The sequence below is a fragment of the Triticum urartu genome, unplaced genomic scaffold, assembly GCF_003073215.2.
Source record: "Triticum urartu cultivar G1812 unplaced genomic scaffold, Tu2.1 TuUngrouped_contig_361, whole genome shotgun sequence".
In the NCBI taxonomy this organism is placed as follows: Eukaryota; Viridiplantae; Streptophyta; class Magnoliopsida; order Poales; family Poaceae; genus Triticum; species Triticum urartu.
Genome location: NW_024114153.1, coordinates 1 through 72,089, shown reverse-complemented (window position 1 = coordinate 72,089; position 72,089 = coordinate 1). Strand labels below are relative to the sequence as shown.

General features: G+C 45.6%; 2 protein-coding genes and 2 pseudogenes across 2 annotated transcripts; all 4 read left to right on the top strand.

The window, feature by feature from the left end:
- Positions 1–5,329: 5,329 nt before the first annotated feature.
- LOC125527335 lies at positions 5,330–6,419 on the top strand (annotated as a pseudogene).
- A 36,634-nt stretch (positions 6,420–43,053) lies between these two features.
- On the top strand, positions 43,054–46,275 carry LOC125527338 (subtilisin-like protease SBT5.3). The gene is made up of 8 exons (XM_048691863.1): positions 43,054–43,312; positions 43,394–43,491; positions 43,588–43,861; positions 43,947–44,582; positions 44,673–44,921; positions 45,000–45,117; positions 45,213–45,426; positions 45,519–46,275. The coding sequence occupies exons 1-8, from the start codon at positions 43,077–43,079 to the stop codon at positions 46,088–46,090; spliced, it is 2,397 nt and encodes a 798-aa protein (XP_048547820.1). The 5' UTR covers positions 43,054–43,076; the 3' UTR covers positions 46,091–46,275.
- Positions 46,276–57,049: 10,774 nt separating this feature from the next.
- On the top strand, positions 57,050–59,454 carry LOC125527336 (protein NRT1/ PTR FAMILY 8.3-like). The gene is made up of 5 exons (XM_048691861.1): positions 57,050–57,313; positions 57,450–57,552; positions 57,644–57,861; positions 57,943–58,463; positions 58,541–59,454. Exons 1-5 carry the CDS (start codon positions 57,260–57,262, stop codon positions 59,373–59,375), a joined length of 1,731 nt encoding a protein of 576 aa, XP_048547818.1. The 5' UTR covers positions 57,050–57,259; the 3' UTR covers positions 59,376–59,454.
- A 1,650-nt stretch (positions 59,455–61,104) lies between these two features.
- On the top strand, positions 61,105–63,508 carry LOC125527339 (annotated as a pseudogene).
- Positions 63,509–72,089: the final 8,581 nt, after the last annotated feature.

Below are 72,089 nucleotides of genomic sequence, written 5' to 3'. Positions count from 1 at the left end.
CCGGGAATCCCTTTGCAGCCAGGTACCCTCCATAGTACTGTCGACGCCGTCCATGACGGACACCACGCCCGGCGGGTGTTCGGTCAAATGACATTTAGCTTTTTTTTTGAACTTCTTGTTGTTCTCTAGAGAAGCACGATGGTGGGGTACTCGTCCATTGAGGATGAGTTGTTGTGTGATGCGTGGTTGACCGTTTCTGAGGACTTTGTAGGCATGAATAAGGACCGCATCTTTCGAGCCGACGTTTCGGCACTCGCCCTACGACATGCAAGTCATCCTTGAAGGCAATGTGAAGTCTCTAGTGCATCGGTGGTACACCATGCGTGATTCCGTCATGAACTTTTGTGGTGCGATTCACCAAGTGAAGACAAGGTGGCCATTGGGCTCGTCGACAATGGAGATCTTAATTGTTGCTTTCTATTACACTATATATTGGTTAATCCATTCATTCAATCAATGTTGCTCTCTATGTTATATAACTACACGTGTTGCCATGATGTACTGCAGGACTAAGGGCAGCTTGTACTTTTTTTTATGAAGCTTAAGGGACATTTTGTGTGGGACGACATGTGCTGGTTCTGACTCTAGTATGGTTGATTTGGAATAGATGATTTCAAAAAACTTGTTGAACATTCAGTTATCTCGTTGAATTTGAATTATTGTTTTACTAGAGATATTTGCATGCTATTGGTGGTGTGCTATTTTCTCTAATTACTTTGAGTGTTGCCAGCTTGTTTTAGTTAAACGGACAAAACATCGTTTGTTTTATGTAAATTATGTCCGACCTTTGCTAAATTCCATCGTGTTTGATGAAATTTGTTCGGATTGTTAAAATTCAATTTGAAATTTATGTATGAATGTTTGGATGGCCAACTCTCGCATCACTGTCGGTGGACTGGTCCCTATGATCCGTGGATGTAGACGGTGTCCGATTCAAGATGCCCTTACACATGATAGCCCAAAGGGTAGTAGCGGAGCGTGATTCTTGTTGGGCCCTTATGCCCCAGTTCCTGTTGTTTTTGCAACTAGTGCACACACGCTCAACCTTGGGCTTGTCCCATTTACATTTCCTCTTCTTTTTTTTCTCATTCGCGCATACATTTGCATCCTTCTTTTTCTTCCAACGGTTTTGAGAACCATCGTTCCACCGGTTTTTTCTGCGGTGGTTTTTGCTGGTTTTTTCCAGGTGGGGTTTTGTTTGTTCTTTTATTTCAGTTTTCTCTTTTATTTTTAAAATAATCCAAATTCACAAACCTTTTTGAAATTCTTGAACATCTTTTCAAAGTTCCTGAATTTGTTTTCAAATTTGCAAACTTTATTCAAATTAATAATCTTTTTAATTCGTGAAAAAAATCAAAATCATGATTTTTTTAATTCATAAACTTTTGTCTGATTCATGATATTTTTTCAAATTCATGAATGTTTTACAAATTATAAATTTTCCAAATTAATGATTTAAAAAATAAGTAAAAAGGTTCAAAATAAAAAAAATGTCTGGTGCATGTGTAGAGATCGCGAGCTGTCAAAGCTAGCGGTAAGTGCATTTGGTACAGCTAGTGGTCAAAGCTAATGGAGATCGCATGAGTGCTAGTACGCTCAAGAGCGCGTGAACTGCTGTATATGCGAGACCTCCTAGTTTGCCGCTTCAGACGCCAGTTCGCAAAGCTGGCACTCGCAGCAGTCTCGTGTGGGCTGGCCTAGCAAGCGCGCTGGTTCGCTCGCTCGTTCCCTCCATTCGCTCACGCAATGACGCAAGCACAAAGTTCTCGGTTATCTTGAGATTTTACAAAGTTATCGTAGGCGTTTTGTAGTCGACGAAAAGGTCTCCTCTCACTAAACGGATTCGTCGAAAATCCTAAAATAAATCCAAGATAAATACGAGCACTAGGATTTGAATCCTGGTAGGCTGAGAGCCTGAGATTCCACTGTTCACCTAACCATTCAACCGCACGTTGGTTCGTGCCCGCTTGGCTGTTGACTTTAGGGAAAACATGGATCTAAAAAATACTAATTTGAAAATAGTTCAAGAATTTGTAAACAATTCATGAGTTTGAAAAAAGTTCATAGATTTGAAAACCATTCTTGCATTTGAAAAAGTTGGTGGACTTCACGAAATTGAAAAAAGTTTCATGTAGTTGGAAAAAAAGTTCATGAATTTGAGAAAAAAATCATGAGTTCAAAATGTTCACAGATCTGAAAACGTTCAAGGATTTGAAAATTCTGTGGATTTCACCAAATTAAAAAAAGTGCACGACTATAAAAAAGATTCATAAAATTTGAGAGAAGTTTGCGAGTTTGAAAAAACTTCATGGATTTAGAAAACGTTCATGGATTTGAAAAGGTTCACAGATTTGAAAAAAATCACTAATTTGGAAACGGTTCGCTTGTTCTAAAAATGGTTCATAACTTTGGAAAATGTTCACGCATTTTAAAAAACTGTTCATGAATTTATAAAAAATCTGAAAATTTTGAATATTATTCACCCGTTTTAAAAATTATGTGAATAAAAAAACTGAACAATACCTGTCCTAGAAAAAACCTACAGAATCCCGTAAATAGAAAATAAAAAGAACGTAAAAACCAGACAAAGGTGTTGGAAATATGCCCTAGAGGAAATAATAAAATGATTATTATATTTCCTTGTTCATGATAATTGTCTATTATTCATGCTATAATTGTATTATCCGGAAATCGTAATACATGTGTGAATACATAGACCACAATGTGTCCCTAGTGAGCCTCTAGTTGACTAGCTCGTTGATCAACAGATAGTCATGGTTTCCTGGCTATGGACATGGGGATGTCATTGATAACGGGATCACATCATTAGGAGAATGATGTGATAGACAAGACCCAAACCTAAGCATAGCACAAAGATCGTGTAGTTCGTTTGCTGTAGCTTTTCTGGATGTCAAGTATCATTTCCTTAGACCATGAGATTGTGCAACTCCCGGATGCCGTAGGAGTGCCTTGGGTGTGCCAAACGTCACAACGTAACTGGGTGACTATAAAGGTACATTACAGGTATCTCCGAAAGTGTCTATTGGGTTGGCACGAATCGAGACTGGGATTTGTCACTCCGTATGACGAAGAGGTATCTCTGGGCCCACTCGATAATGCATCATCATAATGAGCTCAATGTGATCAAGTGGTTGATCACGGGATCATGCATTACGGTACGAGTAAAGTGACTTGCCGGTAACGAGACTGAACGAGGTATTGGGATACCGACGATCGAGTCTCGGGCAAGTAACGTACCGATTGACAAAGGGAATTGAGTACGGGATTGATTAGGTCCTCGACATCGTGGTTCATCCGATGAGATCATCGAGGAGTATGTGGGAGCCAACATGGGTATCCAGATCCCGCTGTTGGTTATTGACCAGAGAGTCGTCTCGGTCATGTCTGCTTGTCTCCCGAACCCGTAGGGTCTACACACTTAAGGTTCGGTGATGCTAGGGTCGTATAGATATGAGTATGCAGTAATCCGAAAGTTGTTCGGAGTCGCGCATGAGATCCTGGACGTCACGAGAAGTTCCGGAATGGTCCGGAGGTGAATAATTATATATAGAAAGTGTAGTTTCGGCCATCGGGAAAGTTTCGGGGTCACCAGTATTGTACCGGGACCACCGGATGGGTCCCGGGGGTCCACCGAGTGGGGCCACCCATCCCGGAGGGCCCCATGGGCTGAAGTGGGGAGGGGAACCAGCCCATAGTGGGCTGGTGCGTCCCCCCCTTGGGCCCTATGCGCCTAGGGTTGGGAACCCTACGGGAGGGGGCGCCTCCACTTGCCTTGGGGGTTACTCCACCCCCTTGGCCGCCGCCCCCCCTAGGAGATCCCATCTCCTAGGGCCGGAGCACCCCCCTAGGGGGCCTATATAAAGGGGGGAGGGCAGCAACAACTCAAGCCTTGGCGCCTCCCTCTCCCCTGCTACACCTCTCCCTCTCGCAGAAGCTCGGCGAAGCCCTGCTGCGGTGACTGCTGCATCCACCACCACGCCGTCATGCTGCTGGATCTTCATCAACCTCTCCTTCCCCCTTGCTGGATCAAGAAGGAGGAGACGTCACGCTGACCGTACGTGTGTTGAACACGGAGGTGCCATCCGTTCGGCGCTAGGATCTGCGGTGATTTGGATCACGACGAGTACGACTCCCTCATCCCCGTTCTTTGAACGCTTCCGCTCACGATCTACAAAGGTATGTACATGCATCCGATCACTCGTTGCTAGATGAACTCATAGATGGATCTTGGTGAAAACGTAGGAATTTTTTTTGTTTTCTGCAACGTTCCCCAACAAATCAAGTACCGAACGTACGGCACCTCCGTGTTCAGCACACATTCAGCTCGATGATGTCCTCGCCTTCTCGATCCAGCAAGAGGGGCGAAGTAGTAGATGAGTTCCGGCAGCACGACGGCGTGGTGACGGTGTTGGTGAAGAACAATCTCTGCAGGGCTTTGCCTAAGCACTACGAAAACTATGACGGAGGATAAACTAGAGGGGACAGGGTAGCAGGCACACGGTTTGGTGTTTCTTGATATATCTTGGGTGCTAGCCCTGCCCCTCTATTTATATGTTGAGCCTTGGGGTCGAAACTTGGAGTAAAAGCCTCCACAAAGTCGGTTTCACCCGAAAGGCAAGAGTCCTTCTCGAACTCCAGGGTCAGACGCCAGGGCTCCCGACGTCTGGACCCAGACGCCAGGGACCCTGGCGTCTGGCCCCTGGACTGTTTGGTATTGCTGGTAATATCATCACAACATTTTTCGTCGCCGTTTGTAGCATCCAGCCGTGCCGCTTGTAGCAAAAAAACATGTTGACGTCACTCGACTGAGACTTCGTTAAGTCTCAGTCGACTGAGTTCTAGACACGCCCTTTTATTAATTAAGAGTTGCTCTTACTCATCAGCTGAACTGTTAATAAGAACCATATGTGACGAGAAAGAGAGTCACTATAAATCAGCACATTTTCATTTGGTACTAGAGATAGAGATATGGATGCTCTGTTGAAAGGAGCGGAAAGAAGAATAACTTTACTGAGTGCTGCTAAAAAATGCTCCCAGTTGTCGAATTATCGCATACTCCTTTCCCAAAACAGGGGCAACAACTTGATGAGGCGAATCTTAGTAATTTTGCAGATCAAGGCTATGTATATAAAACCTGTCGGCAGCGACAAAATGATGCTCAACTGTAGTCACAAATTGAGATTTCAATAATAGAGGTGACGATGAATCATATTTGCTCTCCAATTCATCTCCACCGTCCATCGTCGCTGTCACTTACACCAATCGCCACGCTATAAATACACCCCTTCCACGGCACATTTGTGACAGCCAAGCAAGCAACCATCAACACGTACCAGTATCCAGCACACTAGCTAGCTTAGCTCACCATCTGCTCATAGAATGGCGGCCTACTACACCGGCGGCAGGCCCATGTCCTACTCCAACACCGAGGAGTCCTTCGACGGCGGCAAGACCGTGTACTCCACCACCACCGAGGAGTGCTACGATGCTGCGAAGCTCGGCCATGGTGCCGGCTACGGCCACGGTCAGAGCTATGGCAATGGCGGGACCAACATGTACTCCAACACCACTGGCGTCGACTCCAGCATGTACGGGCATGGCGGCGGCGGCGGTGGCAGGACCGTGTACACCACCACCACCGACGAGTCCTTCGACTCCATGAGGCCCGGGCATGGGCAGGGCCACGGCTACGGGCAGAACAACGGCGGGACCATGGCGTACACCACCACCACCGAGTCCTTCGGCGGAGGCGAGCAGGGCCAGGGGTACTACAAGAAGGAGGTGACGCAGCACAAGAACAGGGAGCGCGTCGGCGAGGCCGGCGCCCTCGCCGCCGGTGGCTTCGCCCTGGTGATTACTTAATTACTCTAGCTCCACATTACATACTAATACTACTCCAGTTAACACATCTAATCTTCAAGATGAATGATCCTTTCGTGTGGTACAGTACGAGGGGTATGAGGCGAAGAAGGACCCAGCGCACGCCCGGAAGCACCAGATTGAGGCCGGCCTGGCAGGGGCGGGGGGGGGTGGGGCCGCGGGGGGCCGCGCCACCGCGAGCAGAAGCAGCCCGGCTACGGCGGGAAGCAGGAGTACAGGATGCCTGTCCACAACAGCTACTGCAACTAATAAGATCGATAGAGCAACTAAGTAATCATGCATGCAACCTTCGCAACGTCGATCTATCCTATAGACACCAATAAGATCGATAGAGAATATCATGCCGCAGGCACGCATGTCTTTGCTTAAGCACTCTTAATTTCGGCGTCCCTGCAATAAGCCAGCTGCAAGCGTGCGTGCTGCCGCTCACATGTGCATCTGGTATAGTACGGTCGCCAATATGTACGCGTGTATGGATAATGTGATCTCCTAAATAATAATAATAATCAATATTAATATATACGTGTGTATGGATTATGGGGAGTGGTATATCATGCTCTCTCGCAACTATTCCCGCACATATTAGTGTATATATATAAGTGTGATCCCTCGACAACTTTAAGATTAGTACTCCCTCCAATCCATATTAGTTGTCGCTGAAAAGGATGTATCTAAATGTATTTCGGTGCTAGATTTCGTTTGAGCTACAGTTAATATGAATTAGAGGGAGTAATGTTTTTGACAACAAATTTGCTAAAAGCACATCTAATTAAAACTTAGATATTACATCTATCTATCTATCTATCTATACGTATACTAACTAGAAACTCCCTGGAAATTACCATGTTAATCGTAAAATACGAGCTGTTAAACTGGTGGGCTCAAGTTATTACTATCTAGATCAACTTGTAATATCAATATATCAATAGGCGCCTGATGTCCCACCCGTATGCCTCTTTGACATAGTACCGAAAGAATATCTCCTCCACCTTCGGTTTCGTTCTCTTGCCATCGTCTCTCTCATGCTGCTCTCGCTGCCTTACCTCTTCTTGCATTAATCCCAAGCACTGCTCCCGTCATCCATTGCCTACAATCACCTCCCACAGCTTATGCCTGTTGGTGTAGCCACCACCTCCATATGCCTCTATTGTGGTCTTTCATTAAATCCTCCTTAGATCTCTCACGGTGTTTAGATTCCACGGTGTTCTCTTACTCATACCATGTGTAAGTAGATGTTATACGATGGGTTCAAACAACACAGTAGGAGCATCTCCAGCCGTTGGCCCCCCAGGGAGCGCCTAAAATCGCCGTCTGGGGGTGAGCCGGCGCAAAAAATGGGCCTGGGGCGAGTTGGTCCCCAGCCGCCGGCCCCGAGGTGGCCCCCAGGCGCGATTAAATAAAAAAAGTATAGCAAATTTCGGCACAGTTCGGCGAAGTTCGGCTAAACACGACAAATTTCGGCCAACTTGGGCATATATTTGGACAAAGTTCGCCGATTTTCATTACATAGCAAATATATAATAAACTAATCTAAAAGAAACTTGCTGAACACCGAGTAGTCGCCGTCGTCATCGCCATCCTCGTCGTCGGCCTTCTCCTCCTTGACGAGGGCGCCCCTGCTGGACCCGGCGTCGCCATGGCGGACTGGCGGCGGCGGCGCGTCGTCGCTGTTGTCGATGACGACGACTGTTACGTCTCCGTCGTATCTACTTTTCCAAACACTTTTGCCCTTGTTTTGGACTCTAACTTGTATGATTTCAATGGAACTAACCCGGACTGACGCTGTTTTCAGCAGAATTGCCATGATGTTGTTTTATGTGTAGAAAACAAAAGTTCTCGGAATGACCTGAAACTCCACGGAATATCACAATAAATAATAAAAAATCCTTCGCCAAAGATGAAGACCAGGGGGCCACACCCTATCCACGAGGGTGGGGGCGCCCCCCCTAGGGCGCGCCCCCCTACCTCGTGGGCCCCCTGGAGACCCCCGACTCCAACTCCAACTCTATAATTTGCTTTCGAGGAGAAAAAAATAAGGAGAAGAAATCATCGCGTTTTACGATACGGAGCCGCCGCCAAGCCCTAAAACCTCTCGGGAGGGCTGATCTGGAGTCCGTTCGGGGCTCCGGAGAGGGGATTCGTCGCCGTCGTCATCATCAACCATCCTCCATCACCAATTTCATGATGCTCACCGCCGTGCGTGAGTAATCCATCGTAGGCTTGCTGGACGGTGATGGGTTGGATGAGATTTATCATGTAATCGAGTTAGTTTTGTTAGGGTTTGATCCCTAGTATCCACTATGTTCTGAGATTGATGTTGCTATGACTTTGCTATGCTTAATGCTTGTCACTAGGGCCCGAGTGCCATGATTTCAGATCTGAACCTATTATGTTTTCATCAATATATGAGTGGTTCTTGATCCTATCTTGCAAGTCTATAGTCACCTATTATGTGTTATGATCCGTTAACCCCGAAGTGACAATAACCGGGATACTTACCGGTGATGACCGTAGTTTGAGGAGTTCATGTATTCACTATGTGTTAATGCTTTGTTCCGGTTCTCTATTAAAAGGAGGCCTTAATATCCCTTAGTTTCTGTAAGGACCCCGCTGCCACGGGAGGGTAGGACAAAAGATGTCATGCAAGTTCTTCTCCATAAGCACGTATGACTATATTTGGAATACATGCCTACATTATATTGACGAACTGGAGCTAGTTCTGTGTCACCCTAGGTTATGACTGTTACATGATGAACCGCATCCGGCATAATTCTCCATCACCGATCCATTGCCTACGAGCTTTCCATATATTGTTCATCGCTTATTTACTTTTCCGTTGCTATTGCTATCATCACTATAAAATACCAAAAACATTGCTTTTACTACCATTACCTTTTGTTACCGTTACCACTATTATCATATTACTTTACTACTAAATATTTTGCTGCAGATATTAAGTTTCTAGGTGTGGTTGAATTGACAACTCAGCTGCTAATACTTGAGAATACTCTTTGGCTCCCCTTGTGTCGAATCAATAAATTTGGGTTGAATACTCTACCCTCGAAAACTGTTGCGATCCCCTATACTTGTGGGTTATCAAGACTATTTTCTGGCGCCGTTGTCGGGGAGCATAGCTCTATTCTTTGAGTCACTTGGGATTTATATCTGCTTATCATTATGAAGAACTTGAAAGATCCAAGAACCAAGATCTATCCCACAACTATGAGGGGAGGTAAGGAATTGCCATCTAGCTCTGCACTTGATTCACCTTCTGTTTTGAGTAAGCTTGCGACACCTACACCTGCTTCTGCTATTCGTTCTGATATGTCGCATGTTATTGATGATGCCACTTCTGCTATTCATGATACTTATGATGGAACTACCTCTATGCCTGATACTACTATGCCACTTAGTGATTTTCTTGACGAACAACTTGCTAGGGCTAGAGAGATTGAAAATATTGAATCTGATGATACTGATGAAAGTGATGATGGAGAATCACTTGTTATTCCTAAGGGTTATGTTTTTGATCAAGAAGCTTCTTTAGCTATTTTAGCTTGCAAAAATAGAAATGAACTCAAAAGGTTATTAGCTAAATGGAGTAAGTAATCTCTAAATGCTAGAATGAAACCTGACCCTGCTTTTGCTACTTCACCTATCTTTGTTACTGATAAGGATTATGAATTCTCTGTTGATCCTGATATAATTACTTTGGTTGAATCTGATCCTTTTCATGGTTATGAATCTGAAACTGTTGTGGCACATCTTACTAAATTGAATGATATAGCCGCCCAGTTCACTAAAGATGAGAGAACTCGCTACTTTTACATCCTTAAAATATTTCCGTTCTCATTAAAGGGTGATGCTAAGATATGGTTTAATTCTCTTGATCCTGGTTGTGTGCGTAGTCCCCAGGATATGATTTATTACTTCTCTGCTAAATATTTCCCTGCTCATAAGAAACAAGATGCTTTAAGGGATATATATAAGTTTGTGCAAATTGAAGAAGAGAGTCTCCCACAAGCTTGGGGGAGGCTTCTCCAATTACTTAATGCTTTGCCTGATCATCCTCTTAAGAAAAATGAAATACTTGATATCTTTTATAATGGACTAACCGATGCCTCCAGAGATTACCTGGATAGTTGTGCTGGTTCTGCTTTCAGGGAAAGAACACCGGATGAAGCTGAAATTCTATTGAATAATATGTTGACAAATGAAAATAATTGGACACCTCCGGAGCCAATTCCTGAGCTTATTCATAAACCAACTCCGAAGAAGAGGGGTATTCTATTTCTCAGTCCTGAAGATATGCAAGAGACAAAGATATCTATGAAAGAGAAAGGTATTAAAGCTGAAGATGTTAAGAATTTACCTCCTATTGAAGAAATACACAGTATTAATTTACCACCTGTTGAAGAAACATATAATCCAAATCCATTACCTATTGAAGAAACTCATGGTCTTGATAACCCGACACAGGTAGTAAAGGTAAATCCTCTCTATAGATATGATAAAGATGAAATCCCATTTACTAAGCTTGCCAGCCCATGCTTAGATGAGTTTGATAAATTTATGGTTAAGCAAGAAGATTTTAATGCTTATTTTGGTAGACAATTGAAATATGCTTGAACTCTTGGGTGATTATATGGCTATTGTTAAAGGTGAACTTAAACTTATTAGTAACATGCTTATATGGTTACCACTCAAGTAGAACAAGTACTTAAAGCTCAAAATGATTTGCTCAATGAATTGAATAGTAAAGATAATGATAATGTTGTTAGAGTTATGACTAGAGGTGGTAAAATGACTCAGGAACCTTTGTATCCTGAAGGCCACCCTAAGAGAATTGAGAAAGATTCTCAGAGAAATAATATAGATGTACCTAGTTCTTCTAAAAAGAAGAAAAAGAAAAATGATAGGACTTTGCATGCTTCTAGTGATCCTATTGTTGAAACACCTGAGAATCCAAATGATATTTCTATTTCTGATGCTAAAACACAATCTGGTAATGAACCTGAAACTAGTGATAATGTTAATGATAATGTTCATAATGATGCTCAACCTAGTAATGATGATGACATAGAAATTGAACCTGCTGTTGATCTTGATAACCCGCAATCAAAGAATCGACGTTATGATAAGAAAGACTTTGTTGCTAGGAAACATGGTAAAGAAAGAGAACCATGGGTTCAGAAACCCATGCTCTTTCCTCCCAAACCATCCAAGAAAAAAGATGATGAGGACTTTGAGCGCTTTGCTGAAATGATTAGACCTATCTTTTTGCGTATGCGATTAACTGATATACTCAAAACCAATCCTTATGCTAAGTACATGAAAGATAATATTACAAATAAAAGAAAGATACCGGAAGCTGAAATTTCCACCATGCTTGTTAATTATGCTTTTAAGGGTGGAATACCAAAGAAACTTGGAGATCCCGGTGTACCCACTATACCATGCTCTATTAAAAGAAACTATGTTAAAACTGATTTATGTGATCTTGGAGCCGGTGTTAGTGTTATGCCTCTCTTTATATCGTAGACTTGATTTGAATAAGTTGAGACCTACTGAAATATCTTTGCAAATGGCTGATAAATCAACTGTTATACCTGTCGGTATTTGTGAGGATGTGCCTGTTGTAGTTGCAAACATTACTATTTTAACGGACTTTGTTATTCTTGATATTCCCGAGGACGATAGTATGTCTATTATTCTTGGAAGACCATTTTTGAATACTGCAGGGGCTGTTATTGATTGCACTAAAAGCAATGTCACTTTTCATGTTAATGGTAATGAGCATACGGTACACTTTCCAAGGAAACAACCTCAAGTTCACAGTATCAATTCTATTGGAAAAATTCCATCGATTATATTTGGAGGTTTTGAATTTCCTCTTCCTACCGTCAAGAAGAAATATGATATTCTTATTATTGGGGATGTGCATATCCCCATTGAGGTAACATAGTGTTATTCGAAATTTCTCCGGTTCCATATTATTCAGAATGAGTTCGTTAACAAGACTTGATCAACCTTGTTAGTGGATTCCTTTTGATGATCATGAGAAGGATGAAACTAGAAAGCACAACCTTCTGTACCCCACTTTTACTTTCCTTATTTATATTAAATAAAATAAAAATAAATATTTTTCTGTCTGTTATCTGATTATCCTTGCAATATAAAAATACCTCGAAAATAAAAGTTCTCCAAATGCCCTGAAATTTAAATATGATTTTTTTTCCAGAATATTTGAGAATATTTGGCACTAAGAACACAGCAGGGGGGCCAACCACCTGCCCACGAGGGTGGAGGGCGCGCCCTACCCCCATGGGCGCGCCCCCCTGCCTCGTGGGCCCACGGTTGCCCTCCTCCACTTATCCTTTCACCCATACACTTCTTCTTCCTCCCACAAACATGAATAACCAGCTCAAACCCGAGTCCAAGCTCGTTTTGCTGCAATTTTCAATCTCCTTGCTCAAAGCACCTCTCACAAAACTGCTTGGGGAGATTGTTCCTTGGTATGTGACTCCTCCATTGGTCCAATTAGTTTTTGTTCTAGTGCTTTATTCATTGCAAATTTTTGCTGCTTAGGTGACCCTGTTCTTGAGCTTGCATGTCAAATTTATATGGTCAAAAGTAGTTTTGATGCATGATATAGGCCCTAGGCACTTGTAGGAGTAGTTGCTATCAATATTATTGAGTTTGGTTTACTTTTATTTTGAAGTTACTAAAAAAATTCAGAATTTTTCAGAGGAAGAAATATGCTTAGGAAAATGTTCCAAGGTGGTTCTTCAAGGAAGCAAGGACCTAGGCTTGCAATGCGTGATGTTGATGACGAGCCACCAAGAGACGCTCCAGTGCGTCCTTGTGAATGGCCTTCTGAGAACTTTATGGATCGAGCGGGAATTAAGGAAGAATTCAACGCATATTTGCGTAACGCTGATCTTGTGAGCTTCGAGGAAGAGAAGTGCATCCAGTATCATAACCTCACCAGTACCTTTGTGAGGAGGTTTGAATTTTCAACTTCACATAATTCTCCAACTGCCCTGTTTGACCTTTATGATAATTCTTACACTATGGACTTAGAGGATTTTACCACTGCATGCAAACTTCCACAATGGGGTAGTATAAGGGATCCTCGCAAATCTGAGTTTAGAGATTTTCTTGCTAGCATAATTGTGGGAGAATCTAGAGATATTACACAAGCTACCATAGGGAGCATTCACTTTCCTACTATACATTATTTTTCTCTCTTCATAGGTAGATGCATTAATGGTAAAGATGAGACATGTCACATGTGTGTCCCTGACCTCAGTATTCTTAGTAGTGTTGTGTTAGGAGATAAATCTTATAATTTGGGAGCCATTGTTGCACGTAGGTTGCATCTTAATAGATTTAATGGAGATTTCTTTGGTGGAATTTATGCAACCCGCATAGCTAATTTTCTTGGTGTAGCCATACGCGAAGATGATATTGAATTACCTCCTGCTTATCTAGATATTAATGCTATGGTTCACCACCAGTTTGTCGAGAGGAATGAATCACCTCTCCAGTATCGACTAATCTTTGACAGACGCCGTGCTGTCCGTATTACTCTCTCTGCTCCCGCCTTCTTTGATTATCAGGCAAGAGGAAGATATACTATTACCAGAGAGGAGGCAGGTGAGTACGAGAGGAGAGAGGAGGCCGCTCGTCGCCACGCTGCAGCTCAGCAGGCGATAGCCGCCGCAACGCAGTACGACCCCAACTATTATTATGGATATCCGCCAGGCCAGCCGTGGCCATAGAACAACTTAGGCCAAAAGCCTAAGCTTGGGGGAGTACGTATTTCCCACCGACATTACATTTATGTTCACACACTCATTGCTAGATGTCGGTGTTCATACTTTTTCATTGTATCATCCATGCTAGTTTATTTCCCTTTTTATGCTTTCTTCTTGTGTGTTCAATAAACCTTAAGGAAAACCAAAAAAAATTGTTGTAGCTTTTAATCAGTTTAATTTCCATGCTTGTAGTAGTAATTAAAAAGAAAACCCAAAAAGATTTCATGTTCTTCTTTTTGCTTGTTGGGAGCTTTCCCGTGTAAATAGTTTTATTTCTTTTCTTTTCTTTGGGGGTCGATAGGAGAAAACCATAATTAAATTGTTGAAGTGGCTCTTATATGCATTATTGTTTATCTGACAAAAGAGCCCATATTGCCTTGTCTTCTCCTGTTTATTGAATGCTTGCAGATTCCAGCTTAGTCCAATGCACGTGCACTATTATCATTATTCACATCGTTCGGTTGTGCAAGTGAAAGGCAATTATGATGATATATGATGGACTGACTGAGATGAGAAAAGCTGGTATGAACTCGACCTCTTTTGTTTTTGTAAATATGATTAGTTCATCGTTCTTTTTGTAAATATGATTAGTTCATCGTTCCTGATTCAGCCTATTATGAATAAACATGTTTGCAATGACAACTAGAGATCATAGTTTCTTGTGTCATGCTTAATTAGCTAGGAGCTTATAATGGTTTACCTTGCGTGCCAACATGCTATTAAAATGGTTGTGATGTGGTATGATAGGGTGGTATCCTCTTTTGAACGATTCGAGTGGCTTGACTTGGCACATGTTCACGCATGTAGTTGAAACAAAATCAACATAGCCTCTACGATATTTATGTTTATGGTGCATTATCTCCTACTCATGCTTGCATTCGGTGTTGATTAATTTTAATGCATGTTCATGACTGTTGTCGCTCTCTAGCTGGTCGCTTCCCAGTCTTTTGCTAGCCTTCACTTGTACTAAGCAGGAATACTGCTTGTGCATCCAATTCCATAAACCCCAAAGTTGTTCCATATGAGTCCAGCATACCTACCTATATACGGTATCTACCTGCCGTTCCAAGTAAATTTGTATGTGCCAAACTCTAAACCTTCAAATAAACATTCTGTTTTGTATGCTCGAATAGCTCATGTATCAACTAGGGTTGTCTGTATCTTCCATGTTAGGCGAGTTATTCTCAAGAGGAGTGGACTCAGCTCCTCACTCACGAGAAAATGGCTGGTCACCGGGATGCCCAGTCCCATGCTTTCTGCAAACTAAATCAAAATAATTGCAAACAAACTTCCCCTGGGACTCTTGTTAGTTGGAGGCACTCATTGTTTCGAGCAAGCCATGGATTGATGCTTGTTGGTGGAGGGGGAGTATAAACTTTACCATTCTGTTTGGGAACCGCCTATAATGTGTGTAGCATGGAAGATATCGCCATCTCTTGGTTGTTATGTTGACAATGAAAGTATACCACTCAAAATATTATTCACCTCTTTTTCAAAACCAAGCTCTGGCACCTCTACAAATCCCTGCTTCCCTCTGCGAAGGGCCTATCTACTTACTTTTATGCTGAGTCATCATCCTCTTATTAAAAAGCACCAGTTAGAGAGCACCGCTGTCATTTGCATTCATTACTGTTAGTTTACATTGAGTATGACTTGAATGGATCTCTTTCACCATGAATTACAATCTCTAGTCAGTCCTTGGTCTTTAAAGGTGCTCTACATTTATGTTTTGCGGTCTCAGAAAGGGCTAGCGAGATACCATCTTGTTATACCATATTATGATTGTTTTGAGAAAGTGTTGTCACCCGAGATTTATTATTATTGCTCGCTAGTTGATTATGCCATTGATATGAGTAAGCATGAGACCTAAGAGTTGTTGTGAATATGGTTAGTTCATAATCTTTGCTGAAAACTTGAATGCTGGCTTTACATATTTACAACAACAAGAGCAAACAGAGTTTGTAAAAGTTTTTCTTTATCACTTTCAGTTTGTCATCTGAATTGCTTGAGGACAAGCAAAGGTTTAAGCTTGGGGAGTTGATACGTCTCCGTCGTATCTACTTTTCCAAACACTTTTGCCCTTGTTTTGGACTCTAACTTGCATGATTTTGAATGGAACTATAACCCGGACTGACGATGTTTTCAGCAGAATTGCATGGTGTTATTTATGTGCAGAAACAAAAGTTCTGGAATGACCTGAAACTCCACGGGAGCGTATTTTTTGAAATAATAAAAAATACTGCAAAAGATCAAGGGCCAGGGGGCCACACCCTAACGAAGTGGGGGCGCGCCCTCCTTCGTTGGGCCCCTGGGAGCTCCCGACCGACTCCAACTCTATATATTCACTGTTCGGGGAGAAAAAATAAAGGAGAAGGATTCATCGCATTTATCGATATGGAGCCGCCGCCAAGGCCCTAAAACGCTCTCGGGAGGGCTGATCTGGAGTCCGTTCGGGGCTCCGGAGATGGGAATCCGTCGCCATCGTCATCATCAACCATCCTCCATCACCAATTTCATGATGCTCACCGCCGTGCGTGAGTAATTCCATCGTAGGCTTGCTGGACAGTGATGGGTTGGATGAGATTTATCATGTAATCGAGTTAGTTTTGTTAGGGTTTGGTCCCTAGTATCCACTATGTTCTGAGATTGATGTTGTATGACTTTGCTATGCTTAATGCTTGTCACTAGGGCCCGAGTGCATGATTTCAGATCTGAACCTATTATGTTTTCATGAATATATGTAGTTCTTGATCCTATCTTGCAAGTCTATACTCACCTACTATGTGTTATGATCCGGCAACCCCGAAGTGACAATAATCGGGACCACTCCGGTGATGACCGTAGTTTGAGGAGTTCATGTATTCACTATGTGTTAATGCTTTGGTCGGTACTCTATTAAAAGGAGGCCTTAATATCCATTAGTTTCCACTAGGACCCCGCTACCATGGGAGGGTAGGACAAAAGATGTCATGCAAGTTCTTTTCCATAAGCACGTATGACTATATTCATAATACATGCCTACATTACATTGATGAATTGGAGCTAGTTCTGTGTCACCCTAGGTTATGATGTTACATGATGAACCGCATCCGGCATAATTCTCTATCACCGATCCATTGCCTACGAGCTTTCCATATATTGTTCTTGCTTATTTACTTTTCCGTTGCTATTGTTACATAACTACAAAATACCAAAAACATTACTTTTTCTATTCGTACCTTTTGCTACCGTTACCACTACTATCATATTACTTTGCTACTAAACACTTGCTGCAGATATTAAGTTTCTAGGTGTGGTTGAATTGACAACTCAGCTGCTAATACTTGAGAATATTCTTTGGCTCCCCTTGTGTCGAATCAATAAATTTGGGTTGAATACTCTACCCTCAAAAACTGTTGCGAATCCCCTATACTTGTGGGTTATCACTTGTGGGTTATCACTTTGTCAGAGTAGTTGGATGAAGAAATTGAAGTGGATTCCTTCAACCCCAATAATCTCATCGCCCATGCCTCAGTTCACTGCTGAAGAGGCCGGCGTTGAAGAAATGAATGAAGACGAAGATGTGGACATTGGATGCACCACTCCAGTGTTGAACGACGACTTTTGGGAAAGTCAGCATCCCAATTCTCCTCTGTTGACACCACTACAACAAATTCCTCAGTCCCTGTCACTACTAAAGTACTAATGGGATCTAAAGAACCTCGTGCCACACCGTCTGTCCATGAAGAGATTCCAGCCATTAGTGCTGAAGAAAATGCAAATGAAGAATTGAAGCCCCAGGCTGCCACTGAAGAAGAACCTGAAATTCCTCAGCCTGCGGAACCTAAGATCGAGATCCCTGAGGTTGTGATGCAATTGACTGACACTCCTCACCCCAAGCCAAAGGATCCCTTCTCGAAGAAGCGAAAATTCAGGGCTACTGACTTCTTTGGCGAGCAGGTATTCTTCACTGAATACAATCCTTATGACTCTGCTTGTCTAAGGAGGAAGCGTTTCTGGACTGCCAGCCAAGCCAACTTCTATTCTTCACTGCTTTTCAACAAGGAAAAAATCTTCTACCATGAGCATATTCCTCACGTGGACATGGAATCATTGCCTTGTTTCTCTCCTGTCCTCGATGTGCTTCATGATACGTCTCCAACGTATCTATAATTTTTTATTGCTCCATGCTATATTATCTACTGTTTTGGACATTATTGGGCTTTATTATCCACTTTTATATTATTATTGGGACTAACCTATTAACCGGAGGCCCAGCCCAGAATTGCTGTTTTTTTTGCCTATTTCAGAGTTTCACAGAAAAGGAATATCAAACGGAGTCCAAACGGAATGAAACCTTCGGGAACGTGATTTTTGGAACGAACATGATCCAGGAGACTTGGACCATACGTCAAGAAACAAAGGAGGAAGCCACGAGGTAGGGGGGCGCGCCTACCCCCCCAGGCGCGCCCTCCGCCCTCGTGGGCTCCCTGTTGCTCCACCGACGTACCCCTTCCTCCTATATATACCTACATACCCCCAAACGATCAGAGATGGATCCAAAACCCTAATTCCACCGCCGCAACCTTCTGTATCCACGAGATCCCATCTTGGGACCTGTTCCGGAGCTCCGCCGGAGGGGGCATCCATCACGGAGGGCTTCTACATCAACACCATAGCCTCTCCGATGAAGTGTGATTAGTTTACCTCAGACCTTCGGGTCCATAGTTATTAGCTAGATGGCTTCTTCTCTCTTTTTGGATCTCAATACAATGTTCTCCCCCTCTCTTGTGGAGATCTATTCGATGTAATTGATACGTCTCCAATGTATCTATAATTTTTGATTGCTCCATGCTATATTATCTACTGTTTTGGACATTATTGGGCTTTATTATCCGCTTTAATATTATTTTTGGGACTAACCTATTAACCGGACGCCCAACCCAGAATTGCTGTTTTTTTGCCTGTTTTAGGGTTTCGAAGAAAAGGAATATCAAATGGAGTCCAAACGGAATGAAACCTTTGGGAACGTGATTTTCTCAACGAACAAGACCCGGGAGACTTGGACCCTACGTCAAGAAAGGAAACAGGAGGCCACGAGGTAGGGGGCGCGCCCACCCCCACCAGGCGTGCCCTCCACCCTCGTGGGCCCCCTGTTTCTCCACCGATGTACTCCTTCCTCCTATATATATCCACGTACCCCCAAACGATCAGAAACAGAGCCAAACCCCTAATTCCACCGCCACAACTTTCTGTATCCACAAGATCCCATCTTGGGGCCTGTTCCGGAGCTCCGCCGGAGGGGGCATCGATCACAGAGGGCTCCTACATCAACACCATAGCCCCTCCGATGAAGTGTGAGTAGTTTACCTCAGACCTACGGGTCCATAGTTAGTAGCTAGATGGCTTCTTCTCTCTTTTTGGATCTCAATACATTGTTCTCCCCCTCTCTTGTGGAGAACTATTCGATGTAATCTTCTTTTTGCGGTGTGTTTGTTGAGATCGATGAATTGTGGGTTTATGATCAAGTCTATCTATGAACAATAATTGAATCTTCTCTGAATTCTTTTATGTATGATTGGTTATCTTTGCAAGTCTCTTCGAATTATCAGTTTGGTTTGGCCTACTAGATTGATATTTCTTGCAATGGGAGAAGTGCTTAGCTCTGGGTTCAATCTTGCAGTGTCCTTTCCCAGTGACAGTAGGAGCAGCAAGGCACGTATTGTATTGTTGCCATCGAGGATAACAAGATGGGGTTTTCTTCATATTGCATGAGTCTATCCCTCTACATCATGTCATCTTGCTTAAGGCGTTACTGTGTTTTTAACTTAATACTCTAGATGCATGCTGGATAGCGGTCGATGAGTGGAGTAATAGTAGTAGATGCGGGCAGTAGTCGGTCTACTTGTCTCGGACGTGATGCCTATATACATGATCATACCTAGATATTCTCATAACTATGCTCAATTCTGTCAATTGCTCAACAGTAATTTGTTCACCCACCATAGAATACTTATGCTCTCGAGAGAAGCCACTAGTGAAACCTATGGCCCCCGGGTCTATCTTTATCATATTGATCTCCTACTACTTAGTTATTTCCTTTGCCTTTATTTTACTTTGCATCTTTTATCATAAAAATACCAAAAATATTATCTTATCATATCTCACTCTCGTAAGTGGACTTATAGGGATTGACAACCCCTATTTGCGTTGGTTGCGAGGATTTATTTGTGTTGTGCAGGTACGAGGGACTCGTGCGTAGCCTCCTACTGGATTGATACCTTGGTTCCCAAAAACTGAGGGAAATACTTACGCTACTTTGCCGCATCATCCCTTCCTCTTCGGGGAAAACCAACGTAGTGCTCAAGAGGTAGCAGTAATCTTCTTTTTGCGGTGTGTTTGTTGAGACCGATGAATTGTGGGTTTATGATCAAGATTATCTATGAACAATATTTGAATCTTCTCTGAATTCTTTTATGTATGATTGGTTATCTTTGCAAGTCTCTTCGAATTATCAGTTTGGTTTGGCCTACTAGATTGATCTTTCTTGCAATGGGAGAAGTGCTTAGCTTTGGGTTCAATCTTGCGGTGTCCTTTCCCAGTGACAGTAGGGGCAGCAAGGCACGTATTGTATTGTTGCCATCGAGGATAACAAGATGGGGTTTTATCATATTGCATGAATTTATCCCTCTACATCATGTCATCTTGCTTAAGGCGTTACTCTATTTTCATGAACTTAATAGTCTAGATGCATGCTGGATAGCGGTCGATGAGTGGACTAATAGTAGTAGATGTAGGCAGGAGTCGGTCTACTTGTCTCGGACGTGATGCCTATATACATGATCATACCTAGATATTCACATAACTATGCTTAATTCTGTCAATTGATCAACAGTAATTCGTTCACCCACTGTAAAATACTTATGCTCTTGAGAGAAGCCACTAGTGAAACCTATGGCCCCCGGGTCTATCTTCATCATATTAATCTTCCAATACTTAGTTATTTCCTTTGCTTTTTCCTTTGATTTTATTTTACTTTGCATCTTTATCACAAAAATACCAAAAATATTATCTTATCATATCTATCAGATCTCACTCTCATAAGTGACCGTGAAGGGATTGACAACCCCTTATCGCGTTGGTTGCGAGGAGTTATTTGTTTTGTGCAGGTACAAGGGACTCGCGCGTAGCCTCCTACTGGATTAATACCTTGGTTCTCAAAAACTGAGGGAAATACTTACGCTACTTTGCTGCATCATCCTTTCCTCTTCAAGGAAATCCAACACAGTGCTCAAGAGGTAGCAAGAAGATTTCTGGCGCCGTTGCCGGGGAGTCTACGCAAAATTCAACATACCAAGTACCCATCACAACCCTTATCTCCCGCATTACATTATTTTCCATTTGCCTCTCGTTTTCCTCTCCCCCACTTCACCCTTGCCGTTTTATTCGCCCTCTCTCTCTATCCTCCCTCTCTTTCTCTATTTGCCTCTTTTTGCCTGCTTGATTTTTGTTTGCTTGTGTGTTGGATTGCTTGCTTATCACGATGCCTCAAGATAACACTAAATTGTGCGACTTTACCAATACCAACAACAATGATTTTATTAGCACTCTGATTGCTCCTCTTACCGATGCTGAATCTTGTGAAATTAATGCCGCTTTGCTGAATCTTGTCATGAAAGATCCGTTTTCTGGCCTTCCTAGTGAATATACCACTACCCATCTAAATAGCTTCGTTGATTTGTGTGATATGCAAAAGAAGAAATATGTGGACAATGATATTGTTAAGTTGAAGCTATTTCCTTTTTCGCTTAGAGATCGTGCTAAAGCTTGGTTTTCGTCTTTGCCTAAAAATAGTGTTGATTCTTGGAACAAGTGCAAAGATGCTTTTATCTCTAAGTATTTTCCTCCCGCTAAGATCATCTCCCTTAGAAACGATATTATGAATTTTAAGCAACTTGATCGTGAACATGTTGCACAAGCTTGGGAGAGGATGAAATTAATGATACGTAATTGCCCTACTCATGGTTTGAATTTGTGGATGATATACAAAAATTTTATGCCAAATGGAATTTTGCTTCTAGAAATATTTTAGATTCGGCCGCGGGAGGCACTTTTATGGAAATCACTTTAGGAGAAGCTACTAAACTCCTAGATAATATTATGGTTAATTATTCTCAATGGCATACTTAAAGATCTACTAATAAAAAGGTACATGCGATAGAAGAAATTAATGTTTTGAGTGGAAAGATGGATGAACTTATGAAATTATTTGCTAGTAAGAGTGTTTCTTCTGATCCTAATGATATGCCCTTGTCTACTTTGATTGAGAATAATAATGAATCTATGGATGTAAATTTTGTTGGTAGGAACAATTTTGGTAACAACGCGTATAGAGGAAATTTTAGTCCTAGGCCTTATCCTCGCAATCCCTCTAATAATAATGTTAATTCCTACAACAATTCTTATGGAAATTATAATAAGATGCCCTCTGATTTTGAATCTAATATTAAAGAATTTATTACTTCGCAAAAGAATTTCAATGCTTTGATTGAAGAAAAATTGCTTAAAGTTGATGATTTGGCTAGGAACGTTGATAGAATTTCTCTTGATGTTGATTCTTTAAAGCTTAGATCTATTCCTCCTAAGCATGATATCAATGAGTCTCTCAAAGCCATGCGAATTTCCATTGATGAGTGCAAAGAAAGAACCGCTAGGATGCGTGCTAAGAAAGATGCCTTTATAAGAGCATGTTCTTCTAGTTCCTATGAAAATAAAGATGAAGATCTAAAAGTTATTGATGTGTCCCCTATTAAATCTTTGTTTTGCAATATGAATCTTGATGATGATGGGACTGAATATGATCCACCTTTACCTAGAAGGCGTTCCAAAAATTCGGAGTTTTTAGATCTTGATGCTAAATTTGATGAAAGTGGGATTGAAGAAATTAAAACCCTAGATGTTGCTAAACCCACTATTTTGGATTTCAAGGAATTTAATTATGAAAATTTTTCTTTGATTGATTTTATTTCCTTGTTGCAATCCGTGCTAAATTCTCCTCATGCTTATAGTCAAAATAAATTGTTTACTAAACATATCATTGATGCCTTGATGCAATCTTATGAAGAAAAACTAGAGTTGGAAGTTTTTGTCCCTAGAAAACTTTATGATGAGTGGGAACCAACTATTAAAATTAAGATTAAAGATCATGAGTTCTATGCTTTATGTGATTTGGGTGCTAGTGTTTCCACGATTCCAAAGACCTTGTGTGATTTGTTAGATTTCCGTGGTTTTGATGATTGCTCTTTAAACTTGCACCTTGCAGATTCCACTATTAAGAAACCAATGGGAAGAATTAATGATGTTCTTATTGTCGCAAATAGGAATTATGTGCCCATAGATTTTATTGTTCTTGACATAGATTGCAATTCTTCATGTCCTAGTATCCTTGGTAAACCTTTCCTTAAAACGATTGGTGCAATTATTGATATGAAGGAAGGAAATATTAGATTCCAATTTCCGTTAAGGAAAGGTATGGAACACTTTCCTAGAAACAAAATTAAATTACCTTATGAATCTATTATGAGAGCCACTTATGGATTGCCTACCAAATATGGCAATACCTAGATCTATCCTTGCTTTTTATGCCTAGTTAGGGGCGTTAAACGATAGCGCTTGTTGGGAGGCAACCCAATTTTATTTTTATTCCTTGATTTTTGCTCCTGTTTAGTAATAAATAATTTACCTAGCCTATTTTTTGGTTGTGTTTTTTGTGTTTAATTAGTATTTGTGCCAAGTAGAACCGTTGGGAAGACTTGGGGAAAGTCTTGATATCTTGCTGTAAAAAACAGAAACTTTAGCGCTCACGAGAACTGCTGCCATTTTTATTTGGAAAGTGCTATTTAGTTAATTCTTTTTTAAGATGATTAATAGATAAATTCCTCACGTCCAGAAATTTATTTTAGAATTTTTGGGGTTCCAGATCTTGCGCTAGTTACAGATTACTACAGACTGTTCTGTTTTTGACAGATTCTGTTTTTCGTGTGTTGTTTGCTTATTTTGATGAATCTATGGCTAGTAAAATAGTTTATAAACCATAGAGAAGTTAGAATACAGTAGGTTTAACACAAATTTAAATGAAGAATGAGTTCATTACAGTACCTTGAAGTGGTCTTTTGTTTTCTTTCGCTAACGGAGCTCACGAGAATTTCTACTTTAAGTTTTGTGTTGTGACGTTTTCAAGTTTTGGGTAAAGATTTGATGGATTATGGAACAAGGAGTGGCAAGTGCCTAAGCTTGGGGATGCCCATGGCACCCCCAAGATAATCTAAGGACACCTAAAATCCAAAGCTTGGGGATGCCCCGGAAGGCATCCCCTCTTTGCGTCTACTTCCATCGGTAACTTTACTTGGAGCTATATTTTTATTCACCACATGATATGTGTTTTGCTTGGAGCGTCTTGTATGATTTGAGTCGTTGATTTTTAGTTTACCACAATTATCCTTGCTGTACACACCTTTTTAGAGAGCCATACATGATTTGGAATTTGTTAGAATACTCTATGTGCTTCACTTATATCTTTTGAGTTATATAGTTTTGCTCTAGTACTTCACTTATATCTTTTAGAGCACGGTGGTGGATTTGTTTTATAGAAACTACTGATATCTCATGCTTCACTTAGATTATTTTGAGAGTCTTAAATAGCATGGTAATTTTGTTAAATAATCCTAATATGCTAGGTGTTCAAGATTAGTAAAAATTTCTTACGAGTGTTTTGAATACTAAGAGAAGTTTGATGCTTGATGATTGTTTTGAGATATGGAGGTAATAATATCAAAGTCGTGCTAGTTGAGTAGTTGTGAATTTGAGAAATGCTTGTGTTGAAGTTTGCAAGTCCCGTAGCACGCACGTATGGTAAACGTTATGTAACAAATTTGAAACATGAGGTGTTCTTTGATTGTCCTCCTTATGAGTGGCGGTCGAGGACGAGTGATGGTCTTTTCCTACCAATCTATCCCCCTAGGAGCATGCGCGTAGTGCTTGGTTTTTGATGACTTGTAGATTTTTGCAATAAGGCCCTGTTCGGAACTTCCCCGCTTCGTGGAGTTGGGGAGTTGGGTTTTGGTAGCTCCACCAAATTAAGCTAAAGGATGGTCCGCTCCGGGAGCGGAGTTAACGGAGCCGAGAGAAACCGAACGGCCTAAGTATGTGAGTTCTTTATGACTAATGTTGAGTCCATGGATTATACGCACTCTCACCCTTCCATCATTGCTAGCCTCTTCGGTACCGTGCATTGCCCTTTCTCACATTGAGAGTTGGTGCAAACTTTGCTAGCCTCTTCGGTACCGTGCATTGCCCTTTCTCACATTGAGAGTTGGTGCAAACTTCGCCGGTGCATCCAAACCCCGTGATATGATACGCTCTTTCACACATAAACCTCCTTATATCTTCCTCAAAACAGCCACCATACCTACCTATTATGGCATTTCCATAGCCATTCCGAGATATATTGCCATGCAACTTTCCACCATTCCGTTTATCATGACACATTCATCATTGTCATATTTCTTAGCATGATCATGTAGTTGACATAGTATTTGTGGCAAGGCCACCGTTCATAATTCTTTCATACATGTCATTCTTGGTTCATTGCTTATCCCGGTACACCGCCGGAGGCATTCATATAGAGTCATCTTTTCTTCTAGCATCGAGTTGTAATCATTGAGTTGTCAATAAATAAAAGTGTGATGATCATCATTTTCTAGAGCATTGTCCCAAGTGAGGAATTTAAAAAAAAGAGAGAGAAAAAGAGAGAAGGGACAATGCTACTATCCTTTGCCACACTTGTGCTTCAAAGTAGCACCATAATCTTCATGATAGAGAGTCTTTTGTTTTGTCACTTTCATATACTAGTGGGAATTTTCATTATAGAACTTGGCTTGTATATTCCAACAATGGGCCTCCTCAAGTGCCCTAGGTATTCGTGAGCAAGCAAGTTGGATGCACACCCACTTAGTTTCTTTTGTTGAGCTTTCATACATTTATAGCTCTAGTGCATCCGTAGCATGGCAATCCCTACTCCTTGCATTAACATCAATCGATGGGCATCTCCATAGCCCATTGATTAGCCTCGTTCATGTGAGACTTTCTACTTTTTTGTCTTCTCCACATAACCCCCATCATCATATTCTATTCCACCCATAGTGCTATGTCCATGGCTCGCGCTCATATATTGCGTGAAAGTTTATAGGTTTGAGATTACTAAAGTGTGAAACAATTGCTTGACTTGTCATCGGGGTTGTGCATGATGAGAGCATTCTTGTGTGACGAAAATGGAGCATGACTAAACTATATGATTTTGTAGGGATGAACTTTCTTTGGCCATGTTATTTTGAGAAGACATAATTGCTTAGTTAGTATGCTTGAAGTATTATTATTTTTACGTCAATATGAACTTTTATCTTGAATTTTTTGGGATCTGAATATTCATACCACAATTAAGAAGAATTACATTAAAATTATGCCAAGTAGCATTCCACATCAAAAATTCTGTTTTTATCATTTACCTACTCGAGGACGAGCAGGAATTAAGTTTGGGGATGCTTGATACGTATCCAACATATCTATAATTTTTGATTGCTCCATGCTATATTATCTACTGTTTTGGACATTATTGGGCTTTATTATCCACTATATTATTTTTGGGACTAACCTATTAACTGGAGGCCCAGCCCAGAATTGCTGTTTTTTTGCCTATTTTAGAGTTTCGCAGAAAAGGAATATCAAACGGAGTCCAAACGGAATGAAACCTTCGGGAACGTGATTTTCGGAACGAACATGATCCAGGAGACTTGGACCCTACGTCAAGAAACAAAGGAGGAAGCCACGAGGTAGGGGGCACGCCTACCCCCCCTAGGCGCGCCCTCCACCCTCGTGGGCCCCCTATTGCTCCACCGACGTACTCCTTCCTCCTATATATACCTACGTACCCCCAAACGATCAGATACGGAGCCAAAACCCTAATTCCACCGCCGTAACTTTCTGTATCCACGAGATCCCATCTTGGGGCCTGTTCCGGAGCTCCGCCGGAGGGGGCATCCATCACGGAGGGCTTCTACATCACCATAGCCTCTCCGATGAAGTGTGAGTAGTTTACCTCAGACCTTCGGGTCCATAGTTAGTAGCTAGATGGCTTCTTCTCTCTCTTTGAATCTCAATACAAAGTTCTCCCCCTCTCTTGTGGAGATCTATTCGATGTAATCTTCTTTTTGCGGTGTGTTTGTTGAGACGATGAATTGTGGGTTTATGATCAAGTCTATCTATGAATAATATTTGAATCTTCTCTGAATTATTTTATGTATGATTGGTTATCTTTGCAAGTCTCTTCGAATTATCCATTTGGTTTGGCTACTAGATTGATCTTTCTTGCAATGGGAGAAGTGCTTAGCTTTGGGTTCAATCTTGCAGTGTCCTTTCCCAGTGGCAGTAGGGGTAGCAAGGCACGTATTGTATTGTTGCCATCGAGGATAACAAGATGGTTTTTTATCATATTGCACTCATGTCATCTTTCTTAAGGCGTTACTCTGTTTTCATGAACTTAATACTCTAGATGCATGTTGGATAGCGGTCGATGAGTGGAGTAATAGTAGTAGATGCAGGCAGGAGTCGGTCTACTTGTCTCGGACGTGATGCCTATATACATGATCACCTAGATATTCTCATAACTATGCTCAATTTTGTCAATTGCTCAACAGTAATTCGTTCACCCACCATAAAATACTTATGCTCTTGAGAGAAGCCACTAGTGAAACCTATGGCCCCCGGGCCTATCTTCATCATATTAATCTTCCAATACTTAGTTATTTCCTTTGCTTTTTTACTTTGCTTTTATTTTAGTTTGCATATTTATCACAAAAATACCAAACATATTATCTTATCATATCTATCGGATCTCACTCTCGTAAGTGACCGTGAAGGGATTGACAACCCCTTATCGCGTTAGTTGCGAGGAGTTATTTTTTTTGTGCAGGTACGAGGGACTCACGCGTAGCCTCCTACTGGATTGATACCTTGGTTCTCAAAAACTGAGGGAAATACTTATGCTACTTTGCTGCATCATCCTTTCCTCTTCAAGGAAATCCAACGCAGTGCTCAAGAGGTAGCACTTCACGACGCATGCCTCCTCAATTTTTGTTCTGACATTGTTGATTGGAATGAAGAGCTTATTCTTCAGTTCTATGCGACACTGCACATCACAGGTGATCCTGAAGATATCAACACCCGGGTCTTGGATTGGATGACCGATAACACTCATTATAAGGCACCGGCCTCTGAATTACTTCACGCCCTGCCCATTAGCCCATCCAGTGAAGGAGCTCGCTGCCTGTACCAAGAACCTGAACTCACTGCTCATTACATGCAAGTTCTAATGAAGCCTCTGAAGCCCGGCCAAGCCCCAAGGACCAAATTCCTTGTGAAGGACTTACTCTATGTTCCCAGAACAGTCTATCGCATTCTGACGAGGACAATGAGTCCTATCAAAGGACACGACTCATCTGATGAGGAAATTGTTGGCATCATGAAGAATCTGCTATTCAACATCATTCATAGCATTCCTGTCAATTACTATGATTTCTTCATGAGGACTCTGGCAAATGTTGCACTCTCTCCATTTGAGTTGAAGCCTTATGCTCCTTGGATTATGAGATTCCTCAGAACAAGGTCTTCACTCAACTACAAGGCTGATTTTCAGAATCACCTCAGCTACCTGCCCCCAATTGAAGTCCTCAAGCAGACTTATACCTCAACTGATGAAAAGGGGAAGGCACCTGTTGTCATTGATGAAGGCATTCCTCCATTGGATGGTCAGTTTCGCAAAGATGCATCTTACTCCACCAATGATGACTCTGCCACTCATGACTCTGCTGCAAATGCATCCAAGTTAAATCCTCAAGACACAGCTCCCAAGGTGATGACTGACCATGAGCTGCTTCTTAGTCTTCACCAGAAGGTGGATCGCAACCATAAATTGGTTAAGCGTCAGTTTGGTTCTATTCTTCACAACATGACTGCTACACATAATGCAGTGAAGAAAAACCATTACTACCTCCATGAAGTTTTTGGTCGCACCTGGGTTGTCTTATCACATCTATATGGTGAAGAAGATCTGAAGCAAATGGGTCTCAAGGAGAACTTTGACTGGTCTGCACCTCCACTGAAGAAATTCAAGAAGGTCAAAGTCCCTTCCTTGGTGGCCAGCTCATATTCTTCATCCCGCGACACCGACGAGTTTGAAGACTTGAACGACACCGCGGCAGGCCCTACAACGACAAACGACCCCAACAACGCTGGCGCTCCTCCATCAACTTCATATTCTTCAGGGGCGTTAGTCCTCATTTTCGATCCTTTTGGTCATTCGATGACAAAGGGGGAGAAATTTGAGTTAGTCTTCAAGCGGGTCTACCTACATGGGCATTTTTTTAAGATTACAACTCTCGTTCTTTTGAAGACTTTGATGTATCGAGTTGTAATCTTAAACTCTATGGTGGTCTGATACTTGTGCTGATTTCTTCTGCATGCTTATTCCTCATTAATGTTAATGCACGCATGCTGAATTACATTAGTCACCATATTTCATCATGCATTTCAAATTTTTCATATTATATGTTAAATGCGTGTATGAATTACAAGATATAGGGGGAGATCTCCATGATTCTACTCTTCAAAGTGTGCATTGCTTCAAAAGAAAATTCCTCACTATGCACATCTTCAGGGGGAGTCCTTCTATATTTTGCAATCAAATTCCCCAGTATCAGTATTTGCACTCCATATGTTTATCCCCATTGAAAACTTAACCTATATTGTCATCAATCACCAAAAAGGGGGAGACTGTAAGTGCATCTAGTGCCCCTTAGTAATTTTGGTGTACTGAAGACTTATAGGTTAAGGGACTGATGCGTTTGTGAGTGTACACAGGTCTATAAGTCTATGAGGAGTTTGATATTTATAGAGAAAGTCGACCCCTAAAAATGAAGTTCTTCGACTGAAGACTTTGGGTTTCTGAAGACTTTCTGAAGACTTTGAAAGTGAAGAAATTGGTGTAATCCTGAAGACTTGGTATTCATTCGAGGAACATGAAGCATGAAGACTTTTGTTTTCGTAGTTTCTTTTTCTCTTTCTTGAGTCATAGGAAACACCGTACTGTTAAAGGGGGTCGAGGAAATACTAAGGAAAAATTTCCAAGTGATGCTCAACTCAAATCCTACACCTACCAATCCCTTCGAGTGAAGCCATTAGAAATCTCATACAGTTCAATAAATTTCATCAGTGACAGAGACGAAGTTCTTCTGGTCTCTGAGGAATTTGATCTGACTGAGGAGTTAGGAATTTGCCAGTGCGGATTGCCTACACAGTGAGGAACGTGATAGCCCTGAGGAATTTGATACTCAAAATTCTGACCGTTGTTGTGCTATGCGTCAGCTGTCCCAAATATCTACCCACCTAACGGTCATATCATTGAAGGGCATTTATGTCTTATCATGTCGGGCTGCTCCCTAGGCTATAAATAGCCGCCCCCTATAACCACTAGCTGGCTGGCTGCTCCGAGAGAAACTGATACTTGTCATTTGAGAGCATCCTATCCTCCGAGGACTTTGAGCGAAAATCATCAAGTGAGGAAAACCCAAACCCAAACACCTACAAACCCAAAGTGATTGAGCATCACTGAAGAGATTGATCCTGTGTTGATCCGACGTTTGTTACCTTTGAAGACTGTGCATCTTCCAGATGGTTAGGCATCATGGTCTAGAGCATCCAAGAGGAAATTGTGGATCGCCGAGTGACCGAGTCAGTGAAGGTTTGGAAGTCACCTGAAGACTTACCACGAGTGATTGTACGAGGTCTGTGTGACCTTAGCTCAAGGGGAATACGATGAGGACTAAGTTTCCTGAGCTGCGTGTTCAGGATTGGGTGTCCGGGACTGTGTGTTCTCAGGTTTAAATACCTAGCCGGCCTAACAGACGTACAACTGTCACAACAATTGGAACTGGTCTACCAAATCATTATCTTCACCAAGCTACCTGGTTCCATTTCCTCAACCCTTCCATTTCCTCATTTGTGTGTTGTGTGCTTGTTCATATATATTTGAAGACTTTGACTGAAGACTTTCTCTATTTCCTCAGTTCAATTTCTTCAGTCTATTTGTCTTTATCATGTGTTATCCTGTGTTTACGCTTTCTGTACCCTGTGCTTGTTTTCATTTCTTCATGAAGTCCATGCTCATGATCTGTTATGTTTACTTCTGAGTACTTATTCCGCTGCAAGTAGTTCTTCACTTAGGAATTTCCTCACCCTGAAATTCCCCAGTGAAGAATTCATTAAAATCGCCTATTCACCCCCCTCTAGTCGATATAACGCACTTTCATCTATCAAAGAATGATTTTCCAGTGCAAAAAAAAAGATTGTTGTACGAGTGTTGAGAAGATATACTACCATTTAAAGCCAAATATAGTAATCCAGATGCTCTTTTTCTTGGTAATATATATGTGCTAGAAGAAAAACCAATCTTAAGTACTCAAGCAAACATGTGGCTTCTCAATCCAATTATAGAAACTCCAATTCTTTTGTAAACATATCAATTATTATTATTTTAGATTGGACAGGCGCAGCAACGCGCGCCTTTATGATCTAGTGTGTCTTGTAGGTCCTTCAACTATTCCAAAGGTGTCACGTATGTACGCATTTACTGCATTTTGAGAAACTTCGAGGACCTGGATGACATTTTTTATAGTTTGAGGACTGACACATCTGAAATAGTTCATGGACTTAAGATGCACTTCACTGGTTCATGCTAGCTTTTGATCTACTTTGGCATTCAACAGTACTCCCTCCGTTTCTTTATAGAGGGAGTAGTTTGTAAACAGACCATATGGTTTCTTTATATGAAATCGAGGAGGTAGACCTCTCTTTTACTCAAAAGAAAAAACTTTATCACCGATTTGAGGTTAATGCGGCGCATCCTTCTGTCGTTAAAGAAACACGTTCTCAAATTTCCCCACAACATATCCGTCCATCAATTACATGTGAACTTTTTTTTAAAAATACTCCTAACTCAAGGTGGTATGATTTGTAGTCCGTGGCAGGTCAATTACCCTCCCTAGTACAACACATTTACTCCTTTGATTGATGACTTTTTTTCTTTTTCTTGCAAGGAATTAGATTAAAAATTCTGACAAGCCAATTCAAACATAAGCATCAAACATATCGAAGGGTTAGTTTACCACAAAATAAAAATGTAATCAAAGGGGTCTGTAAGAAATCAGACAACAACCTACATAAAATGCAAGTACTTGCACAATTACAACCAAATACCTCGACCGAGACTTACTGAAAACTCTGGCTTTTCGTACAACCTACTAAACACCTACAACAAACCAAATATTCTTTCACCCCAAATACGATTAACAATTCACATGGATGTGCAGGGTTTCTGATACGTCTCCAACGTATCTACTTTTCCAAACACTTTTGCCCTTGTTTTGGACTCTAACTTGCATGATTTAAATGGAACTAACCCGGACTAACGTTGTTTTCAGCAGAATTACCATGGTGTTATTTATGTGCAGGAGCAAACGTTCTCGGAATGACCTAAAACTTCACGGAGCCACTTTTCAGAAAATAAGAAAAATACCTACAAAAGATGAAGGCCAGGGGGCCCACCACCTCTCCACGAGGGTGGGGGCGCGCCCCCCTACCTCGTGGGCCCCTGTGCCTCTCCGACTCCAACTCAACTCATATATTGAGTTTGGGAGAAAATCAGGGAGAAGAATCATTGCGTTTTACGATTACGGAGGCCACCAAGCCCTAAAACCTCCGGGAGGGCTGATCTGGAGTCGTTCGGTGCTCCGGAGAGGGGAATCGTCGCCATCGTCATCATCAACATCTCCATCACCAATTTCATGATGCTCCAGCGATGCGTGAGTATTCATATAGTCTGCTGGGACGGTGATGGTTTGGATGGGATCTATCATGTAATGAGTTAGTTGGTTAGGGTTTGATCCCTAGTGTCCACTATGTTCTGAGATTGATGTTGCTATGACTTTGCTATGGCTTAATGCTTGTCACTAGGGCCGAGTGCATGATTCAGATCTGAAACCACTATGGTCATCAATATATGAAGTGTTCTTGATCTATCTTGCAGTCTATAGTCACCTATATGTGTTATGACCGTTAACCCTGAAGTGACAATAATCGGGATACTTACGGTGATGACGTAAGTTTGAGGAGTTCATGTATTCACTATGTGTTAATGCTTTGTTCGGTTCTCTAATTAAAGGAAGGCCTTAATATCCCTTAGTTTTGTAAGGACCCGCTGCCACGGGAGGTAGGACAAAAGATGGCATGCAAGTTTTCCATAAGCACGTATGACTATATTTGGAATACAATGCCTACATATATTGACGAACTGAGCTAGTTCTGTGTCAACCCTAGGTTATGACTGTTACATGATGACCGCATCCGGAGTAATTCCATCAACCGTCCATTGCTACGAGCTTCCATATATTGTTCAGCTTATTTACTTCCGTGGCTATTGCTATAATCACTATAAAATACAAAAACATTGCTTTTACCTACGCATTCACCTTTTGTTACCGTTACCACTATTATCATATTACTTTACTACTAATATTTTTTGCTGCAGATATTAAGTTTCTAGGTGTGGTTGAAATTGACACTCAGCTGCTAATACTTGAGAATATTCTTTGGCTCCCCTTGTGTCGAATCAATAAATTTGGGTTGAATACTCTACCCTCGAAAACTGTTGCGATCCCCTATACTTGTGGGTTATCAAGACTATTTTCTGGCGCCGTTGCCGGGGAGCATAGCTCTATTCTTTGAGTCACTTGGGATTTATATCTGCTTATCATTATGAAGAACTTGAGAGATCCAAAAACCAAGATTTATCCCTCAACTACGAGGGGAGGTAAGGAACTGCCATCTAGCTCTGCACTTGATTCACCTTCTGTTTTGAGTAAGCTTGCGACACCTAAACCTGCTTCTGCTATTTGTTCTGATATGTCGCATGTTATTGATGATGCCACTTCTGCTATGCATGATACTTATGATGAAACTACTTCTATGCCTGATACTACTATGCCACTTAGTGCTTTTCTTGATGAACAACTTGCTAGGGCTAGAGAAATTGAAAATATTGAATCTGATGATACTGATGAAAGTGATGATGAAGAATCACTTGTTATTCCTGAGGGTTATGTTTTTGATCAAGAAGCTTCTTTAGCTATTTTAGCTTGCGAAAATAGAAATGAACTTAAAAGATTATTAGCTAAATGGAGAAAGCAATCTCTAAATGCTAGAATGAAACCTGACCCTACTTTTGCTACTTCACCTATCGTTGTTACTGATAAGGATTATGAATTCTTTGTTGATCCTGATATAATTACTTTGGTTGAATCTGATCCTTTTCATGGTTATGAATCTGAAACTGTTGTGGCACATCTTACTAAACTGAATGATATAGCACCCTGTTCACTAAAGATGAGAGAACTCGCTACTTTTATATCCTTAAAATATTTCCATTCTCATTAAAGGGTGATGCTAAGATATGGTTTAATTCTCTTGATCCTAGTTGTGTGCGTAGTCCCCAGGATATGATTTATTACTTCTCTGCTAAATATTTCCCTGCTCATAAGAAACAAGATGCTTTAAGGGATATATATAATTTTGTGCAAATTGAAGAAGAGAGTCTCCCACAAGCTTGGGGGAGGCTTCTCCAATTACTTAAAGCTTTGCCTGATCATCCTCTTAGGACAAATGAAATACTTGATATCTTTTATAATGGACTAACCGATGCCTCCAGAGAATACCTGGATAGTTGTGCTGGTTCTGTTTTCAGGGAAAGAACACCGAATGAAGCTGAAATTCTATTGAATAATATGTTGACAAATGAAAATAATTGGACACCCCCAGAGCCAATTCTGAGCCTATTCCTAAACCAACTCCGAAGAAGAGGGGTATTCTATTTCTCAGTCCTGAAGGTATGCAAGAAGCAAAGAAATTCTGAAAGAAAAGGGTATTAAAGCTGAAGATGTTAAGATTACCTCCTATTGAAGAAATACATGGTCTTAATTTACCGCCTGTTGAAGAAACATATGATCTTAATCCATTACCTATTGAAGAAACTCATGGTTGATAACCCGACACAGGTAGTAAAGGTAAATTCTCTCTATAGATATGATAAAGATGAAATCCCATTTACTAAGTTTGCTAGCCCATGCTTAGATGAGTTTGATAAATTTATGGCTAAGCAACCTTTTCTTATTTTGGTAGACAATGTTGGAGCAAAATAAGGCCCGGCCCCACCCCCTTAAAATCAGGGGGGAGATGATTAGATTAGAAAGAAAAAAGGAAAAAAGACAACCGTAGGATTAAGTGGGAGCACGGATGGGAGCACGGGGAGGGAGCAGGCAAGCCGGATCCACGGAGAGGAGGCTCATCCACTTAATTAGCTGCGAGATACATGCACCGCACGACGAGACACCTACACTTATTAGTGATTTATAAACGGTTTTATATTTCTTTAAGTAGGAGGACATATTAATACCCGGAGGATCAACTTCAAAGGAAAAAAATAACCGGGAACAGACGGCGGCGAAGTCAAGTCAACTGCCGGCCGGGGGCAAGTGTTTCCTGTGCGCTGCTCCTCTCAACCCCTGCACCGTCACTCTCGTGGAAAATGACATCCGAAGCAACCGAGCTATAGATGGATCAGTGGGCACGACACTTGTCTCAGTCATCGACACGGGTAATGCCACGGCTTATGAGTAGTAGTGTGTGATGATTATCCACTGAGGAGAAAGCCGAGAGTCTGAGCAACTTTGCTACGCGCACGGCGGAGGAGCTACATGCTGCTCTCCCGGTGGTTGGCAGCCCTGACCTGGTTTTGCTGGCCAGTCGGACACCTGATCTGCCAAAGTCTACGACGAGTAAGTACGTTACTAGATAAGTTTTTGTGTGGTTAATAATCTGATCTCGTGAAAACATAGGCGGCTGACGACCTATGTGACCGTGAGATGTGGGTTACAATATTTGACATACCGGCTTGCGTCACGAGGGAGACGTACACAGATGACTGTCTATTTGCCAAAGTACACGCGTTTGCGTTTTTGCTTGACAAATGTATCAAAGTCATAAACCCGAAGGTGATGGTTTCTCTAACCATGCTCGTGAATTGGACACGAGGAGCACAAGAAATATTCGTGTCTTTAGAAGAAGAAAAAAAATGACGCTGCCTCACTACATCCTATAGAACTCATCAAGGAGGAGACCAAGCTTTGGGTAACCACGGAGACGAGACGTTTGAGTAACATATTGTCGAGAGAGTGAAACCTTTATTTGTTGCTTTTCTGCCATGCTGGGGTGCTTATTTTGTTGAGCAGTAACTCTCTAACCCTCTCCTTATCAATGGATGAGTGGAAAAAGACACCATTTCGAATAGGAAAAAGTATCAAAGTCGTGTTGGAACAATTCTAAGTTTCATAATTAATTTAATTTAATTTAATATCACAGCAATATTGAAGATATGGTAAAGTTGACATGCCAATATGCATGAAACACCGGACAGTACATGTACGAGCTCATGAGATCATTTTCTCTCTCTACGCACCGCCATTGGAGTCCCCCGGTTCTCCTATCGTCCTCTTCCCATTTCCTCCACTAGCCTTGCAGGCCGAAGCGGGATGAGGATACGCAATGCAATGTATGTGTATGCCGTGAAATTAAATGTAAAAGATTTTTGTATATGTGTATATGTAATGGGATATTTAAATTATTTATGTTTGATGTTGTGATTTTGTATATGTGTATATGTTGTGATTTTGACTAGCAGTGCAGCCCCAAGTTGCCAGCCAGAACTTTTTACATCACTAACCAGCCACACGTCTACAGCCTTTCAGTGATATGCTTCAGCTTGCCGTCCATAGGATAGTTAGCACTGGCTGGCTAGCCTGTTTGTTATATAGTCATCACTCACCGGCGGGCTGGTCCGTCGCTGATGACAACGTTATCACTGACCCCGATCCACTAACAAGTCAGAAGCGCATCAGTGATTATACGATTTGACCAGTACTATTCGATTCTATAGTAGCGAGGGACAAATATTATCGTACATGAGTATAGGAGTTAATGCATATGGGATAAAGACGACTCATAGATCTTAAGACTATGATTGAGTTTTATCTTAATAAATTTTTAGCAGTCGATGCCTGCTAAGTTTTCAATCATAAGAACACGTGAACAATGGATTTTAAAACATGTTAGCACAAGCGTTCCCCACATATAAAACTGCAATACATGAGTCTAGTATCGTAACTAATTGACTAGGAATAATTCCACAACATCTACCATTGCTACTGCACACTTGCTCTCTCTCTTTTTTTTTTGAGTTAAACACACTTGCTCTCTTTTATTTTAGTGTACCTTAACATTACGACAACTAAGTTTTATTTAGCAGTACTTTATAATCTTGCAAATTAACCACATCAAGGATGCTTTCTTAGAGCAACTCTAGCAGACCCCGCATCCCGTCGGTCCGTAAAACACGTTTGCAGTTCGCGCAAAATCGTTTTTGCGGGCCGGCGCGGACGGCCATAGATGTAGACCCCTCAAACAGACCTGCATAAAAGTATATTCGCGAAATATGCTTTTTTAGGGTCGGCTTCTGCGGGTTCTGCTCGGGCACCACCGCGACGACCCGCAAATAGAAAAACTGCAAATCTCGCATTTGACATAGGGTTTCACAAACAAGTTCAAATTCAAACGACATAACACAGTTTTACGCGCAAATAAAAGCCAAGTTCATTACGGCAAACGCAAAAGAGGGCCCTGCAAAAGTTTGCGCCCATGTCGGCATCATCTTGGTCGATCTTTACTCCGCGCCATCGAGTCCATCTTGAAGTTCATCGCCACCACCGAATCCACCTCTTACGCTTGTTCCAACTCCCGCACCGAAATCATCAACATTGCCATCATATGGAGCGGAGAAAACATCTCCGGAACTGTAGCACGCACCGGCCGACATAACCATTCTCCTCTTCAAGATTTCTCTCCTTGCCATATCATGCCATGTTTTGATGAGATCGTCCATGTCATTGCGGTTCATTGACATGATCTTGTTCTCTTCGGCGAGCAGCTTGGACATGGCTTTGTTTTCTGCAGCGCGTGCTCTTCTCTCCTCAATGGCAGCTTTGCGCAGCCCCTCTTCTTTGAGCAATTGCCACTTTTCTTGCTTCTCCTTTGCCTTCTTCTCGGCCAACTCTTTCTTGATCTCCAACGACTTCAACAACATCGGCTCGTTTGATTGCATGGCATCAATCTTCTCCCTCAAGCTCTATGCTTCTTGCTCTCTCTTCGTCTTCTCCTTGGTCTTCTTGTCGTAATCGGGCTTGTGCAAATTTCTTGGACCATCATCATCCTCCTTCATCCATGTTTATAAGTGAGCCTCTCTTTGGTGGGGACTCTTTGTCGATAAACTTCCACTTCTCGCACTTTTGGAGCAACTCCCAACAATGCTCTAGTTTGAAGAATTTGCCTTCTGAAGCTTCCATGTCCTTGTATCTATGTTGAGCAATCTTGTCCTGCAAAATATGAACAAAGTGATGCAATCATTTCCCATGATGCAAATATGATGATGCACAACTTGAAGAAAGGAAAAACAAACTCACATAGTCGGACTCCACGGTGTCACTTGGAGGTGCATTGCGTACTTGCTCCAAGCAAGCTGCCCAACAGCTGCACATTGGTTTGATATTCTTCCAACGCCCTTGAAGCGACCGAAATGTGCGTGGAGTCCTATTGGGATGCTTTGCCATAATGCGGAAGTATTGATCTTCGATCCTTTTCCATTATCTCTTGGCGGTCTGAGAAGTTCCCGTGCATGCATCAAGAGACACCACACTCCATGCTTTGATCAAAGCTTGATCTTCCAAGATCGTGTAGTTCTTCGATCTTTTGCTTTTCCCAGTTTTTGTTTGCGATTGCTCATACGCTTCCGCTTCGATCTCCTCCAATTCATCCTCACAACCATGATCATCCACGCCGCCCTCTGTTTCATTGTAGTCGAATGCGGCGAACGGCGCTTGATCAATGTCAACCGCATTCGTGTCCAACAAGTTCACGAACTCGGTTGTTGCATTGTTTGAACCACCGCTATAGCGAACAATAACAAGTCACGAGCTATCGAGGATAATGGCGAAAAATGAAAGGAAATCGCCATGACCGAAGACGCGTACCTTCCGGCCATTTCGTCGAACACCTCGCTTGCGGGGGGAGCGGCACTGTTGAATGGCATCGCCGGAGCACCTCCTTGCGGGGGGATGGAGTGAGACGATGAAGAAGGTGGCTTCTTTGTAGCCGGAATCTTCCTCCGCTTTAAGCCCGCGACCTTGCCGACCTTCTCCGCCGCCGGCCGGGATCGCATTGTCGCGTTGGCGCCCGAGCGCAGGCCATCGCGGCGGGGGCAGTCCCCCTGCACGACCACGTTGCTCTGCCGCTTGCGGGCAGGCGCGGCGTTTGCTTGGGCGACGGCGGCAGGGCCAACATGGCCGGCGACGAGATCCGCCCGTGGGGAAGGAGCGTGCGCGACCTCGATGGTGACGGGGGACAGCATGGGGTCGTCCATGGCGGCGAGGGACGGCCGCGGAGGAAGCACTGGAGCGTGCGGAGGCTGGGCAATGGTGGCAGAGGGTGGGGCGAGCAGGAAAGGGCGCGCGGAAATGTCCCTCCCGCCAAATCTCGCTGCAGATAGGAGTTGAGCTCAGGTTGGCCTCCCAGCCCGTGAAAATAGAGGTTGAGGGAGAAGATTTGCCGCGCCCCGCAAAAATATTTGTGGGCCAAGGCAGGATGCGGTGTCTGATCGGGCATGTTTTCCCGCCCCGACCCACAATTTGGCAGTTATTTTGCGGGCCGGGGCGGGATGCGGGGTCTGCAAGAGTTGCTCTTAACGGGTTGAAGCCTATCACCCGTGCAATTCAGCCCTCCCTTCTCTACAATTGTTCTTTTGTGGTTTTATTTGTTAATCCTCTGTTTTTTTTTCTTTGTTAGTCAATCTTTTTTGTGCGTGGGGGTATTTTTGGGATGTTGGGTGAGTGTAAATATATACACACAAATACAATAAAATATAATTGGAAATTGCACTATTGTATGATTATTCTTGCATACTAGAAGTGTAATTTCAGTACAAAGTTTTTCTTCATTTTATTTCTTCTTAAAGGGTAATACCAATGCCACTAATTCATTGTTTCTTATAATACTTCATTATTTTAATGTTATTTTAGTTGGTATTTACTTTATTTCTTATTTAAGGACAATATCAAAGCCACTAATTCATTCCGTCTTACGAAACTTCCTTTTTGCAAAAAAAATCACTATTATATGCTTATCCTTGCATATTTTTAAAAAGTGGATTTTTTGTGTACATTTTGTCATTGTTTGTTTTAGATTTTTTTTCATTTTATTTCTTCTTAAAGGGTAATACTAATGTCACTAATTCATTCTTTCTTAATAAACCTTATTATTTTTATTTTGTTTTAGTTTTTATTTTGTTTCTTCCTAAAGGGTAATATCAAAGCCACTAATTAATTACTTTTAGAAAACTTCATTATTTGATTATGTTCTAGTTTTCATTTCATTTTCTTTCTTCTTTAGTGGAAATAGCAATGCCACTAATTCATTCCTTCTTATGATATTATTTTTGTGAGAAAATTCCACTATTATATGCTTATTTTTGCATATTATAAAAAACACAATTTCTGTGTAAATAGTGTACTAATTTTGTCAGTATTTATTTTACTACTTTTTATTTTCTTTCTTCTTAAAAGGTAATGCCAATGTCACTAATTCAGTGTTTCTTAGAAAACTTCATTATTTTGATTTCGTTTTAGTTCTTATTTCATTTTCTTTTTTCTCAAAGGGTAATAGCAAAGCCATCAATTCGTTATTTCTTAGAAAAATCCATCATTTAGACTTATTTTTAGTTTTATTTCTTATTTGATGTTAATACCAATTTCACTAATTCATTCCTTCATAGGAAACTTCTTTTAAAAAGACACTATTATATGCTTATTCTGGCATATTATACTAAAGCAATATTTATTTATATATAGTGTGCAAATTTTTTCATTATTTATTTTATTTCTTCTTAAAAGGTACTCCCTCCATTCCTAAATATAAGTTTTTAGAGATTTCAAATAGACACCACATACAGATGTATATAGACATATTTTAGAGTGTAGATTTACTCATTTTTCTCCGTATGTAGTCACTTGTTGAAATCTCTAAAAAGACCATATTAAGGAACGGAGGGAGTAATATCAATGTCATTAATTCATTATTTCTTGGAAAACTTCATTATTTTGATTTTTTAGTCTTTATTTACTTTTGTTTCTTCTCAAAGGTTAAGAACAAAGCTACTAATTCATGCTTTCTCAGAAAAATTCATTCTTTAGATTTAGTTTTAGTTCTTATTTCATTTTCTTTCTTCTTTAATGGTAATTTTTTTCTCGAATACTTCTTTAATGGTAATAGCAATTCCACTAATTCATTCGAAACTTTATTTTTTAAATCTATTGTTACATGCTTATTCTTGCATATTATTGAAAAGAGCAATTTTCATGTAAATTGTGTGCCAATTTTTTATCATTTATTTTAATTTACTTTCTTCTTAAAGGTAATATCAAATTCACTAATTCATTCCTTGGAAAACCTCATTATTTTGATTTTGATTAATTTTTATTTCTTCTTTTAAGGATAATACCAATGCCACTAATTCATTTGATTACATTTTTATAATATTTTTCTTTTTAAGAGTAATATCAATGCCACTAATGCAACCCTTCTTACAAAACTTATATTTTGCAAAAATTGCACTATTATATGTTTATTCTTGCATATTGTTAGAAGACGCAATTTGTTTGTCAATTATGTGCAAATTTTGTCAATATTTGTTTATTTTTTAGTTTTTGTCTTCTTAAAGGGCAATAGGAATGTCACCAATTCATTCTTCGTGAGAAAACTTTACTTTTTGTTTTTCTTTATCATTGTTCATTTATTTTCATTTTTGTGTTGTGTCTTACTAAGTATCGTTCAGTTTCGGTTATGTTATCAAACCAAGCCTATGTATCTACTGGGCTTCTGTTTTGTTTTAATATTTGGTTTTGTTAAGTGATGCTCAAGTATAGACGTAAGCACTCTATAGTATGTGTGTAAGTTATACCAGAGTGCGAAAATTACACTATTCAATACTTATTCTTTGTGATATTAAAAAATGTGTAATTTTAGTGCAAAGTTGTGTGCAAGATTTATTTCTTAAAGGCTAATTCTAATGCCACTAATTCATTTTTCTTAGGAAACTTCATTGTTTTGATTTTTTTGTAATTCATTTCTTCTTTAAGGGTAATACCAATTTCACGAATTCATTCCTTCTTATAAAACTTCCTTTTGTGGAAATTCCATTATTATATGTTTAATCTTGCATAATCCACAATTTATGTGTAAGTTGTATGCAAACTTTTTTTATTTTCTTTCTTCTTAAAGGGTAATACCAATGCCTTTAATTCTTTCTTGCTTAAAAAGTTTATTTTTTATTTTTGTACATTTTTTTCTTTTCTCTTACTAGGTATCAAGTCAATTTTTGTTATGTTTTGAACTAAACCCAAGTATCTGGTGGGTTTTTTCTTTGGTCGCATATAGGGTCGGCTGCTCTTCTAAAATAAATTGACCGAGACAAAATTTGGTGCAAGTTAATTTTAATTTGGATGCACGCTCATTTGTTTATTGGATGTGGCAAAATCGGACTTATCGCAAGTATTAGAATTTTGTGTGATTGCCCTTTTTATTCTTCTGGTTATCGGTTAACTGGTTTGTATTGTTTCCTCGGTCCAAGACCTATCGAGTTAACGGGTTTCTATTTGTGCTAAATCTTGCGCTACGAACTTAAAATGGAATTTATATGTCATCAGGATTGTAATATTTGATTTTTACGCAAAATAGGAGTATGTTTTACCACGCCAAAAAAAGAGACTAGCCTCCTTTTTTTTCTTTCTTTTTTCCAATCAGACTAGTCTCCATATGGTTCGGTTACAGTGCTTTCGTGCACACCAATGGCGGCAGTTGTCCCTGTAACCGCCCTCCATGGAGCAGATCAACCGAAACCGCCCACGCGAATTACGAGCGGCAAGTAAGACAGAGTCCTCCCGCCTTAACCCCTCACTCACACCGCCTCCACTCCTCTCCCCTCCTTTATAGCCAGCTTCCTCCCCGATCGAGCCTCCTGTCCGCACCGATCGACACCCCCTCCCGTCCGTGCCCATGGCCATGGAGACCGGCACGGCAGCGGCCGCTGAGCCCACACGCCGGCTTCTCCTCCCACTCGCGGTCTCTTTCCTCCTCTGCGCGCTCGCCGCCGGGACGAAGCCGCCGCCGCCGTCGTCGTCGTACATCGTGTACCTCGGCGCCCACTCCCATCGCGCCGGCGTCTCGGCGGAGGAGGCGTCCACGCTGGCCACCGAGTCGCACTACGACCTCCTCGGCTCCGTCCTGGGCGAGTAAGTGCACTCCATGCATGTGCATTGTGCAGTCATGAAATGTGTGTCACGGCTGACCGATCGACGCGTGCGTACGTGCAGCCGGGAGAAGGCGCGCGACGCCATCTTCTACTCCTACACCAAGAGCATCAACGGCTTCGCCGCCGTCCTCGAGCCCGCCGTCGCCGCCGCGATCGCCAGTGAGCCAATCGTCCTCCTGCATGCGTAAATGTTTTGTGTCGTGTTGTATTCGCGCCGGACAGAAGTTCAGATCCCGGCGTGTCGATGTGTTTCAGAGCGCCCCGGCGTGGTGTCGGTGTTCCCGAACCGCGGCGTGAGGATGCAGACGACGAGGTCGTGGGAGTTCATGGGGCTCGAGAAGGCCGGCGTCGTCCCGCAGTGGTCGGCGTGGGAGGTGGCCAGGTACGGCGGGGACACCATCATCGGGAACCTCGACTCCGGCGTGTGGCCCGAGTCCCTGAGCTTCAACGACGGCGAGATGGGGCCCATCCCGGACACCTGGAAGGGGATCTGCCAGAACGAGCACGACCCCAAGTTCAAATGCAACAGGTACGTACGTACGTACGTAGCCTCATCGTCTACGGATTATTATTTCAGCTGCGGTATCTTGTTCTGATTCTGTATGCGCATGCAGCAAGCTCATCGGCGCGCGCTACTTCAACAAGGGGTACGCGAAGGAGGCGGGCCACCCGCCCGCCGACAGGCTGAACACGCCGCGGGACGACGTCGGCCACGGCTCGCACACGCTGGCCACGGCGGGCGGCTCCCAGGTGAACGGCGCCGCCGCCTTCGGCTACGGCAACGGCACGGCCAGGGGCGGCTCCCCGCGCGCGCGCGTGGCGGCGTACCGCGTCTGCTTCAACCCGCCCGTGAACGACGTGGAGTGCTTCGACGCCGACATCCTGGCCGCCTTCGAGGCCGCCATCGCCGACGGGGTGCACGTCATCACGGCGTCCGTGGGCGGCGAGCAGAAGGACTTCTTCGAGGACACGGTGGCCATCGGGTCGCTCCACGCCACCAAGGCCGGCATCACCGTCGTCTGCTCCGCCACCAACAACGGCCCGGACTTCGGCACCGTCAGCAACCTCGCGCCGTGGGTGATCACCGTCGCCGCCAGCACCACCGACAGGGCCTTCCCGGGCTACCTCGTCTTCAACCGCACCAGGGTGGAAGGGCAGAGCCTGTCGGAGGCGTCGCTCCGCACTAAAAGCTTCTACCCCCTGATCATCGCCACCGACGCCGTCGCCCCCGGTAGGACGGTCGAGGACGCGTAAGCACCCACACCGACGTCCGAGCTCCATCATCAGTTCATCACAACAGCCTTGTCTTGAGGTAGAGGTCGCTCATTTGCGCGCTGCAGTCAGGTGTGCATGCTGGACTCCCTGGACGCGGCCAAGGTGACGGGGAAGATCGTGGTGTGCTGCGTGAGAGGAGGCGTCCGCAGGATGGAGAAGGGCGAGGCCGTGCGCCGAGCCGGAGGGGTCGGGATGGTCCTCGTCAACGACGAGGAAGGCGGGAGCAACGTCATCGCCGACGCGCACGTTCTCCCGGCCCTGCACATCAACTACACCGACGGGCTCGCGCTCTTGGCCTACATCAAGTCCACCCCGTAAGCCACTCCTCGATCCGGTTACTGAGCTGTTGTTCTGCTGGGTTATTGAGTGGATTAATTTGTGCTCGTGTCAAGGTCTCCTCCTTCCGGTTTCATCTCCAAGGCGACGACGATCGTCGGCGCGAGGCCGGCGCCGGTCATGGCCTCCTTCTCGTCGGTGGGGCCAAACGTCCTCAACCCGGAGATCCTAAAGGTGGCCTGATTTTGCGCATCGATCATAAGCGCGGTCTCTTTTCATTTTGTATCCAAGTGAACAACTTGATGTGAACTCTTTCTCTGGGGTGGCAGCCGGACGTGACCGCGCCGGGAGTGGCCATCATCGCGCCGTGGAGCGGCATGGCGTCGCCCTCGGACCGGCCCTGGGACGAGCGCCGCGTCGACTTCACCATCCAGTCCGGCACGTCCATGTCGTGCCCGCACGTAGCCGGCATCGCCGGCCTCGTCAAGACCCTCCACCCCGACTGGAGCCCCGCCGCCATCAAGTCGGCCATCATGACCACCGGTGAGCTCCAACGTCGCATCAACAGCTGTGTGCCTGCGCTGCCACGACGAGCTGTTCACCAGACTCATTGGGTTGTTGCCTGGTGCATGCAGCGACGGACCTAGACATGGAGCAGCGGCCGATCCTGAACCCCTTCCTGCAGCCGGCGACGCCCTTCAGCTACGGCTCCGGCCACGTCTTCCCGGCGCGCGCGCTGGACCCGGGCCTCGTCTACGACGCCTCGTACCGCGACTACCTCAACTTCTTCTGCGCGCTCGGGTACGACGCGACGGCGATGGGCAGGTTCAACGAGACGCGCTACGCGTGCCCGGCCCCTCCCGTCGCCGTGCGGGACCTCAACTACCCGTCCATCACGCTGCCGGACCTCGCCGGCCTGACGACGGTGCGGCGCAGGGTCAGGAACGTGGGCGCGCCGAGGAGCACGTACACGGCCGCCGTCGTCCGGGAGCCGGAGGGGGTGCAGGTGAACGTGACGCCGGCCACGCTGGCGTTCGCGGCCGTCGGCGAGGAGAAGGAGTTCCAGGTGAGCTTCGTGGCGAGGGTCCCCTTCGTGCCGGCGCCCAAGGGCGCCGGAGGGTACGGGTTCGGCGCCATTGTCTGGTCCGACGGGCCCGGGAACCACCGGGTGCGGACTCCTCTCGCCATCAGGAGGCGCAAGCTGTAGTGGGTGGGATCAGGGTTAGGAGGTCGCGAGATTTTTTGTTTGGGATTGATTACGTAGGGTTTTATTAGGCGGTGGTGAGCAGCACGTAGCGAGAGGATGAATTAGATTGGCGGTGAATCTGGTCGTTAGGGGATAATATAAGCTTTGGCAGTTTTGTAACCATCGATTGAATAACAACGAGATGATGGGAAATGAGATCTTATTAATTTTGTGATTTTCTGGCGCATTTTTTCCTTTTTAGACAAGCATTTCTCGGGTGCGTGGGCTATATGTAAGTTGCCTGAATTTTAAATTTGGGTCAGTCGATTCGGGTGAGAAGAGGAGGTGAAGCTTTGAGGTCGAATCGGGAGTCCAAATTAGTGCAGTACTAGTAATTATGAATTGATTGTGCAGCATAATCATATTATAAGCATCATTTCTTTTATGTGAGAATGATGGCAATTTAAACCTCGTAATACACCCAGACAATTAATGCACTACTATATGTCCTTCGAAAACCCTGAACATTTATCATAACTTCCTCTATATATTAGAAATCTTCCTGAAAAGTTTCATGATTTTTGGATGGACAAAACTCCCCACACAAAATTAACTCTAAGATAAACTAATTGGTAGATTAAAGGTCTGTTAAATTGTTGAACTTTTTTTCTTAGTAAAATATCTTGAGAACTAGTAGCTACCCTTCCAATAATATTAGGAAGCTATAATAAAATATTAATTAATATTTTGGAAATTAAAATAATAAACCTGGAGTTCAAACCTCTATTAAAATCAAAAGCAATTTATATATATATATATATATATATATATATATATATATATATATATATCAGGGCCACCAAACCATCTAATATATGTCAATCAAAGAAAGTTAATGTCAAAATTTATTTCTTTCATGATTAGAAAATAAGGTGCATAATATTTTGGCCTGCATAACCGCCCCCGTGCGACCTGCAAACACATTTTGCAGGTCGGCAAAATGCGGGGTCTGCTAGAGTTGCTCTTATGGCCCAAAACAAACCCCTTTTTACAAAAAAGAAAAAAATATAAAAATTGCCCAAACTCTGTGTAAAAAAATAAAATATTAACAAAAAGACCATATGCAATAACTATTTTGCGATGTAGTGTACAAAAAGCGTTAAAATGGTCAAAATCTTGCCTTGTGTGATAAATAACACAAAAATGATCAAAAAATTGCCATGGCAAAATGCATACTCCAAGTGTGTGAAAAGTAACACAAAAATGATCAAAAAAATTGCCACGGGAAAATGCATATTCTAAAAAATGCTGTGTTATTTTTATCAATTTTGTCATACCTTTATGAGATAAGAAATTTGGCATGAATGTGAAATAATACAAAAAATTGATTAAAAATGTCCACGGCAAAATGCATGTTCAATTTTGCCACGCCCTTGTAGCCGTATGAACGGCAGCACAAATCTTTGCCCGCGTCATCTTGCCACGTCGGCTATTCCCCGCTTCTCTCCATCCCATGCGCCCCGCGTCTGCCCACCTTCTCACTCTGCTTTTCTTCACCCTCTGTTCACCGCCCCATCCAGAGGAGCGATGGACTGTGGCGGCGATGACCGTGAATAGGACCCGCAGCGGGGATGGACGCGCGCGCCGCGAAGGAGCGCGCGATGGGGAGGAGCCGCGGTGGGGAGAAGCCGCGTCGGGGATGTGCCGCGGTGGTGTGGAGCCGCGGTGGTGACGGTGAAGAGGAGCCACAACGGAGTTGTGTGTGTGTGCGCAACGGGAGAGGAGCCGTTGTTGAGGAGCTGCCCATGAAGCTCGATCTCGACCGCGGGAGAGGGGGGGGGCGGCAGGTCGACGCGCCGCCACTCCCTTCACGCGTCCGGCACGGATCCCCGCAGCCAGCCCATGCCCCCACCGCTGCCTCTGCCCCCATCCTTCCTAACCACACACTTAGCTCATCGCACAAAATCAAATCGCTAACGGGTGGTCCATACAACACGGTAAACAGTGGTCGGTTTTTTCTTGTTTTGGGAACGTTCTAGAATGTTCCTTTTGTTGGGGAACGTTGCAGAAAACAAAAAAAATTCCTACGTTTTCACCAAGATCCATCTATGAGTTCATCTAGCAACGAGTGATCGGATGCATGTACATACCTTTGTAGATCGTGAGCGGAAGCGTTCAAAGAACGGGGATGAGGGAGTCGTACTCGTCGTGATCCAAATCACCGCAGATCCTAGCGCCGAACGGATGGCACCTCCGTGTTCAACACACGTACGGTCAGCGTGACGTCTCCTCCTTCTTGATCCAGCAAGGGGGAAGGAGAGGTTGATGAAGATCCAGCAGCATGACGGCGTGGTGGTGGATGCAGCAGTCACCGCAGCAGGGCTTCGCCGAGCTTCTGCGAGAGGGAGAGGTGTAGCAGGGGAGAGGGAGGCGCCAAGGCTTGAGTTGTTGCTGCCCTCCCCCCTTTATATAGGCCCCCTAGGGGGGTGCTCCGGCCCTAGGAGATGGGATCTCCTAGGGGGGGCGGCGGCCAAGGGGGTGGAGTAACCCCCAAGGCAAGTGGAGGCGCCCCCTCCCGTAGGGTTCCCAACCCTAGGCGCATAGGGCCCAAGGGGGGGACGCACCAGCCCACTATGGGCTGGTTCCCCTCCCCACTTCAGCCCATGGGGCCCTCCGGGATGGGTGGCCCCACTCGGTGGACCCCCGGGACCCATCCGGTGGTCCCGGTACAATACTGGTGACCCCGAAACTTTCCCGATGGCCGAAACTACACTTTCTATATATAATTATTCACCTCCGGACCATTCCGGAACTTCTCGTGACGTCCAGGATCTCATGCGCGACTCCGAACAACTTTCGGATTACTGCATACTCATATCTATACGACCCTAGCATCACCGAACCTTAAGTGTGTAGACCCTACGGGTTCGGGAGACAAGCAGACATGACCGAGACGACTCTCTGGTCAATAACCAACAGCGGGATCTGGATACCCATGTTGGCTCCCACATACTCCTCGATGATCTCATCGGATGAACCACGATGTCGAGGACCTAATCAATCCCGTACTCAATTCCCTTTGTCAATCGGTACGTTACTTGCCCGAGACTCGATCGTCGGTATCCCAATACCTCGTTCAGTCTCGTTACCGGCAAGTCACTTTACTCGTACCGTAATGCATGATCCCGTGATCAACCACTTGATCACATTGAGCTCATTATGATGATGCATTATCGAGTGGGCCCAGAGATACCTCTTCGTCATACGGAGTGACAAATCCCAGTCTCGATTCGTGCCAACCCAATAGACACTTTCGGAGATACCTGTAATGTACCTTTATAGTCACCCAGTTACGTTGTGACGTTTGGCACACCCAAGGCACTCCTACGGCATCCGGGAGTTGCACAATCTCATGGTCTAAGGAAATGATACTTGACATCCAGAAAAGCTACAGCAAACGAACTACACGATCTTTGTGCTATGCTTAGGTTTGGGTCTTGTCTATCACATCATTCTCCTAATGATGTGATCCCGTTATCAATGACATCCCCATGTCCATAGCCAGGAAACCATGACTATCTGTTGATCAACGAGCTAGTCAACTAGAGGCTCACTAGGGACACATTGTGGTCTATGTATTCACACATGTATTACGATTTCCGGATAATACAATTATAGCATGAATAATAGACAATTATCATGAACAAGGAAATATAATAATCATTTTATTATTTCCTCTAGGGCATATTTCCAACACCTTTGTCTGGTTTTTACGTTCTTTTTATTTTCTATTTACGGGATTCTGTAGGTTTTTTCTAGGACAGGTATTGTTCAGTTTTTTTATTCACATAATTTTTAAAACGGGTGAATAATATTCAAAATTTTCAGATTTTTTATAAATTCATGAACAGTTTTTTAAAATGCGTGAACATTTTCCAAAGTTATGAACCATTTTTAGAACAAGCGAACCGTTTCCAAATTAGTGATTTTTTTCAAATCTGTGAACCTTTTCAAATCCATGAACGTTTTCTAAATCCATGAAGTTTTTTCAAACTCGCAAACTTCTCTCAAATTTTATGAATCTTTTTTATAGTCGTGCACTTTTTTTAATTTGGTGAAATCCACAGAATTTTCAAATCCTTGAACGTTTTCAGATCTGTGAACATTTTGAACTCATGATTTTTTTCTCAAATTCATGAACTTTTTTTCCAACTACATGAAACTTTTTTCAATTTCGTGAAGTCCACCAACTTTTTCAAATGCAAGAATGGTTTTCAAATCTATGAACTTTTTTCAAACTCATGAATTGTTTACAAATTCTTGAACTATTTTCAAATTAGTATTTTTTAGATCCATGTTTTCCCTAAAGTCAACAGCCAAGCGGGCACGAACCAACGTGCGGTTGAATGGTTAGGTGAACAGTGGAATCTCAGGCTCTCAGCCTACCAGGATTCAAATCCTAGTGCTCGTATTTATCTTGGATTTATTTTAGGATTTTCGACGAATCCGTTTAGTGAGAGGAGACCTTTTCGTCGACTACAAAACGCCTACGATAACTTTGTAAAATCTCAAGATAACCGAGAACTTTGTGCTTGCGTCATTGCGTGAGCGAATGGAGGGAACGAGCGAGCGAACCAGCGCGCTTGCTAGGCCAGCCCACACGAGACTGCTGCGAGTGCCAGCTTTGCGAACTGGCGTCTGAAGCGGCAAACTAGGAGGTCTCGCATATACAGCAGTTCACGCGCTCTTGAGCGTACTAGCACTCATGCGATCTCCATTAGCTTTGACCACTAGCTGTACCAAATGCACTTACCGCTAGCTTTGACAGCTCGCGATCTCTACACATGCACCAGACATTTTTTTTATTTTGAACCTTTTTACTTATTTTTTAAATCATTAATTTGGAAAATTTATAATTTGTAAAACATTCATGAATTTGAAAAAATATCATGAATCAGACAAAAGTTTATGAATTAAAAAAATCATGATTTTGATTTTTTTCACGAATTAAAAAGATTATTAATTTGAATAAAGTTTGCAAATTTGAAAACAAATTCAGGAACTTTGAAAAGATGTTCAAGAATTTCAAAAAGGTTTGTGAATTTGGATTATTTTAAAAATAAAAGAGAAAACTGAAATAAAAGAACAAACAAAACCCCACCTGGAAAAAACCAGCAAAAACCACCGCAGAAAAAACCGGTGGAACGATGGTTCTCAAAACCGTTGGAAGAAAAAGAAGGATGCAAATGTATGCGCGAATGAGAAAAAAAAGAAGAGGAAATGTAAATGGGACAAGCCCAAGGTTGAGCGTGTGTGCACTAGTTGCAAAAACAACAGGAACTGGGGCATAAGGGCCCAACAAGAATCACGCTCCGCTACTACCCTTTGGGCTATCATGTGTAAGGGCATCTTGAATCGGACACCGTCTACATCCACGGATCATAGGGACCAGTCCACCGACAGTGATGCGAGAGTTGGCCATCCAAACATTCATACATAAATTTCAAATTGAATTTTAACAATCCGAACAAATTTCATCAAACACGATGGAATTTAGCAAAGGTCGGACATAATTTACATAAAACAAACGATGTTTTGTCCGTTTAACTAAAACAAGCTGGCAACACTCAAAGTAATTAGAGAAAATAGCACACCACCAATAGCATGCAAATATCTCTAGTAAAACAATAATTCAAATTCAACGAGATAACTGAATGTTCAACAAGTTTTTTGAAATCATCTATTCCAAATCAACCATACTAGAGTCAGAACCAGCACATGTCGTCCCACACAAAATGTCCCTTAAGCTTCATAAAAAAAAGTACAAGCTGCCCTTAGTCCTGCAGTACATCATGGCAACACGTGTAGTTATATAACATAGAGAGCAACATTGATTGAATGAATGGATTAACCAATATATAGTGTAATAGAAAGCAACAATTAAGATCTCCATTGTCGACGAGCCCAATGGCCACCTTGTCTTCACTTGGTGAATCGCACCACAAAAGTTCATGACGGAATCACGCATGGTGTACCACCGATGCACTAGAGACTTCACATTGCCTTCAAGGATGACTTGCATGTCGTAGGGCGAGTGCCGAAACGTCGGCTCGAAAGATGCGGTCCTTATTCATGCCTACAAAGTCCTCAGAAACGGTCAACCACGCATCACACAACAACTCATCCTCAATGGACGAGTACCCCACCATCGTGCTTCTCTAGAGAACAACAAGAAGTTCAAAAAAAAAGCTAAATGTCATTTGACCGAACACCCGCCGGGCGTGGTGTCCGTCATGGACGGCGTCGACAGTACTATGGAGGGTACCTGGCTGCAAAGGGATTCCCGGGTGGACACTAGCATAGTTCAAGGCGGGCAGGCACGTGGGTGGGGTCTGTGAACATCCGAGGATGCCTGGGCGACGACCGAATAGGTACAGTGGCGGCGTCTGACGAGGAGGGTTCAAAGGAAAGGAGGGGGGGGGGGGGGGGAGAAGGGGAGGGAAAGAAAAGGGGCGGGGGGGGGGATTTCAATGGGGCAGGGGTGGCAGAGTCCTACATGGCCGGTGTCCGGACTTCCGCAAAGCCCTTTAAATTTGCCTCTAGTTTGCGAGAAAATGAACGTCCGGACCGATCTGCGGACAGATGATGTACCGTATTGGATGACAGAACATGTTTGAACAACTCGGTCCAAAGGGACGTGGGCGGTTTTAAGGATAATCGTTGGAGATGCCCCTACACTATTGCATGAGCTGTCGCACGTGATTCAGATCATCTAAGCTGTTCTGAGGTACCGTATTGTTTTCAGTTTAGCTTTTCTCATAAATCAGACATATAAAATATTGCGTCCCGATTGCACTCCCTGTTCCCTTTAGTTGAAAGAGGCCAAAGATAAAAGATCGGATCAGATATGATGTACTTCTGGTGCTTAAAATAGCCTGGCATTATTTTCCATCGTTGCTGGAAGTTAAGAGGAACATCGATCTCCATCACATAGTGCGAGCTCAACCCCACCTTTGTGAAAATATAAGAATAATCAAGATATGCTAGTTGTTGGATAATAAAGTGATATCGCCTGCAGATCACTCATCCTATTGTGCTGTACCTTTCCACAGAGCAAACACGTACGCACTAATCATCGAAAGAGTTGGCGAGCTGCACCATGGGTGTTACTGTTTGTGAGTAGTGTTGATTCAGCAGAGATCTTGGCCATCAAGTATGGTCATTACTTGGCAGCGAGGATCGGATGCAACCCTTGCTCACATTGTGTCCGATTCTAGTTTTGCGGTGGAGATTATGCAGAAACAAGAAGATTATCACGGCGAGGAGAGTGCAACGGCCGCAGAATGCACTCAGTTGGTTTGCGATTTTGTAAAGGCTTCGTTCTCTCATTGCTTTCGTGAAGCCAACTCGGTAGCTGATCGCATGGCTGGCCACTCCTATAGTACTAGATCTTCTGATTTTTAGGAAAGTTCAGTTCTTGATTTTATTTCTCAACTTCTTGTAAATGACATGTCTATCATTTGAGAAATAAAGTTTTATTGATATAGAAAAGAACATGTACGCACTAATAATAGAAAGAGTTGCCGATGGTTGCGGTGGAAATGTTTGGGAAATGAGGAGGGACGGGGCCCTACTCGTAGCTGCAGTCGACTTGTCTTGGGTTCTACACCATACAGATACAGGGGCACGTGAAGTGTATGCCAGGAACAGTGACTGGACAATGGCCGAACATTTGGCTGGGACTGAAAAATAGTAAAGAGTACTGACGGCCTGCAATTCTTAACTTCAATCAGCCTGCAAGCACAACACATTGGCACATATACTCTGAAATGTCAGTTTCAAAATGTCAGCTATCCTGGGTTGTAGGCCCGGCTCTCTTTGGTTCTTAAATGATGCTGTCTTCAAGCATGCCCACGACGCCATTAGCCGTGTCCATAATTGGTTCCTTAGAGCAACTCCACCCAAACGGATGCGTCCTTTGTCGCTTTTTGTCCGTTTAGATCGGCCAGACGGACGTGCGCGTTTGTATTTTAAAATGGGTCGGCTTGACCGCCCAACGGAGAGGCCGACCCAAATGTGCCACCATGAAAAAATAATAATAAGTTGCACGAAATAAACATAAATAAACATAATTAAATATAAAGTGGCCGGTTAAACGCCGGCCAAAGTCCATCTAAATCTAATAAACATTAAATAAAACATTACAAAAAGTTTGCGTCCGCCTGCTGCCGCCCGGCACGCTGCCCTAGACATCGTCGGCCTTGCTCTTGCCCTTGCCGTCGCCGTCGCCGTCGTCGGTGAGGTCGATGAAGACCGGAGCAGGGCCAGCCCACCCGAACACCGCCTGGTACCCTGCCAGGGCAGCCTCCTCCGGCGTCTGCTGGGGCGGCGGCATTGCGGCAAGCCGTGCACGCTCCTCCTCCTCCTCCTCAAGCCGGAGCGCCTCCGCGTCGTGTTGGAGCATGGCTTCGTAGCGCATCTGCTCCTCGCCGTCGGCCTGCTCCTGGCGGAGCCAGTGCTCCTTCCATCGCTCGAGGTGGGCCGTCTCCTCCTCCGGCGTCGCGGCGAAGTGGACGGGAGGCGCGCTCACCCACTCGCGGTACTGACCCGTCCACAAGTAGGCCTCCTCCGGCCAAGTGGATGGAGGCGGGGAGCGCTTACGCGTCGGCTCCGGCTCCGGCTTGGACTGGACGAGCGGCGACGGTGGCGGTGGCGGCACGAAGAGCGGGGTGTGGACAGAGTCCCCCGCTGCCGACAGGGCAAGGGCTTGCTCCAGCCCATCCCAGTGCGTGTCCTCCTCGAGGAGGCTAGCCTCCAGCGCGTGCTGCAGGGCCTACTCGAGGGCGGCTTGGTACTCCGCCTCCGCCTTCATGTCCTGCGTCTCTACCTGCGGGGGCGGCGGTGGGAACGGCGGCGGGACGGTGTCAACACCCGAGCGCCGTTGCTCCTCGTGTTTGAGGGCGAACCACGCCTCCCAGTTGGGGGAGTCGGCGGCGTACTCTGGCAGCCGACGCTGCTCCGGCGTGAGCTGCGCGCGGCGCCTGCGCACCTCGTCGTCGTGCGCCCGTTGGGTACGAGGAACCGCCGGCACTGGGATCCGCTGCGGATCCAGATGCCAACGGTGCGGCAGCGTGACATCGGGGTACGACAATGGCTGCATGTACTCCCAGTGCCACCGCGCTTGGTGCACCGGAATGTGCAGGCGCCGGCGACCAGGGCGGAAACGCGTCGCCGCCGGAGGAGGAGGAGGGGAAGGGGAGCACGGGAGGACGAGGCGCCGGGGGTGCCCTTGCCCTTGCCCTTGCCATTGCTGTTGCCGAAGAGGCCCATGGCTAGGGTTTGCGGTCGCCAGCGAGGAAGCAAAGGGAGTGGGGGGGGGGAAGGGGGCAGATGTGGACGGGAGAAGTGGATGAGGCCGACCCCGCCGCACGCGTGGTTAAAAAAGGACGCTTCCATTGGCTGACGCGTGGGCCCGCTGTCGGTGGTCGTCATAAATAAGTTGACCGGTGATGGTTGGGTGGCCATCAGGTGAGGACGCGGCGAACGACGAAGAGTTTGGGTCGGCCCGGACGTCAGCGGACACGATTTAAGTTTGGGGGCCGCCATTTTTGTCCGTGCCGACCTAAATGGATACGGACGGACGAAATGTGTCGCCCCATTAGAGCTCTTAGCTGCCAGAAGGCCCATTGGTTGTCCGGGTGCGAATGGGTATCTTTAGGGTATCATGCGGCTTTTTTTAGTTCACCACATGAACTCGATTTTTAAAGCTGCTTGTCTAAGAAACAATATTTGTGTTCTCCTTGATTGCACATGGAAAAATGGCAATGCCTTGATTAGGTTCTGGTCACCTCAATGTCAGGATTTGTGATTGCTAACCGCACCTGGCGCATAGTAGTTTCTGGTTACCGAAGACAAAAAGCTTTCTTGTTATAGAAGACACAAAGCTTACAATGACGCAATGATTTTGGTAATTCTTTATTTAATGTTTAAATGCTGTTTTACGATCAAAGTGTGGAAATCTACGACTGGCTGAGAATGCAATCGACAAGCCCTTGAGCGACTTTCAGACAGTCAAACAATGGTGGACTTCTAGTGAGGGTTGGCCTTGCTACTTCAGAAAGGAGACTAACTCCTTACATATGCTCATATGTTCGGAGATTTGGAATGAGCGACACTCTCGGGTTTTTCGTGACAAGGCCTCTGTACCGACGAGGATGGCTGCGGTCTGCACGTTGCAGGAGGAAGCGGAGCGACTCCTTCGCGAGTGTCAGTCAACGGCCGGGCATGGCTGCCGCGTCCTTGCACCCTTCCGCCGCTAGAAGGACAGTGACGACGACGATGACGATGGTGGTGTTGCCGGCCAGGGCGACCATGTCTACAAGGTCACCGTCCGCTCCAAGTTAGTGTTATTTTTTTAGTTTCTAGTTGAACTGAAATGCCGTTCGTTTTATGTATTAATATGTCCGAACTTAAGTGAATTCCTGCATGTTTACATGAAATTTGTCCGGTTTTGTTCTAACCCGGTTTGAAATGTATGCGGGCATGGTTGAATGGCCAACTTCAACATCAGTGTGTCGTTTTACGAGTTTTAGGAAATGCCCTAATGTTTTTCTAAGAAAATTGACATCTGGAAACTAGTATTTTTTTCATGAGCCCTGGCATGTACTCCCTTTGCTTCTTTTTATCCCGCGTATAAAGTTTGGTCGGGGTCAAACTACACGAAGTTTGACCAAATTTATATAAAAAGTATGAACATTTACAATGCTAAAACTATATAGTATAAAAATACATTTCATGGTGTATCTGATAATATTGATTTCATATTGTGAATGCTGATATTTTTAATATAAAGTTAATCAAATTTTACAAAGCTTGATCTTGATCTAATATTTTATACGGGGACTAAAAAAACGGAGTGAGTACGCAGGGGAATAAAGCCGGCCTTTGGTTGGGCGAGCGATATCGCCCCTCGAAGCATCCGTCCTCCCTGTTGTGCTCTCTCTCTCTCTCTCTCTCTCTCCATTGCTCAGTACCATCCCACCTCTCTCCCTCTCACCTAAAAGTCTTGTGCCAGAGATTTGAAAAGATCACACAGACCACTAGCTTTTAGGCGCTTGCCTTGCCTGCGAATTGCTGTGAGCTGCTGAACACTTTGCCCAACCCTCCTTCTGCTCCATTTTCTAGGCAGCCATGGAAGCAGCAGATGAGGAGAAGCCCCTGCTTAATGCACAGACCAATCCTCAGGTAAATCTCTCGCCTCCTCTTCTTTTCTCTCATCGAGATGATCATGAGAGTAATCTCTTCAGTTAGGAGGAAGAATACGAGTAATTCCGATCTTCTCGATCCTGTGCAACTTAGATATTTTTGTACTGTACTGCAGGATGTAGGTTCAGAATATACCAGCGATGGTTCAGTCGATATCAACAAACGGCCTGCTCTGAAGGGAAGTACAGGCCGTTGGAGGGCATGCTACATGATTTTAGGTAATACTATCAAAATTCGGACAGCAATTCATGCAAACTGTACTCGTGTCCATCTACTCCTTTTCTTACATGCTACTTGAACGCATCCTAGGTGTTGAGTTCTGCGAATGCGTGGCCTTCTTCGCGGTCTCGAGGAACTTGGTAACCTATCTCACCACCGTGCTCCACGAAAGCAAAGTCGCCGCCGCGAGAAATGTCTCCGCCTGGGTCGGCGCCAGCTTCCTCACGCCGCTCATCGGAGCCTTCTTGGCCGACACCTACCTGGGAAGATACTGGACAATAGTTGCTTCCCTCCCAGTCCACATCCTTGTAAGTTCTAGTACACAAGATAACGATCAACAAACCTCTTAGTTGCAAGTTGCAACTCTGATAAACACTTGATTCTGTCAGGGAATGCTGGTCCTCGCAGTGTCAGCATCAGCCCCAGCATCTTCCTACAGCGGCGGCGAGGTTCATCGCACCATGGTGTACGCGGGGCTCTATCTCGCCGCGCTCGGCGGCGGCGGCATCAAGCCCTGCACGTCGACCTTCGGGGCCGACCAGTTCGACGGCGCCGACCCGGCGGAGCTGGCCAAGAAGGGCTCCTTCTTCAACTGGTACTACTTCATGATCAACCTCAGCTCCCTCCTGTCGAGCACGCTGCTTGTCTGGCTGCAGGACAATGTCGGGTGGGGGGTCAGCTTCGCGATCCCGACGGCGCTCATGGCCTTGGCCCTCGCAGTGTTTCTTGGTGGCTCCAGGGTGTACAGGTTTAGAGAACCCACAGTGAGCCCCTTCACCAGCCTCTCCCAGGTGGTCGTCGCGGCCCTCAGCAAGTGGCGTATGCAGCTGCCGGACGACGTCTCCCTTTTCCACGAGCTCACCGGTTCGTCTGAATCAGGCCACATGATTCAGCATACGAGTCAGTTCAGGTACTTCAGATAATGTCTAGATGTTCATTTGGAAACAAACATTTGCACTGAGCCAACTATCCGATTGTAATCTTCAGATTCCTCGACAAGGCTGCCATGATGCTGCCCCACTCGGACAAAACATGCGTGGCGCCGCCGACGAGTTCTTGGAGGCTCTGCACGGTGACACAGGTCGAAGAGCTCAAGATACTGCTGCGGATGTTCCCCGTCTGGGCATCTTTCGTGATCTTCCACGCCGTCACCGGCCAACTGTCGTCGACGTTCATCGAGCAGGGGATGGTCATGGACAACCGCGTCGGCGGGTTCGCCATCCCGCCCGCCTCCCTCTCCATCTTCGGCGTCTTCAGCGTGCTCGTCTGGGTGCCCGTCTACGAGACCGTGCTGGTGCCGCTCGCCCGGCGCTGCACCGGCAACGGCAAGGGCTTCTCGCAGACGCAGCGGCTCGGGGTCGGCTTCGCGCTGTCCGCGCTGACCATGGTCTACTCGGCGGCGCTCGAGACGAAGAGGCTGGCGGTCGCGCGAGCCAGCGGCCTGGCCGGGCAGAACGTGCCGGTGCCGATGAGCATCCTGTGGCAGGCGCCGTCGCACGCCCTGCACGGCGCGGCGGGGGTCTTCGCCGGCATCGGCATGACGGAGTTCTTCTACGACCAGGCCCCGTGCGCCATGAAGAGCCTCTGCGCGGCGTTCGCGCAGCTCTCGATCGCGTCCGGGTTCTACTTCAACACGGTTGTGCTCAGTGTCGTGGCGGCGGTCACCACGCGTGGCGGGGCGCCTGGGTGGATCCCAGACAACCTCAACGAAGGGCATCTCGACTATTTCTTCTGGATGATGGCTGCTCTCAGCTTACTCAACCTGGCGCAGTTTGTGCACTACTCCATGCGGTGTAGAGAGAAGACAGCTTCTTCACCCTAAATAGTGGACACTTGACACGAGTTTAAAGTTTAAATCCTTTTCTATATGATGATCACAATAAAGTAAGCCTCTTCCATCATAGTGATAGATAATCCCAAATGATAAGTGCCACAGTTTGCATGAAGCACTTCACCCTGACAGTTATTACAACTAGATATCTGTATTGAAAAAATTTAGACTTATCAATCTGCACTGAACGGACATGCTAGATATCTATCCCGTCCCGTATAGTAAACGTCTCTTCGGCATTGAACAGGCACGGACAAATGAGACGCGACACTGGCGGCGCTCGCGCGTTGCTTCAATGCGAGTGACAGTGAGGGCTGCGTCCGCTCCGGGCCGGCGTCAATGCAGAGCGACCCTACAGCGGGATGAATGCGGGCAGCTGGCGCCGGGCAGGAAAGCATGCGAGCGAGGGAGAAGGATTTAGGGCGGGCCAGGTTTGTCAGTCGTGGGCGTGGAAGCAGCTCGGATGCCCACAAAGCTCCCCTTCCCCAGTTTGCAGAAAAAATGCGTCCGGACTGGCCTGCGAATCGATACAGGACCGTGTTGGATGACAAAATATGTTCAAACCATACGGTTCAAACGGGTGCGGGCGGTTTGAGTGTCTGTGTTGTAAACGCGCTAACAATGCAATGCTACAGCCATAAATCGATCTCATGGACTGTAGCAGTGATGAGCGCCGTGTTCCTTCCTTTTTTCACTTGATTAAACATTGGCCTTCCATATGTATCCTAGTTCCCACGATCAGCGGCAGCACAAGCCGTTAGGGGAGCAACACATGAAGTCTGATTCGTAAGCACACAATGATTTGATTCGTAAGAACAGAACGATTTGATTCATGTATTGATTTGGTTCGTGTCACCCATTCCTGTTAGTAGCACATGGTGAGAAAGAGAGAGATGGGATGACCTAAGCAATTTAGGTTCGTTGCATGTGCAGCGATCGGCCTTCAGCCGGTGTGATATACCTCCGTCCGTAAATATTTGTTGTAAAAATAAATGTCTAGATGTGTTCTTAGTTTTAAATACATCAATTTCAATCCATTCTTACTGCAAGTAATTCAAAACGGAGGGAGTACTACAGAACGGAAAAGAGAAAATGAGAAAGGCCTTCTTGGTTCATAGGATAGGAATTTTATAGGAATAGAGAAATCATAGTAAGTGAGATGACATGCATTTCAATTTTTATAGAGAAAGAGATACTATTTGGTGCATAGGGTAGGAATTTTTTAATTGAGTCTAGGCCAATGTTTTTTTTCCTTCAAAATGTGAAGAATTGATTTCTATCCTACATACGAACAGGAATCCATTCCCATAAACCAAAGGGTTTCAATTTGTTTTCCTTTACAAATCCTATTCTATAGAGTTTCTATAAAATTCCTACAAAAGACGACCTATTATAGTGATGAGCGAAAGGGAAACTGTTTTCCCAAATAAAATAGTGCTACTCCAATTTATGCGGAAGAGACGTGGAAATAACCGGTTGCGAACTAGTATTGTAAAGTGACCCAGTGAGTGAGTGATGCTGACGGCGCAGCAGGCAGCTCCAGGAGCATCGTCTCCATCCGCCTTCCTTGTCCGTTTAGCACGTTGTAGCCTAGCTTAGCTTAGTAGCTAGTAGAGACTAGTTTAATTTAACAAGATGCCGCTCATTTTTTAACGAGAGCGTAGTAGGAGATACGAATCTGCTGCCGCATTCGTCTTCCTCTTGAGGAAAACAAGTCTCATCCGCCGCATCCGTCGTCACTCAGGTCTCTCTCGCTGTTCAGCTCAACGTGGAATCAGAAGAAGAAAAAGTCAGCTTGTTCTCCTGCCATTTGTACAATTACGCTGAAAATTACATCATGTGTTTTTTGCTTCTCATGATAGACCTTCTCTTTTCTTTCTCTTTTTGTATTGTCCAATCACTCTACACAACGGGGTCTCTAGATAACAAGTTCCTGATAGCTCCGCGTACACAGAATTCTTCTCAGGAACTTCCTAAGAGCACTTCTTCTGAAGACTACACCGAGAGAGAGAGAGTGTCAGATGGAAGCAGCAGATGAGGAGAGCCCACTGCTGAGCCATCGCTGCCTGCGTCCACAGCCACAGGTGATGGATTTTTCTCTGCTCAACCATGCATTATCCCTGCTGTCCAGTTGGTATCCTAAGTGCGGAAATTGGTAACCAAATTTATAGCCTCTGCATTGTTGTTCAGGACGAATATTCAAGGTACACGAGCGATGGAACGGTTGATGTCAACAGACAGCCTGCTCTCAAGCACAGCACCGGCAACTGGAGAGCATGCTTCTTCATTCTAGGTGCTCCACAAAACTTCTTCATGCTCCACATTTTGTCATTTTCCATACAGGAGGAGTAACATGTTGAGCCTTGGACCTAAATCAGGCGCCGAATTCAGCGAATGCTTGTGCTTCGCCGCCGTCGCCAAGAACTTGGTCACCTACCTCACCAGTCACCACGGTGCTCCACGAGAGCAACGTCGACGCCGCGAGGAACGTCTCCACCTGGGTCGGCAGCTGCTTCCTCACGCCGATACTCGACTGTTGCAGTGTTCCTCTCTGTCTACATCTTTGTAAGCCGAGACAACCAGAATGCTATCAGACCACCTTAATCTGCAACGTTTCTGAAGTTACTGTACAAAAAATTCTGTGCAGCATTTCTGAAACTTTTTCATTGACAATGTGCCAGGGGATGTTCATCATGACCTCATCGCCGGCGCTTCCGCGGCTCCTGCCTCGTTCCTCCGACGAGAGCGGCGGTGTCCATCGTGCCGCCGTCTACCTGGGGCTCTACCTTGTCGCCCTCGGCACCGGCGGAATCAAGCCCTGCGCCACGGCCCTGGGCGCGGATCAGTTCGACGGCGCCGACCCGGCGGAGCGGGTGGCCAAGGGCTCCTTCTTCAACTGGTACTACTTCTCCATCAACATCGGCTCGCTGCTGTCGGCGACGTTGCTCGTCTGGGTGCAGGACAACATCGGGTGGACCGTCGGGTACGCAATCCCGACGGTGCTCATAGGATTCGGCCTCGCCGTGTTCGTCTCCGGTGGGAAGATTTACAGGCACAAGCCACTGGGGGTGGGAGGTAGCCCACTGACAAGGGTCTGCCAGGTGGTCGTCGCTGCCGCGAGGAATTGCCGTCTCGAGCTGCCCGATGACACCTCGGCCCTGCACGAAAATGGCATGGCTCAGCACACCAGGCAATTCCGGTTCTTTGACAAGGCCGCGATCGTGCTGGCGTCGTCGGAGAAGAAGGGCCCGTGGCGGCTCTGCACGGTGTCGCAGGTGGAGGAGCTAAAGATGCTGCTCGGATGTCACCCGTCTGGGCGTCGATGCTCGTCTTCTTCGCGGTCACCGCGCAGATGTCAACCACGCTGATCGAGCTTGGCATGACCATGGACAACCGCGTCGGCGGTTTTGTCGTGCCGCCGGCATCGCTCTCCACATTTGACCTCGTCAGCGTCCTCATCTGGGTTCCCCTCTACGAGGCCGTGCTGGTGCCGCTCGCACGGCGCGTCACCGGCGAGCACAGGGGATTCACGCAGCTGCAGCGCATTGGCGTCGGCCTCGCGCTGTCCGCGGCCGCCATGGCGTACGCCGCGTCGGTCGAGACGAGGCGGCTGGCGTCGGCGAGCTCGATGAGCATCATGTGGCTGGCGCCGTGCTACTTCGTGCTGGGCGCGGCCGAGGTGTTCACCAGCATCGGCATGCTCGAGTTCTTCTACGATCAGTCCCCAGTATCCATGAAGAGCTTGGGCACGGCCCTCGCGCATCTTGCCGTCGCTGGCGGGAGCTACCTCAACTCCGCCCTGCTCGGCGCCGTCGCGTCTGCCACGGGGTGGATCTCGGACAACCTCGACCAGGGCCACCTTGACTACTTCTGGTTCATGGCGGCTCTCAGCACGCTCAACCTGTTGCAGTTCGTTTACTGCTCCATCAGATACAAAAGCTAAAGAGGCCACCGAAATAATTGTTTGAAGGGGAAAAGGTGTGGCTGAATTGCTTAGGTGTACCCACCCACCCCAAGAACGTTTTCCTTTTTATTTCCCCAAAAGAAATTTCAAGCTTTGCAGGTGAACAGTACATTTGAATTACAATATGCAAAAAATGTTTTTTATATGCAACATAAATACTACTCCACAATGCAGTGCGACACGCTTTCCAAGGGAGATGGAGGGAGTACTTAAAGTTATATTACTTGTATTAATCTCATTTAATATATTGATGCTGCACCAAAAAAATCTAAAATATTTCTTGTACATTGTAGTACTAATGTTTCAGAGATCCCCACAAATTAATTTTCAAGGACAGGAAGAGATGGGCGAACGGGCGACTGGGCGGGCGACCGGGGCCACGGCCGCGGCTGCGCAGCCGCCCCTAGCCGCCGGTGATGGCCGGCGAGTTGCAAGCCAGTTCTGGGCTCTTGCGGATCCGGACGAGGAGGACGCGGACGACGACGGGGATGGGATCCCGGCGAGTTCTCCACCGACTCCGACTCCGACTCCGACTCCGTCAGATCTCATACGTGAGTTTTTTTAATTCAGGGTACGACGAAGATGAAGTGGCAACAACGATCGATAGTGTTCTGCCACCTGATGATCCGACAAGAATTGGATTGCACGCGGGAGAGAAGAAAGAAATGATTCGTCGCGTAGTTCACCGGAGAAAGGCGGCGACGGCAATCAGACCATGGAAAGGTCCCCTCCCGAAGGTAAGTCTTCCAAATCTTACTCTTTTCGATTTGATTAGGCCGCAATCGTGGATCACAGTTAAGAGAAGGAAGAATGTGCGCCGGCAAATCGCGTCTAGGGCGCCGACGGCGGCTGTGGCGTCATCGCCGGCATCTCAGGAGATCAGGATCGCCGTTCAGAGGGTGCTGCGTTTGAATTTCCTTTTGGGCCGTGAGCTGGGAGCGTGTGCAGTTGGGCCGGCTCTGGGTGAGTTGGGCCAGAGCATAGACGGGCCAGGGTTAGCTGGGTATGTGGCCCAGGCTAACCCGACCGCTACTCCTTCTCGCTGCGACGCCCCATGCACTCGATCGATCGCTCCTTCTCTGGTTTCGCCGTTGTCTACTCGGGCTAGGGTTCCGAGGCGCGGCAAGTCCGGGTTCCGAGCGTGTGGAACCGGTAGAACTCGGCGCATCCCATCCGCCCCGGCTATGGCTGGCCGCGGGTCAGCCGCGTCGCCAGGCAAAGGCGCTGCCTCGGGTGGGACTGGCCGAGGTGGGGCGGCTTCGCTGCCAGGGTCCGGCCGCGCCACTACAGCGCTGCCAGCGGCTGGGACTGGGCGTGGGGGCGCGGTGCAGGAGTCGCCGCGGCCGCCGGCGCCGGCCGGTGCAAACCCCGCCGCCATGGGTCGGGGTGGTGGAGCGAACGGCCTGAGGCCGCCGACTCCGGCTGCTGCTGCCACCTTGGGTCGGGGCGGGATTGGCCTGGGTTCTTGGCCGTCGCTTCAGGGCCCGGGGATTGCTGGACGGGGAGCTCCGATCGGCCCGCGACCTACGCTGACGGCGGGGGTGTCGCCCGCGGTCGGGCGTGGTGGACCTCGGCCTCCCAAGCTGGCGATCGGGCGTGCTGGACCTCGGCCTCCCGCGCCGGCTAATGCTACTGTGGGGAGTGGCGTTGCTCCGTCGAGGCCAACGACACCAGCGGCTGTGGGGCGTGGTGCTGCTCCGCCGCAGCCTCATTGAGGGAGTCCTGGATTAGGGGGTGTCCAGATGGCCGGACTATACCTTCGGCCGAACTCCTGGACTATGAAGATACGAGATTGAAGACTTTGTCCCGTGTCCGGAAGGGACTTTCCTTGGCGTGGAAGGCAAGCTTGGCGATACGGATATGTAGATCTCCTACCATTGTAACCGACTCTATGTAACCCTAGCCCTCTCCGGTGTCTATATAAACCGGAGAGTTTTAGTCCGTAGGACGAACAACAATCATACCATAGGCTAGCTTTTAGGGTTTAGCCTCTCTGATCTCGTGGTAGATCTACTTTTGTACTACCCATATCATCAATATTAATCAAGCAGGACGTAGGGTTTTACCTCCATCAAGAGGGCCCGAACCTGGGTAAAACATCGTGTCTCCTGCCTCATGTTACCATCCGACCTAGACGCACAGTTCGGGACCCCCTACCCGAGATCCACCGGTTTTGACACCGACATTGGTGCTTTCATTGAGAGTTCCTCTGTGTCGTCACTTTTAGGTCCGATGGCTTCTCCGATCATCAACAGCGATGCGATCCAGGGCGAGACTTTTCTCCCCGGACAGATCTTCGTATTCGGCGGCTTTGCACTGCGGGCCAATTCGCTTGGTCATCTGGAGCAGATTGAAAGCTACGCCCCTGGCCATCAGGTTAGATTTGGAAGTTTGAACTACACGGCCGACATCCGCGGAGACTTGATCTTTGACGGATTCGAGCCATAGCCGAGCGTGCCGCACTGTCACGATGGGCATGATTTAGCTCTGCCGCCGAACAGTGCCCTGGAGGCCGCACCTGTGTCCGCTCCGACCCCTAGCTCGGAGCCGATCACACCAACCGAGGATGGGTGGTTAGACACCACCTCGGGGGCTGCAATCTCTACGGCGATCGAGCCGAACACCAGCCCTATTCTCTGCGAAGCCCATGACTCCAGAGAGCCGGACTCCTCTCCAGACTCCGAGCCCTCCGCGCCCCGACCGATCGAACCCGAGTGGGCGCCGATCATGGAGTTCGCCGCCGCGGACATCTTTCAGCACTCGCCCTTCGGCGATATTCTGAATTCACTAAAGTCTCTCTCTTTGTCAGGAGAGCCCTGACTGGACTATGGTCAGCAAGGTTGGGATGCGGATGATGAAGAAATTCAAAGCCCACCGACCACCCACTTTGTAGCCACTGTCGATGATTTAACCGACATGCTCGACTTCGACTCCGAAGACATCGACGGTATGGACGCCAATGCAGGAGACGATCAAGAACCAACGCCTATAGGGCACTGGAAAGCCACCTCATCGTATGATATATACATGGTGGACACCCCAAAAGAAGGCAATGGCGATGGAACAGCGGAGGATGACCCCTCCAAGAAGCAGCCTAAGCGCCGGCGTCAGCAGCGCCGCTCTAAATCCCGCCCAAACAAAAACGGTGATTCCGGCACGGGGGATAATAACACCCCGGACAGTGTCGAAGACAACCACCTCCAGCAAGATTCAGCACAGGAGGATAGAGAAGCCAGCCCTCATGAGAGAGCGGTAGACAGAGAGGTCGAGGACGATAATTATATGCCTCCCTCCGAAGACGAGGCAAGCCTCGACGATGACGAATTTGTCGTGCCGGAGGATCCCATTGAACAAGAGCGTTTCAAACGCAGGCTTATGGCCACGACGAGCAGCCTCAAGAAAAAACAGCAACAACTTAGAGCTGATTAAGATTTGCTAGCTGACAGATGGATTGAAGTCCTTGCGGCCGAAGAGTATGAACTCGAACGCCCCTCCAAAAGCTACCCAAAGCGCAGGTTGCTACCCCAATTAGAGGAGGAAGCACTTAAACCTACATCACCAGCGCATGATGCGGCCGACCGGCCACCCCGTGGCCGTGACAGAGAGGCCTCTCGACCCTCCACTCAAGTCGCACCCCGGCGCCGCTCAAAAACTACCAAGGCAGGGGAAAATGCGCCAGACCTGCGAGATATATTGGAGGACAAGGCAAGGCAAACAAGATCGATCTACGGATCACGTGGGCGCCCCACAGCACAAGACGATACTCGTCACGCCGGATAAAGTAAATCTGGCCGGGCCGAACACAGTTGACAATGCTCGTTTGAGTTGCGTCGTGATGTAGCCCAATACAGAGGCGCCGCACACCCATTATGCTTCACAGATGAAGTAATGGATTATCAAATCCCCGAGGGTTTCAAACCCGTGAACATCGAATCATACGATGGCACAACAGATCCTGCGGTATGGATCGAGGACTATCTCCTCCATATCCACATGGCCCGCGGTGATGACCTACACGCCATCAAATACCTCCCACTCAAGCTTAAAGGACCAGCCCGGCATTGGCTTAACAGCTTGCCAGCAGAATCAATTGGTTGTTGGGAGGACCTGGAAGCCGCATTCCTCGACAATTTCCAGGGCACTTATGTGCGACCACCAGACGCCGATGACCTAAGCCACATAATTCAGCAGCCAGAGGAATCGGCCAGACAATTCTGGACACGGTTCCTAACCAAGAAAAATCAAATCGTCGACTGTCCGGACGCAAAGGCCCTAGCAGCCTTCAAGCATAACATCCGCGACGAGTGGCTTGCACGGCACCTAGGACAGGAAAAGCCGAAATCTATGGCAGCCCTCACGACACTTATGACCCGCTTTTGCGTGGGAGAAGACAGCTGGCTAGCTCGCAGCAATAACATGACCAAGAGCCCTGGTAATTCGGATACCAAGGACAGCAGTGGCAGGTCGCGTCGCAACAAGAAAAAGCGCCGCATTAACGACGACAATGCTGAGGATACGGCAGTTAATGCCGGATTCAAAGGCTCTAACCCCGGTCAGCGGAAAAAGCCATTCAAAAGAAATACTCCAGGCCCGTCCAGTTTGGACCGAATACTCGACCGCTCATGCCAGATACATGGCACCCCAAAAAACCAGCCAATCACACCAACAGGGATTGTTGGGTGTTCAAGCAGGCAGGCAAGTTAAATGCTGAAAGCAGAGACAAGGGGATGCATAGAGATGACGAGGAGGAGCCCCGGCCGCCGAACAACAGTGGACAGAAAGGTTTTCCCCCACAAGTGCGGACGGTGAACATGATATACGCAACCCACGCCTCCAAGAGGGAGCGGAAGCGTGTGCCAAGGGACGTATACGCGATGGAGCCAGTCGCCCCAAAGTTCAACCCATGGTCTTCCTGCCCGATCACTTTTGATCGAAGGTACCACCCCACTAGCATCCGTCATGGCAGATTCGCCGCATTGGTTCTAGACCCAATTATTAACGTATTTCACCTCACTAGAGTCCTTATGGATGGCGGCAACAGCCTGAACCTGCTTTATCAGGATACAGTGCGGAAAATGGGCATCGATCCCTCGAGGATTAAACCCACCAGAACGACCTTTAAAGGCGTCACACCAAGTGTAGAAGCCAACTGTACAGGCTCAGTTACACTTGAAGTGGTCTTCGGATCTCCGGATAATTTCCGAAGCGAGGAGTTAATCTTCGACATAGTCCCGTTCCGCAGTGGCTATCACGCACTGCTCGGGCGAACCGCATTTGCCAAGTTCAATGCGGTGCCGCACTACGCATACCTCAAGCTCAAGATGCCAGGCCCTCGAGGCGTCATCACGGTCAATGGAAACACCGAACGCTCTCTCCGAACGGAGGAGCATACGCCGGCTATCGCAGCGGAAGTACAAAGCAGCCTCTCAAGGCAATTCTCCAGTCCGGCCATTAAGCGTCCAGACACCATCAAGCGCGCCCGGAGTAACCTACAACAAGACCGCCTGGCATGTTCCGAGCAAGCGTAGCAATGCGGCCCCAACCCCAACCCTCGCGAAATTGTGAAACCAGTGCCGCACGTACATAACTACGCTCTGGAAATACCATGGGCACAGGGGGAGGGGCACCATCACGGCACGCCCGAAACGTGGCTTAAACCGCACTAGGGGCTGCCGATTTCTTAATTTTCTCTTATTTTCAGGACTCCATTCTTCGGAAGGCTTGTCCGGTAGTACAATTGCTGCACAAACGATACAACCAGGGAATCAGAAAGCTACGCCGCACTACGGAACTCTAAGGTGGTCTCTATAACGAGCAGTATACCTGTTTCGCATAACATTCCGCAGCTCGCCCCTGGAAAGGACATATTTGATAGTCCCATCTTTTGCTTATCGCACTATTTGTATCGTTCTGCTTTGATCGCAGCTTTCTTAAATAAACAATGCATAGCTTCCATCTATTATTGTATTACCTCTTTTTTTACGAATATATGTTCATTAATGACATGTTGCACCCGTACACTTTGGTACGACCAACACGCCAGGGGCTTAAGTACCCCACAACATGGTGTGAGAAGTCCGAACACTTTCACAAGTGCGGCACCCCGAACTTATAGCATTATATGCATCGGCTCCGAATCATGTCTTGGGTCAAATGTTGGGTTTGCCCGGCTCCTATGTTTTGGTACCTTACGTTCCGTTATATCGACTAAGGTAGCACTAGGAGAACTACTGCGATTGTGCCTCAGTTGAGCTGAGCTAAGCACCTCAATAGACAAAGCTAAAACTGACCGTCATGATGAGGCGAGAGCTGGTCGCTGTTCGAGAGGTTTTCGAGTCCCTAAAGACTTATGCCGCTTAGAGCGAGGAGTCGGCTTTGTCCGGCCTAGGCGTGGATAGCGCCCCGAACTCGGTCTTCCGAACACTAGGGGAAAATTTAAAATTATAGAATTAGATGGCTAAGTGAGAGTGTTCAAGCATTATAGTCCGATTGCCTTGTTCGTTGTGTTGAGCGCCTCCCTCGAAGGACCCAATAATGGGGAAAAGAGCGCTCATGTTTATCCCGAACACCCCAGCACTCGTGCCACGGGGGCAGAAACTGACGACTCGCCATCTCTCAAATTTGATAAACGGCCACACAGAAGGTAATATTTTAAATTCAAAAAGCATTGCTTAGCGCACATGAACAAGTTTTCAGCGCACAGGACAAAACGAGCGAGTTTACTGAAAAATTACATCCATGGAACATTCATCCGCCACAAGGCGGGCACCCTTCAGAACGCCCTCATAATACATCTCGGGCTTGCGATGCTCCTTGCCCGGCGGTGGCCAGTCCTTCACAAGCTTCTTAGCATCCAGCTTGCCCCAGTGCACCTTCGCACGGGCAAGCGCCCTACGGGCACCCTCGATGCATACGGAGCGCTTGATGACTTTGAGCCTTGGACAGGCCTCCACCAGCCGCCTCACCAGCCCGAAGTAGCTCCCAGGCATGGCCTCTCCAGGCCACAGCCGGACTATGAGGCCCTTCATGGCCTGTTCGGCCACCTTATGGAGCTCGACCAGCTGTTTCAGCTGGTCACTTAAGGGCACCGGGTGTTCGGCCTCAGCATACTAAGACCAGAACACCTTCTCCGTCGAGCTTCCCTCCTCGGCTCGGTAGAAGGCGGCGCATCCGACACGCTACAGGGCAAGTCTGCGAATGCTCCTGGAGAGCTTTGGATTCGGGTAAGTGACAAGTAATTCACTTTTACGTGCTTGCTTTGCATAAAGAATGCCTTACCCACCGCTATCTTTTTTATTGCCTCAACCTCCTAGAGGGCCTTCTGGGCTTCGGCCTTGGCAGACTTGGCATCTTCAATGGCCGCCGCGAGCTCAGACTCTCGCGTCTTCGAGTCAAGCTCCAAACTCTCATGTTTTTTCATGAGAGCCTGGAGCTCTTGCCGCACCTCGCCAACCTGCGTCTCATGCTTCTCCCGCTCGGTGCGCTCCTTGGCAGCCCTCTTTTCAGCCTCGGACAACGCTTGCTTAAGGGTCGCCACCTTAGTTGTGGCCCCTACAATAGCTGCATTAATCCTGTCACTTTTTGCAATTGCACCTTTCACATATTTCAATAAGGTATTTCTTACCTTCCTTCTCCTCGAGCTGCTGCTTGGCTAGGCCGAGCTCTTGCTCGGACCGCTCGAGGTTCTGCTTCAGTGTATCCACCTCCGCAGTCAGTGCGGCGGAGGCCATCAGCGAAGCCTGCATACGCATATTGACTTGATTATGTTAGACTCCTGTGATTATTAGATCCTCTATTCGGCTTTTCTTTCCAAACGCCGAACAGAGCATCAGGGGCTACTGTCTATGCGGTAATATTTTTTACATATTCTTTACTGTAAGTGCATCTAGTGCCACCCCTAGTTGGTTTTGGAGTATTGACAACAAACTTAGTTGAGGGACTAATGTGTTTGTGAGAATTGCAGGATAACACAGGTAGAAGTCCCTCATTGATTCGGTTTTCCTACCAGAGATGACCCCTAAAAATGTATGAAGACATTGAAGTCAAAGGTGGTATATGAAGATATTCACATTGAAGACTATGACAAGAGAAGACATCACATGAAGCCTATGGAGCTCGAAGACTTAGATCTTTCGTAGTTCTTTTTCTTCTTTATTGAGTCATAGGAACCACCGTACTATTAAGTGGGGTCCAAGAGAACCAGTCAGAATGACTGAAGTGATGCTTAATCAAAACCTATGTCTTCGAGTGAAGACTATGAGAGCGAATCTTGTCCAGAGTCGGACAAGTCAGCTTTGCTTGTAGCCCAAGTAAAGTTGCCGTGTGAGTTTGATATCTGACTGTTGGAACACGTGTCAGTTCCTTAGTGACCCAGGGTCATTTCGGACAAATCAAGTCAGGTTGCCTAGTGGCTATAAATAGCCCACCCCCTACAACCATAAACGGTTGGCTGCTCAGAGTTAGTGTACGGCTTTTGTCGTTTGAGAGCAACCCACCTCGAAGCCTGTGAGAGAGAATTCCTTGCGAGGATAAAGCCCTAACCACCCAAAGCCAAAGAGAATTAGGCATCACTTAAGTCTTCTTGTCTGTGTGATCTGAAGACTTATTACACTTGAGGACTGTGAATTCTCCACCCGGTTAGGTGTCGCATTCTGAGCATCCAAGAGACATTGTGGATTGCCGGTGAATGAAGTCTGTGAAGGTCTGGGAGTCTACCTTGAAGACTTACCAGAGTGATTGGG

Coding starts and splice junctions, on each gene's coding strand:
- LOC125527338 (XM_048691863.1), top strand. CDS start 43,077: ATGGCCATGGAGACCGGCACGGCAGCGGCCGCTGAGCCCACACGCCGG. Junction 43,313..43,393: donor CTCGGCTCCGTCCTGGGCGA/GTAAGTGCACTC, acceptor GCGTACGTGCAG/CCGGGAGAAGGCGCGCGACG. Junction 45,427..45,518: donor GTCGGCCATCATGACCACCG/GTGAGCTCCAAC, acceptor TGGTGCATGCAG/CGACGGACCTAGACATGGAG.
- LOC125527336 (XM_048691861.1), top strand. CDS start 57,260: ATGGAAGCAGCAGATGAGGAGAAGCCCCTGCTTAATGCACAGACCAAT. Junction 57,553..57,643: donor GGCATGCTACATGATTTTAG/GTAATACTATCA, acceptor AACGCATCCTAG/GTGTTGAGTTCTGCGAATGC. Junction 57,862..57,942: donor CCCTCCCAGTCCACATCCTT/GTAAGTTCTAGT, acceptor TGATTCTGTCAG/GGAATGCTGGTCCTCGCAGT.